General features: G+C 33.8%; 1 protein-coding gene across 1 annotated transcript; it reads left to right on the forward strand.

The window, feature by feature from the left end:
* Positions 1-6,371: 6,371 nt before the first annotated feature.
* Positions 6,372-60,250, forward strand: ap3b1a (adaptor related protein complex 3 subunit beta 1a). Its single transcript, XM_042778653.1, has 27 exons — positions 6,372-6,716; positions 13,200-13,275; positions 13,647-13,721; positions 15,374-15,469; positions 16,253-16,413; positions 16,496-16,562; positions 20,425-20,607; positions 20,933-21,077; positions 22,696-22,798; positions 22,898-22,952; positions 24,555-24,626; positions 24,714-24,776; positions 24,961-25,093; positions 26,069-26,178; positions 26,267-26,443; positions 26,524-26,710; positions 29,230-29,360; positions 29,532-29,673; positions 29,751-29,910; positions 31,488-31,671; positions 31,771-31,813; positions 33,731-33,834; positions 42,732-42,963; positions 44,808-44,892; positions 46,826-46,923; positions 50,603-50,741; positions 59,476-60,250. The coding sequence occupies exons 1-27, from the start codon at positions 6,568-6,570 to the stop codon at positions 59,630-59,632; spliced, it is 3,327 nt and encodes a 1,108-aa protein (XP_042634587.1). The 5' UTR covers positions 6,372-6,567; the 3' UTR covers positions 59,633-60,250.
* The last annotated feature ends 5,215 nt before the right edge of the window (positions 60,251-65,465 follow it).

Consider the following 65,465-nt stretch of genomic DNA (forward strand, 5'->3'; position numbering starts at 1 on the left):
TATATATATATATATTATATTATATGTAAGATATATATATATTTATAGATATATCTATCTTCTGGCTGTCAAATGATGAAATATATTGAAGAGCAGCACAAAATAAAAATCTGGATTTATTTTATTTATTAAAATTATTTCATTTATTTATAATATTATGAATCCACAACATTTTTTATATTTTGTATTAGTTTTATTAATAAATAATGGGGTTGCGTTTTTGCATTTTATAAAAAGTATAAATATTTATGGCATATAGGATTGTTACTGTTTTCTATATATAAATCTATATCTATTTATACATAAATTTATATAAAATATTCAACCCATTAAATACACTCTTTTATTTTGTATATACATGCAGTAAATGATTTTCTAAAATGTGTGTGTACATTATATAATACAAATATATTTAGGCACATATATTATGGCACAAACAAAACAAAGAAAACACATGATAGTTTGGATGGGATTAATGCCAAACTGTATTATATCATATGATAGCCCCTATATATATATATATATATATATATTATATATAATATTCACACTCCTATCACAAGTCATTCTCACAATTTCTACAAGCTCTGTATCGTATGCGTTAGTAGCACAAAAGGTCATGGGTTCAATTCCCAGGGAACACACATACTGGTAAAAAATTTATCGGCTGAATACACTGTAAGTCGCTTTGGATAAAAGTGTCTGCTAAATGCATAAATGTAAATGTATCAGCCAGCTAGAAAGCATTACCTGTTTTTGTCCTTACTTTTTTTTTGGAATCAACCAAATTCAGAAGAATTTGCAAAAGAACACATTCAAAACATCACAGAAAACCAAAAGTTTGCAGTGCATGTGACCTGAAACTCTCTCCTCGGCCCCGGGTCAGTGGACCATCCTTTAAACTGAACTCTGTGGTTGCTAGGGTGATGTGGGTGGTTGCTAGATGGTTTCTTATTGGTCAGAAGAGCCAATCTTAAAGTCCCTCTTTCAATGTTTGTTTTAACTGTTTGATTTTTGTAAAATGAACTATGAAATCTGTGTCCAGAAGCAAAACCAGTTGAGAAGCACTGTTTTTTAGCAAGTCGTTATGTTTTGGTGTGTCCAAATTAAATTTTTTGAATAATATTGTCTAGTCTTTGGCTTCTCTTGTCTTTTCAGGGCAGATCTTCACAATGTTGTTTGACAGTCGCTGTGTTTCTGTGCATGCGTTTAACAGGTGTGTAAGTTTATCTGTAGCGAATGCCCACTTCCGACCGTCTGCATTTCATTTATCATCAGGACACACGGATTCATGTGTTTTTCTGCCATGTTTCTGCTGGGAACACCGGTCCACTTTGAGAAGGTAAAACAACTGAGTTTCTCTCTCTCCTTCTGTGTGTGTGTATGTGTGTGTGTGTGTGTGTGTGTGTGGCGTAGATAAGAAGTCTGGCTGTCTGAGGTTATGTGGCCCACAGTGTGTTTACAAACACAGCAGTCGACCTCCAATAAATCACTGTCTGTGTGTGTGTGTGTGTGAGGGAAGACAGGTGCAGCGGATGAGCCCAAAGAAAAATCCTTGTTCCCAAACGAGCAGATTTAAAATCAAAAGATCAGCATCTTAATTCTTCAATGCAATAAAACAAAACAAAACAAACAAAAAAAACTAAATGCACATAATTCAGTGACACCTGTCATTTTTAAACCTGTGTAAATCTGTTTGAATATTGGGATTTTTTATAAATTTTTCCTTTTTTTTAAATAAAATTTAAAGTATAAATAAAATAAATATTGAATGTTTAAATAAATATGCTGATCTATACATAACTATATAGATTAATTACTCCCCCTATTGGAAGAAAATGTAAACATACAGTACAAAGTCACAATTTTTTTTTTTTTTTTTTAATTTTAATATGTCAGATTAAACTACTATTTTTAAATGGCAATCAAAACAAAAACAACATTTGTATGTAGATCTACTCTAACCTTCAAATTACAAAATATATTGCAAAATGTGCTTGAAGAGGCAAAAAAAAAAAAAAAAAAATCTGAAAAACTATTTTTTTAAATAAAAATCCATCTCTCTCTCTCTCTGTCTCTCTCTCCTCTCTCTCTCTCTATATATATATATATATTAAACTATTATATATCAAAATATTTAAAATTATATTTTTAGCCCATATGAGTATAGTGGTTTACATTACTGTGTGTATGGCAAGTGTGCAGAAAGTATTCTTTATTGTACTATTTTTTATTATTTTATTAGTGTATTTTTACTAATGTGAAGTGTGCTGCAAATATTGTGTTTTCTATGACTTTGTAAAGTGAAGTATGCAGTTGTTTTGTGTAGTCAGTAATGGTGTGCATAATGAAGTGTTTAGTGTTCATTGAGTGTTTTTAGCACTACAGCTTGACTGGTGGAGGATGAATGAACTGACGGGACACTCTTGAGATTCCACAGAGGAAAAGAGGGAGGGCAGGTGAAAGAGAGCAGAGGTCAGAGGACAGAGCGACAGATAAAGGGTTAATGCTGAGCTCTCGCTCTCTCTGCTTCACCTCTCTGAGCAGAAACACAAAAACACACATCCTAAAAACACTTTAAAAACACACCACAGCACACAAAAACACACAAAACAACACCACATCTCTCTCACACACACACACTGATCTCATCAATCCAACATCTAAATCAAGACCTGTTCTGCCTAAAAAGAACACTTTTAAAATGTTAACTTATTCACATCAAATCTGAAATACCGATCACATGTTGCACATTTAGAATAAGCTTTTAGAATTTGTGCACAAAACAACAAAATAAAAATTAAACTAGTCTCCTTTCTCAGTGAGCTGACCAATAAATCTCTCAAAACCTTCGAAGTCATCAGGAAATCATCTTTCACTTCTATTCTAGAAAAACAACCTACTTTCGGAAAGGAACAAAATGAAGGGAAAGAGAAAAGAACTAAAACATTTCAAATGTGTTTTATTTCCAGCTTGGAAAAAGAAATAACAGCAATTGCAAAAACAGCCAACCATTAATACAAAAAAAAAAAAAACTCATATCAATCCCCCTCATCCCTGTACACATAAAAAAAAACTCAATCCATCCCTCACTCTCTCTCTCTCTCTCTCTCTCTCTCGTTTCTCTATACCATTCTATTATGAAAAGCATATCTATGTTACCCTGCAGAGAGTACTGTATGTTTCCAGATCATTTCCAAAAAAATGTCCAAATTAATTTTTCAGTGTTCAACACTTTTATGATGAACAACTGTTATATTGTTAATATTTCATTAAATTCAAGTAGATGTTTCACTGGTGACGGACTGATTTATAATAGTATTAATAATAACTAGCTCAAAAACACAGCACATTGTCACGATGTTTACACTCTTCAGGGAAATCACTCAGTATATTCATTACATAGTTAGACTTTTGGACTTTTGCTCAGTGTATTTTCATAATTGAATACCCAGATTATTATAATTCATCACAAATAAACTGAAAGCACTTTATAAACCCATTGACAGGGAAGTGCTCTCGCTGTAAGAACAGACATTTGGTCTGATTTGTGCAGCTTGAAAGTGGTAATAAACGTCTTCATGACAAACAGATGTGTGTTTGTTGATTAATAGCAGATGAAATGAGGAATAAAAGTTTTAAATGGATCATATGCAGAATATATATTGTATCTAATGTGAATAAATAAATATTGTACAAGAAAATGTTTTTTTTTTTTTAATAATTGTTGTACGCATATATTTTTTTCTAATGTGTATTTGCTGTTTTATTTTGTCTGGTTAATTTTTATTATGGTTCTTTAGTGTTTATATTTCTAAATCAAAGATAATGCTGAGAAAATATGGTTGAATAATTATATAGATTTTATTAAATTGCATTTATACAGCCCTATATAATATAATATTGCTATATTTATGTATTTAAAATTATAAAATTATATTTTAATTATTTGTCAGAATAATAATTATATTATTTGAGTGCTTTATGTAAAATAATTAAAATTCTTTAAATATGTTTTTTTTTTTATATTCATATAAAAAAAATATACATTAAATAATTAATGAGTTATTTTGTTAAATACTTTTATAAAATGGTTATTTGGTTAAATTTGTTTTGGGCTTTATTTTACATAATTTGAGGTTTGTAAGCGTGGGATTGCAGATTTATTAGTAATAAACTAACTTCTTATTCTTGCCCATAAAAAGAGACAAACACACTGAAGATTTTGTCTTGTATCAAAGGCATAAATAATCTGACATCCTGTGATGTCTTTTCAGTAATAAAGCCGTATTTTTCCCCTCTCTCTCTGCTAAGTGTGTGTGTGTGTCTTCGTGAACCCTTAAACCTCAGATATTTTACAGTCAGCAGGAATTATTTTGAGGTAATCGATGATGTCATAATGACCCAGAGTGAAATCTGAAGCCGTTGTCTTCCCTTGAGCACTGTAACCGTGTCTGTTAACTGACCCTGAGACCGTCAGACCTGTGCCCTTCTGCTCTACAAACATTACAAGATAAAACGATCCTCAAAGCAGCCGTAGGCTTCCTGCTTCAGGTGTTCAGAGCCTTGAACATACGTCTACAGCTCTGGTCTACAATCAGCTGATTGCTCCGGTTTAAAGAGTAACTCTTCACCTCTCCAAAAGCTTTACAAAGTAAAGGGGACTCTGGGGTCATTTGTGGAGGTGATGAGAAAAGAAAGAAAAGAAAATAGAGGTGAGGAGAAAAGAAAGGGTCAAACATGTGGAAGTCAGGACCCTTACCAAAAAGTAGTATACTTCAAGTTTATTTTATTAAGTATACTTAAGTAAAGTTCAAGTATATTTAGACTTTTTGTAAGTATAAGTCAAGTATACTTAAATGTCATTTTAAGTATATTTCTGAGAAGTACATAAAGCCCATTTCTGAGAAGTACATAAAAAGTCAACTAAAAGCATACTTTCCTATTTTTTAGTTTAAAAGAAGTATACTAATAGCACACTTGAATAAACTTCTTTTTCGTAAGGGGAGAAAAGAAAGAGGTGAAGTAAAGAAGTGTGATTGAGCGTGTGAGGGTTTTGTTGCAGCTAAAAAGCTAGAAAAGTCACTTTTTTTCTTTTCCCTTCAGTATATAAAATATAAGAGTGAAATAGGCGATTTATTACATTGATATATGTAACATTGACAGATATATTTAGTAAAACAAATATGGTCTTTTAGATAATCAGCAGCACGTGACAAAAACAGGACACGTACTAATATTTTTAACCGGGATTTGTCGCGATCTGCTGGTTATTATGAGAATCGATACGGGTTTTCAGGCACTTCATATGGAAAAAAATAACACAAATTATACATAATTTATTGTCTGCATTATATATTAAATTCTATCCACGGTATTACCATCTGATACATCATTATATCATAATAACCATCACAGTACTTTTTGTAAGGGGCTGACAAAATATTTCATCCCCCATTTAAAAAAGTTTAATGCGCCGTTAAATATTTAAAAAGAAAAATATAAAAATACAAAGAGTGAGAGATGACGTTTGGGGGTGTATTTAATAATTAATTAGGATCATAAAATAAGATTTTTAATAAATAAAAACAGAAATAATTAATGAGAAAAAAACATGAGATAAAAAAAAATAATAATAATTTATAATACAAATAGCCTACGGAAAATATAGTCCTAGAACAAGAGAGAAGACGGATGTGTGTAACGCTGCTGAAAATATGGTTGAAAAATATATTAATATTATTAAATTACATATAATTACTTATATTAATATAAGTATGTATTTAAAATTATTCAATTACATTAATATAATTATTTGTAAACAAATAATAATTGTGTCATTTGATATGGGGTGCTTAATGTAAAATAATGTGTATTACAAAAACAGTGTTAATTTATATCAAGATTTACATTAAATTTGTTTTTATTTAAGAGTTGCATTTAAATCCTGCTTTAAAAAAATATTCATTAAAGAATAATGTAGTAAATATTTGTTATACAATTTGTTATAAAAAAATATATATAAAATGGTTATTTGGCAAACCTTCCAAATGTGGCAGTTTTGGTTGCTTTTTCTGACAAAATTGGACTTTATTTTTCATAGTTTGAGGTTTGTTTGTGAGTGTGGGGTTGCAGAGTAAATATTCTTAATAAATAAAATTAGAAAGAGTTCACTTTTAATTTGACAGTTTGTGGGCGGTTACATAATTAATAATTTATGAGATAATAAAATGGGATAAAAATACGATAACAGATGAATTTATAAAACTGAATAAAAATATTTTAAATGGAAAATATAGTAACAGAACAAGAAAAAAGTGTGTGTGTGTGTGTGCGTGTGCGTGTGTTTGGTCTGCGTCACGCTGCTGTCATGTGACGGTCATGTGACTCCAGCTCACTTCCGACTCTGCGTGGAAGAGGAAAAAAGTTGCACGTCAGGAGTAAAAAAGTTTTTTTCTTTCGATCCATTCAGTGGAAAGTAGAAACGCAAAACCGTTTAAGCACATCTGCGTTTATCGGAGGATAAATAAGGTTGCGGTGCTGTTGTGTTCAGTGTGAATCGTGTAAATGCTCGGGATGTCCGCCAACAGTGTGTCGTATAACGAGCAGGGCTCGGTGGAGTCCGGCGTGGACGCGGCGCAGGAGAACAGCAGCATCCCCGGGGGCTTCAGCAGCGGCGGGGCCGCCTTCAGCCTCTTCAGCGCCGACTGCAAGAAGTAAGGAACCCGGAACACACACTCACATGATCTTTATTAATATGCGGTTCAGTTTCCTCAGTATACTGTGTGTAAAGTGTAGTTCCAGCATAGGACGAAGGTGTTTTAATGCATGTATGGGTGTCAGCTGATGCCCGAGTCCTGTGTGATACTGTAGGTTCATGGGACACGCCTCCTTTTTGTAAACTGCTAATTTGGGCTGTTAAACATATTGTGGGTGGTAATGTTAGGTTGGAACTTCATTATACTTCATTTGCAAGTTCAACTTCCTGTGTAATATTTGCATGAAGCGAAGATTAAGCAGCCTCACAGAGTTCTTACTTAAAGGCCAGTGTGAGAGAGTTTTGGGGCAGTGCACAGATTTGTCTTTGTACATTTCGGGTTAGCATTGTGTTGTCACACAATATTACATCTTAAAAAAAATACATATAAAATTGTATGTCTTTAGAACTTAAATATTCGTTTTTCATTGTTGATGCAAAGATATTGTCTGCCTTGACTGACATAATTTGATTTTAAGAGTTCTGTCGAATTTGCAAACATGCCTTGTGGGAGAGTTTTGCATAAGATTGTGATAAACTACAAACCAATCACTATTTAAAAAAAAAAAAAAAAAAAAAAAAAAAAAACATTGTTCTGTAGCAAAAGTGTCTATGAATTTATGAAATATATTTTTTTTTAAATAGGCCTATATAAAATCACCAACAAAATAAATCTTATAAACATAATAAATAACATTATTTATATACAGTACAGACCAAAAGTTTGGAAACATTACTATTTTTAATGTTTTTGAAAGAGTATGTTTAATGTTTTTGAAAGAAGTCATGCATTTATTTTGAGAGGATTAAATTGTGAAATATTTATTACAACTTAAAATAATAGTTTTCTATTTGATTATACTTTTAAAAAAATAGATAAATTTTCAGATCATTACTCCAGCCTTCAGTGTCACATGTAACATTCTAATCACATGATCATTTAGAAATTTCTAATATTCTGATTTATTTGTTGGAAACAAATAATATGAATAAAAGGTTGCATCTATTCAAAATAAAAAAAATTCTAAATAATATATATCTAATAATATATTTCTAATTTACTACACTTTTTTTTCAATTTAAATCCTTGTGAATAAAAGTATTGATTTTAGTTAAAAAAAAAAAAATTACTGATAGTGTATATAACAAAAATATTTATATTTTTAAAAACATAGCTTTCTCTTTTTTTTTTTTTTTACTTTTTATTTCATCAAAGTATCCTAAAAAAGTATCACATGTTTCTAAAAAATATTAAGCAGCAGAACTTATCCTTTGATAATGAATCATCTATTAGAATGATTTTGAAGGATCATGTGATATATCCCTAAAAATTTCAGCTTTGCATCAAGAAATAAATGATAATTTAAATTATAATAAATTTAAAAACAATTATTTTAAATTGTAATAATATATCACAATATTACATTTTTTTCTGTATTTTTGATCAAATAAAGAGAGAAAGAGGATAAATAAAGTGTTAGATAGATAAATAGAAGCACACACAAATATATACACAAAATTATATATTTATCAGAGGATAAATAAAGTGTTAGATAGATAAATAGATGCACACACGATTTTTATATGAAATTTTAATTTGATTAGAAAAAAGAAATATTTCTGGCAAAACTGGAGATATATAATAACATTTATTTAATAATAATAAAAAAGATAACATATTTTTCTTTCACTATATACAGATAAAATTAATAAGAAAGAAAATGAACTTATACTGACTACTTTAGAATGTTTTTGATTTAGAATATTTTATACAAGGAAAAAATAATTTTAAAGGAAAAAAAATAAAAAAAATAGTTGCAAAATGTAGCAAAAAAAAAGAGAGGAAATGCAAAGAATATTATATATTACAATATAATATATTTAATTTAATTTCTAGAAAATAAAAAATATATATTGCTAAAAAAAATGTTAAAAAAAATCCCATAATTCTCTGGTTGTTCAGTTTTTTTAATCTTGTGTTGTGTTGTAATCTAATGCGGGTGCTTGTTGCAGCCCTCCTTCTCCTCCAGGGGGCGGTATGGCTGTAATATCAGAGACCTATCTCTCTATCCTTTTGGTGCAGATATCACATCAGTATTAGTGAAACTATAACTGAAACAATACCTCTTCCAAACAACATTATAAATAAAAGTATTACATAAGGTGTCTTCATAAACCTCACACGAGCACATCACAGTAATTAATTGTATTGTCTCTAGTGTTTATCTACTCGGCCTCCGTGTTTGTCTTCTCCAGACTCTTTGTGAAGGCTGACGTCAAACCCTCATGTCCCCGTCCTGTGGGATCTTAATTCCATTTTTATTTAAGGGATCTGTTCCAACAGTTACAGTACTGAATGACAGGAAGTCTGTTGCTGCTTCCTACATTAATGAGCCTGTTAATTGTTTAATCTAATGGGACGTAAGAGAATCGTGTCATTTATTATGCGGCAAAAAGACTTCACTGCTGGTTAGATTGTATGGATTCCTTTCTGTTGTTAAGAGAGAATTGTTTCATCTGGTTGCTGGTTTGTGTGTGTGTGTGTGTGTGTGTGTTTTGGTATGTTGAAATCTATAACATAATTTAGGCCTAACTGAATTGTCACTTTCACATGACTGCAAGCAGAGGACTGAACTCATGAGGAAGGAGAGAGATGCATAAAAATGAGGCGCAGGGATAACAACACTGTTGGGATAGTTCACCAAAAAATTAAAATGATCATTATTTACTCACCTTTTTATATGTTGTGCCAAACCTGTATACTTTCTTCTGTGGAACCAACCACTGGATGTATTAGAATAAAAATGTGATATATATTTACACAGGTCTTTTTCATATTGTAACCTACATTTTAAAAGTAGTCCATACAACTGTTGCACTGTATTTCAAGTCATATGATAGCATTGTGTGATTAACAAATCAAAATTAAAGTCATTTTTCAATGACAGTCTTCCTCTCCAGTGAGCTGTTAATGCAAGAACCTGTTCAGTGAGTCAGTGAGTTGAACTAATTCATAAACAAATCACATTGATTCATGAACTAATTACTCAGTCCATTTTGTGAACTAGATCAACATCAGTCCCTTTGATTCATGAGAACCAGCTCAAAGCAATGCTTTGTTCGCTTCTATTCTCTAGTTCAACCCATTTAAACATCATTGACACATTCATCACAAATTCAACACAACACAAGAAGCTCACTGGAGGGCGATATAGGCTATATTTTTTTTGTTCAGCAAATAACAATTACAATTTTGTTCCATTTCTCTTATAAAGCTTTTATATGACTGCAGAAGTGATGCAAAATGGCTCAAAATACAGCGCGTGAGTCATATGAGCTACTTTGATTCAATAACTGAGTCAGTGATTCGAACAGTAATTCATGAACGAATCATGAATCATAAGAGCCTACTCAAAATAGTGTCTTATTCCTTGCTTCTGTTCTGTGATTCAATTCATTGAATGAGTTGATTCACTGAGTCATTTGCAGTTATTCTCGAATTAATAGAAGATTATGAGCAAATTACCACTTAAATTTCTGTTGTATGATTTCGAAAGACTTATATATAGAAGACTTAAATGTATATATATATTTGTAGGCCATGAGTCATTGGAATACTTTCATTTAAAAACCTGCTGTAAATTTGATTAATTCCTTTTGTTGATAAGAACATAAAAGAATGATTTGTTTACTGCTCCAGTTTTCAGGTTAAACTCATTTGATTCAGTGATTCAGTTGCAGCAGTTTTGGAGTCAACAGCTCACTAGAAGAGAGGTTTATCAGTAAATCATGGCTTCATTTCGGTCTGTTTCTCTTCAAAAGCTACCAAATGTCTTGACAGGACTCTGAATATACTGCACAAGTTGTATGGACTACTTTTTTGGACATTTTTGCAGCTTTAAAGCCAGTGTTCACTGAACTGTGAACAGCGCCGAAAGCGTTGTTTTGTGTTCCGCAGAATGAACAACAGTTGAGTGATTCTTGTTCAGTCCAACAGATTCAATCCAGCATTTTAAAACACATTTGCCTGGCCATGTTTGCTGCATATTCTTCCCGTTCCTGCCTCCGGTTTGCTATTTGGGTTTGAATTTTGTTTCAGACTTGTAATATTTTGTTGCCTTGGTTGGCAGGAGGAAGTTTCGCTTTATCAGGATAAGCAGAGCTAAGCAAAGAACGCGGTTCTGCAGAGCTGATGAAAGCCTCGGTCTGAAGATAAGAGCCTTTACGCTTCCTCTAAAGGGAGGTGACCACAGCCACGAAGAATTACCATGTCTGGAGTGGATATGAGTCACCTCAGCACTTTAGATGGTGCTCTTTTGACCTCAATGGGCTTCCTTTACATTTTACCCACTTCCTTTATTGGCTACAAGTCGCAACCGGCACTCAAAGGGACGCAGCTTGCAAGCTTTGGATCTTCAGAGCATCTCTCAACCTAATCGATACCTGAAGCGTCATCTTTCTTTAACAGAGAACCAAAAGCAAGAAGTTTCTTTGGCCAGCTGACCAGATCTCAGCAGAACGTTGAAGGAAATTAAAGGATTTCAGCCTTCAGGCCATGATAAGAGTGAAGCATTGTACCCTCGCTGGTCTCTCAGGGCTCATGGATATAATTGGTGTGTGATGGTCACACTGGATGGTTGTGCGACTGCTGCACATTAACCAGATGATCGAGGCAGGAGGATAGTGCTGTCTTGTCCCTCTCTGGTCTTCTCGACAGCATCGGTGGAAAGAAAGAAACCAGTAGACGTTGGCTTTCATTCACTGTCAGATTTTCTCTTGGCTTCAGCTTCTTCAACCTCGTCTTTTCGGTTGGTTTGGAGTCGTGTTTGTATAGATAAACCAGACTTGAGGAACTTCTTGCAATGAATGGCTCTATGCAAGGCTTTGTATGAATCATCTCGATCTTCTCTACTGCTGTGGTTTGTGATTTTTAGTAATTCTGTACACGTGTAAGATGAACGGAGGATTGGGCAGCTTGCGTTTGGAGGCCGTCGGAGTGATGCGAAACGCTCTCGTCTCGGCCGAGAGCCTTCAGCTCACACTAAAAACAGACTTCAGCTCAGAGGAACAGGCTCTGACCATCAAGCACAGCAGCGGTAATGAGGAGAAACCAAGCAGAGGTAAAGACAAAAAATCAAACAAATCCAAAAAAAAACTTAAAGAAAAATTATTATTCTAAAAAATAATTCAAACTTGTTTTAGAGATGGAAAAATTAGGCACGGATCTTTTTTTTTTCCTTTTTTTCTCCTTATTCATTCATTCATTCAAACATTCACATGATATGATGGTATGAACATCCTTATATTCCAGTTCTATTCCTTTGCTTAAATAATATCTGAACTATATCTCTGTGGCATGATAGCAAACTATCTTCAAGTTGTCTGAAGAATGTGGCTCTCACATGATACGACTGTAAATGACAGCACTGTGCAGATAGAGCAATGATCAGCGTTCGCTCAGAGTAATCTAATATGTCTTTGACTGTCTTCCATTAGCTTGAATTAGGATGTTTTTTCCTGAATTCTGTGTTTTTTTGGTGCTGAAGCCTAGGAATATTTGTTGTTTTTGTCAGCCGAAGCAACCTAAAGTATTTACTTGAATTACCTACTGTCAATAATAATAATAAAAATAAAGCATGTTCACAGTTCTCTGATGTCGGTTAATTGTAACATGACATGCAGGTAAAAAAATCACCTGTTTTTTTATTTTTAAATGATATATGAATTGCTCAGTTTACAGTTTATTATAATATTTATATCATATGATAATATTTTATATAATTTAGTTATAATATGAATGCAAATATAGAATTATATAATATAAATATATAGTTTATATACAAAACTTTAAATATGTATCAGTATACCATTTTATAATAAAATAGTTTAATTCTAAAAATAGATTCTAAAATACAATTATAAAAAATGTGTGTATATATATAATATATATATATATATATATATATATATATATATATATATATATATATATATATATATATATTTATGGATAATACGTATATTATTTGATTTTTATATATTTTATATAATTTTCAGTTTAGTTATAATATAAATGCAAATATATAATTACATAGTATAAATATATAGTTTATATACAAATCTTTAATTATGCATAAATATACCTTTTATAATAAAATATTTGTTCATTCTAAAAATAGATATAAAATAAAATTTAATTATAAAAATGTATGTGTATGTATATATGTGTGTGTGTGTGTGTATGGATAATACAGATATTATTTTATTTTAATTTTTATTTCATTTACAATAAAATAACTGAAGCTATTAACTAAGAGTGAATAATGGTAAATCACTGACATGGAACTGGAGTGAATTGATAGCCCTACTTTCATTTTAAGTAAAACTATATGGTTTAATATGGTGAATTTGCTGTAACGCTGAATCATTGGTTTCTCTGCAGGAATGAAGATCTGAAAGAGATGCTGGAAAGCAACAAAGAGTCTCTGAAGCTGGAGGCCATGAAGAGGATAGTTGGGGTACGTCATTCTGAGAGACAGAGATCTGGTATTAAAGGGATAGTTCACCAAAAAAATGTAAATGCGGGTAACCAAACACTTACTGGTCCCAATGACTTCCATAGTACTCTTTTTCTGTACTATGGTAGTAAAATGGGAACCAACAGCTGTTTGCTTACCAACATTCTTCATACTAAATGTTTTGATGTTCAACAGAAGAAAGAAATTCATACAGGTTTGGAACGACTCGAGGGTGAGTAAATGACAATTTTTATTTTTGGCTGAACTATCCCTTTAAGGTTTAGTCTCTGATTTTATGAATACATTCACTCCGCATCAGTGTGTTGTTGCTTCATTCTGTCTCATTAACATATTTATTTCTCTCTGTATAGTTGATTGCCAAAGGAAAGAATGCATCTGAACTTTTCCCAGCAGTGGTGAAGAATGTTGCAAGCAAAAACATTGAGGTAAGAAAAGATCTAAAATGTGCTGACACCCTCACATGAGTTTTCCTCACTGTGCTTTTTGCTTTGATCTGAGAGTGAAAATTGACTCCTGAACACAGGTGTTCGGCAGCTGTGAGGACCCCTGTAGATGGGGGTTATTTTTGATCAGGCATCCGACAGGGAAGCCCTTGTTGCTGAAGAATGAATGTTTAGATGGAACGGAGATTGTCTGGACAGGATGATGGAAAGACATGAGAGGTGGTTGGGAAAAACGTCTTGATTGAAGAAGACGACTGTTTTTTTGAGGGGCCAGTGTGTAATTGGTGGTCCAAGGGTCCAGTCATGTTCTCTCTGTCTCCCCTTACGTCTGGTGCTCCACGCTGGGCAGCTGTGTACTGAACGCTGTCTCTCTCTGGAGCTCAGAGACTTGGGGATGCTGCCATTGATCCACACACACACACACACACACACACACACACACACACAAACAAACACACACGAGACGAGACCACAGGTGTGACCATTGATCCACTCACTGCAGGGCCATATACACATGCACACACACGCGCACAAACACACACATGCACACACACACAAAAAAACACTCATGTATTTGACCCTTCAGTAAGCTCCACCCCTGCTTTGTTATATTATTATTACAATTTTTTTATTATTATTATTTACTTTGTTTAATTTTTTTTATTATTTTGCTATTTACTTCTTTTTAAATTATGCAGTAACATTGAAAAAAATTTATACCATTGACCCCCACAAATGTTAAGGGATTGTAATTTTTGTTGTGTTGTGGTTTTCATTATAATAATAATGAAATAATGTATTTTTTAAAATTATTTTAATATATTATTTTATTATTTTATTTTCATTTTTAATTTACTTTTATTTTAATTTGTTGGTTTTATTTTATTTAATGTATATATTTTATAATATTTATATAATATAATTTTTTTTATTTTCGGGTGGATCCTCTTGAGGCCCTTGAAATTCTGCTTTAATCCACAGAGTGCACTTTTATGATCTATTTAAAGCACAGTGGCTTTTTTGGGGTTATTTGTGCCCCTATTATAAATGACCCAGCAACAACAATCTTGCATGAAAAAAGCAATCCCTCTCTCCATCAGGTTTCTTTTTCTGTTCCTCATATAATTCTGCTTCATAAATGCCAGCGTTTAATTTAGTCACTGTCTAATTAACATGTGCACGGCTGCTCCAATTCCTGATCAGCAGGCCGCTGTATGTAAATGTGATTAACCAAAGGGGCAGATGGGTAATGTCTCTCTTTATGAAGTGAGTGATGTTTTTCCATTTGGCTGGTAATCGCTGTGGTGATGATGATGGAATGCGTCGTCGTGACTCCCTGATCGCTAATGACCTCTCGTCACCCCAAGAGCTGGACGCAATGATACGGAGAGCCGACCTTTGACCCTTCACCTTTGAGCACAAGCTGATCAGACCGTTTCATGATAGACTCAGAGATATTAAGATGGCAAATGAGTTTGTTAAAGCTGGGATTGGATGACGAGTGTTTATCTACTTCTTAAAGTTATCTGGGTTTCTGTAGGAAACTTAAACAAACAAAAGCAAATGAACCCAGAATAATGAAGAAGAACTGGACAGTTTTTGATGTTTAGTTTATTTGTGTATGCATGTTTTAGCTGAAGAAGCTGGTGTACGTGTACCTCGTGCGGTATGCAGAGGAACAGCAGGATCTCGCTCTCCTGTCAATCAGCACCTTTCAGCGGGCACTCAAGGTAAGTCCCGCCCCTTTCCTCTCCCATGATGCTCTTTTTGCGCTTTACATGATTCATCAAAATAAAACCAAAATTACAATACGGCATTGTGAGATTATCAAATCACAAAGGCTGCAATTCCGTTAAATAAATACACTGCTCTTTTCAGTCAAAATAAAGTTTCATGATTTGATGTTTGAGAATGATGAAATTAAAACAGCTATAAATATTAGTATTGTAATTTTACAGTTGTACTGTCAAACTAATTATTATCTTTTTTAGTTTTTAGTAATTTTTATATTTTTTATTTTAAACTTATTTTATTTCAGCTAGTTGCCAAAACAACATTTATCATTTTCATTTTGTTTATGTAGTTAAAAGACTAAAACCAAAAATTAAATTTCTAAAAACTATATATAAATATTTAAAAAAAAAGTATAATAAAATAAAAAAAACACAAAAATGGCTTCAACCAATATGAAAGTTTAATGGTTTAACATTTGAAAATGAAGAAATTCAGACACCATTTTTAATTTTATAGTTGCAACGTAAAATAAAATTCTTCTTATTATATAGTTTTTCTTAAATACAATTTTTATTTTATTTTAGTATAAATATATTGTATAGTAGTAATAGTATTTTTTTAGGAATAAAAACAACAATATTATTATTATTATTTTTTATTTTTTTCAAATCCTGCAGCCATTGTCTCCTCCCATTTTTCTCTGACCTTTTGTGCATGAAGGTTTTGCCTGTATTTTTGATCAGCTTAAACACGTTTTTTAATCATTGGTGTGTGTGCAGGATCCCAATCAGCTGATCAGAGCGAGCGCTCTCAGGGTCCTGTCCAGCATCAGAGTTCCCATCATCGTCCCCATCATGATGCTGGCCATCAAAGAAGCAGCCACCGACCTTTCACCTTACGTCCGGAAAACCGCCGCTCACGCCATTCAGAAGCTCTACAGGTAATACACACATTCACACAGATGTGGTGGCTGAATGTTAACGAGCGAGTGTTATACAGAGGTCTCTGATTTTGTCTTCCAGTCTGGACCCGGATCAGAAAGAGCATCTGATCGAAGTGATTGAGAAACTCCTGAAAGACAAAAGCACGGTAAAATATCTTGACATTCACACAAACATGACCAAAATGTTGTTAGTGATTAAAATGGTCTGTTAAATTAAACTGTTTTTGCATTCAAACTGGAAACAAATGCATGTTTACTAAGCCTTTTTTTATCATATATTGCACTACATTGAATTTAAAATTAAAAAATATAATTTTATTTATTTATCATAAAAATGTAAAAATATTTTAAATTGATAACTAAAAAATATTTATTTTTATCTATTATTTTTCTGTTTTTGAGTTTGTTTGGAAGGTTGTTATTATAGTTAAAACCATAAAAAATGAACTCAAAAAAAAAAAACAAAAAAAGCAATACAACATAAAATGTAAAAAGCAAAAAAGCTAGTTGCCACAAGGAGCCAAAAAGTAGTAAAGCAAAATAAAAGGAATGCAATAAAATACAACATTAAAAGTAATACAATAATTAAATTAAATTATTAAATTAAATTCCACTTCTAAACACTGGTGAGCAATTAAATAAATCAATGCATGGGATTAAAATAAATTGGAATTTTTTTTTAATCTGCCCTGTACAATATTGCAAAACATTGCAATGGCTTACACAGCTCTAGCAGTGTGAAACTGGCTGGTTTTTACAATCTGACTAGCTATATTCTTAAAAGCTGTTGTTGACAAAAAATTATTATAAATATACAAATGAGTTTAATGCATAGTCTAACATTAACTTAAAGTTACAGCATGCAACCACTAGATGGCGCAACAACACCACTTTCATTTCTGTCTCACTTTCCTCTATCAGTATTCCTCTCTCTATCTAAAACACTTCTGGCAGTAAAATAAACACTGAGCTCAAAACAGTTCCACCAGGGCCTTGGACAAAGTCTCAGCAGGAAATTATCTTAACACATCCACTGGACTTGGTCGTTGTTGCTGGCCTCAAATCTGAGTTATGTATGTGGGGTTTCTGCTCACGTTGTCATGTTTTTTAGCACTGTCCTCATAGGCTTTTAGTGCAGAGCTGTATTTCACCTGTAGAGCTTCCCGAATATGCACTGGAAATGTTTATTGTGACATAATAGACATCTCTACGAGCTTCCCCTGTACGCTGCTAAAGGAAGCTCACTGGGATGTGTTGCCATTGATGAAATATGAGCGCGTGTGTGTCTTCAGTCTGACGGCAAGCACAGCATCAATCACAGCCGCGTCGTTCCAGCGTCTCTCTCTGTCTCTCCTCGCTCGCTGATGACCCAGCATTCCCTGTTTCCTCTCCCTTCAGTGCGGCCCGGCCTTAATTAGAATTCATGACAAAATGGATCCTGGGAAACGTCCTGTACCCTTCATAATTTTACAGGAAATTTATTGTTATTAGAGAAACCATTTGCTTAGTGTGATTTTTCCATTAAGGTCTTGTCAAGCAGCAGAGATAGCAGAGGTTTGTTGATGAGGGGTGTGTAAGTAAGAGCGTTGTTGATGGTGGATGGAGTTTACCTTGGAGCTCTTGTTGGGTAATATGGGGACAGATAGATGGGGAGACGCTAAAGATGAGCGGTAAAAAGAGTAAATCCAAAGATAGACCAAAAATATAAAAGTAAACAAAAGAAATTAAGACTTTTGACTGCCTTGCCTTTTCCATAACAAACGTTTCTACATAATGTTAATGTTCTAATTTAATGTTAATCTGACTTCTTTTAGATTACTTTTAGATTACTTTTGACCTAACTCATGTATCTCATAGACTTGAATGGGATTATTGTGTACAATATTGATTAATAGTACACGATTGATATTTATCAGCATTTTATAGTAATGGAAAGAAGAATTAAAATTAAAGTTCATGTTAAGGAGCCAATAAATTACAAATAAAATAAGAAAGATGTATATAAATTAGATTGAGATTATTTGTGTGTGTAAAATAATATTGTATTTATTCAAATTGATATGAATTTGTTAAGTGTAACAAGAATTAATTTTAAAAAAATAAAATCAATATGTATATTATATAATAGATAAATATAAAAGTATACATTATATATAATAGCTTAAATAATTTATTTGTAAATTGTTTATCAGAACAATTATATATGTATATATGTATATATATAATACTTCATATACACATATATGTATGTATACATATAAAAATAAAATAATAATAATAATAATATAAATAAATAATATTAATAATAAATATGTATTATATAAAAATAAAATATGTCAAAATATTTATATAAAAAAAAAATCAAAATATTTATTGGTATATATATATATATATATATGTATATTATATATATATATATATATATATATATATATATATATATAACATTTTCTCAATTCACCTGCCACTGGCTGATGTGGCAAAAAGTTAATTTTGCACCCTTTTTGTAAGTGATCAGTTACATGTAATTTTCTTCCTCGGAGCTGGAGCTGAAGTCACATGATGATGAATGAAGCACCTGACCTGCTCAAGCTCTCTCTCTCTCTGTTGTTTTCACACACTCTCTCTCATATACTGTAGTTCATTAGTCTAAAGTGAGAGTGGTGGGTTATATTAGCTTGGTGGGAAGCAGAACAGGTTGTCATCTTCCAAGCATCTGTTTGTTTTGAGACCACACTGAGGTTTGTAATTACGACGCATATATAACCTAATCAGCTTAATTTGCAATTATAAACCTCCAGCACAACTTTAGGGTTGCTGCAGGAGAAGCGGGTGAGTGATAATTGCCCAGACACTGTAGAGGTGTGTGTGTGTGTGCAGCATATGTTTGTGTGTGTCTCCACAGTTTTATAACTTTAGACACAGTGTAATAGTGAATGTGTACAGATGCTTTTGTTCTTCTTTTCATGTTTGTGCAAATGTAATATATATTTATAGCAAGGTTCAGTTAGGTAAAATTACAATACAATACCAGTCAATATTCAAACCGACACTTTCCACATGAGTACCGAAACATAAAACTAATATTTGTGTGTGTTGATATATACTGTATATATATGTATATGTATGTATATATGTGTGTGTGTGTGTGTGCACATGTACTAACCACTCAGATTTAAATGTTACATTCTTGCTTTCTTGGTTTTGTTTTTCTTTTTAATTTTTGTGTTTGTTTATACACTTTAATTTTTGTTTATCTCAGATAAATCAATATAATTGAAATATAATGTTTCTCTAATGATCTCTAATGGATTGTTTGAATCACTGGTCTGTTGGTTTGTCATTCAGGTGCACAAATATTTATGGGTAGTTTGGGTTTTTTAGTGGATCATTAATTGTTGCTTGAACATTTCATAACCATTTAATTCTCTTATAAATTATTATCATGTCTAAAAACACAAAATATTTGATCTTGTGCAAATTGGGATTATTTTTCCACGCCTGAACAATTGAATTATTGAGAGTGTAATTTAATTAGTCCAGAATATATCAATAGCCCAGAGTCATTTATTTCACTGATACCATATTTATTATTGTTATATTTTTATATTTATCATTAGTTTTTATGAATATATATATATTGTTTTACTATAGTTTTTAACATATATAAAAAAATATATTAATTTAAAATTCTTTATTTTATATATATATATATATATATATATATATATATATAAAGAGAGACATTTTTCAGATTTTTGTCCCTAAAATACTCTTGTATGTACAACTATTAAATGTCTTGTTTTAAAACAGCCACTAATATTGAGAATTCATGTAATATTCAGACTTAAACTAATATTCAGAATGAGTTGATTGACACCCCTGGAATCTGTAACAACCAATCAAAATGAAGAACTCTAAACTTAATTTTACTAGTGTACCACAGAGTGAAAAAACACTTTCTGAAAAGACTTCTAAACCTTTCTGTTTGTCATGTGTTTTTTGTAGCTGGTTGCCGGCAGCGTGGTGATGGCGTTTGAGGAGGTCTGTCCGGACCGGATCGACCTGATCCATAAGAACTATCGGAAGCTGTGCAACCTGCTGGTGGACGTGGAGGAGTGGGGTCAGGTGGTCATCATACACATGCTGACACGATACGCCAGGACGCAGTTTGTCAGCCCGTGGAGAGAGGTGAGTTACTGTCTGTGTGTTTCAGCACAGACAGTATTTAATTATTATTTCACATATTTTTAAAGCTCAGCTATCAAGATTAGTGGTTTCATTTGAACACAAGATTGCTGCTTAAATATTTTACTATTTTACTATCTTATTTTCATTTTGTTTTCTTTTTCAATGCTAGCATTGAGGGTTTCAGGTAGGAAGGAGGGATTGAGAGGACTATATATTGTAACTCTGACTGGTGTTATGTGATTGTTTCACAAGAGAAAGTTGCTGGTTTAATGATCTCTGGATTTTTTTAGATGTTTTTATTTAATAATTGTGTGTGTGATTGTAGGACGCCATGTTTGACGAGAACAATGAGAAAGCGTTTTATGATTCAGAGGAGGAAAGGAAAGTGGAGCAGACCAGACCGTACATCATGGATCCAGACCACAGACTCCTGCTCAGAAACACTAAACCACTGTTACAGAGCAGAAACAAAATCTATCATATTAAAAACAGTAATTATACTATAATATTAAGTAACACACCACACACAAACAAACACACACACACACACACAAGGAATACTCTTGGATAATATTCTTGGACCAAATCTATCATATTAAAAACTAATTATTTAAAAACTAAATATTAAGTAACTTCTGCAATTTTAAATATAGATACAGCAATATGAATTGTTATTATTGTTGTTTTTATTATTATATAAATATTTTAAAAGTTAATATAGTAATATATAATATGTTTATTATTTATTAATAATTAAAATCTTTATTAATTTTTTGAACATTATTATTATTATTAAAGATATATTAATATATTACATTCAATATAGTTTGAGCATAATATATAAAAGGCATAAGTATATATAACTAGAGCATAATTATATAATAAATACTAATAAAGCAAATATTCTTAAAGTGGCATGTATTATCAATAATAAACATTTTTGCCATTTAGAATTTTTATACAACACTAATAATCATAATTATTGTTTCATATTCTTGTATCAATATTAGTTAAAGTAAATAATAATAATTACAATTATTATTATTATTATTATTAAGAGATAGGAATCTAATATAGTTTAGCATTTAATATTAAATATGAATATATTAAATATTATAAATGTAACAATTCCAAATGGTAATATTATTGCATTATATAATTTATTAATTTATATATAACAACATTTTTTTATGATCATAAAAAACACCACAAAACATCACAACTCTACTATTAATTCATATTTAATCTGTAACATTCCTTTAAGATGCTCACATATTTCCATTTCCTCACACATCTTCACTCTTCAGTTTTCTCTTTCTCCCTCTCTTATGCTCATTCCTGGTCAACTCTGAGCAATAGCGAAGGCCTTCAGGATGCATCTGAGTGTGTGTTTTGTGTTTAAGTGCGAGTGTGTGTGTTTGTACATCAGAATGTTAGTGGGACCAAGGCTGTATCAGAGCAAACTCCATCATGTTTCACACACTCAGCCTTAAAAATGTGCTCAGAAAATGTTATTCCCTCCTACATCACACACACAGGGTGACTCAAGTGCTCCATCAACCTGGAAGCTCAAGGTCTCTGTGTATGTGTGTTTTTTTGTAGTGTGTGTGATATGTTTTGATTAAAACTTGTCCTGCTTTGTTCTACACTCAGTCTGCACTCTGTCTTTATCAGCTCTCTCTCTCTCTCTCTGCTGCTTTAGCGGTTGATGTGTTGAAGTCTGCTGTCCTGTTCATATATTGGGGTCAAAGTAATTTGGGGAAGACAAAATCATTACATACATTGAAGGCTTCCTAATCTATCACCATCTATCTCTTTTTCAACCTCACTCAAGCCCTCCTCTTCCTCTTTCTCTCACTTCACATGTCACTGGGACTCTCCAGCGCGTCTTCCATTAAACTGTCTCTCTTTCATGAGCTACTTTTTATGTCCACTTGTCTTTTTCTCACCTTTCTCTCCCTTTGTAAAAACATACCATGGAAAACCCATGATAATATTGTGTTTTAGTTTCTTGGTATTCTTTTAAGTATCTCACATTTAACATTTTAAGACATAGCTCTTTTTTTCTAACATGAATCCTCTCTCTTTGTCAGGTTGTGATGGCAGTATCTCAGCTTTACTGGCATTTGGCTCCTAAACATGAACTTAGCATCATCACCAAGTCCCTGGTGAGGCTCTTGAGGAGCCACAGGTAACACATGCACACTATGAGATCACGAGACGGAGATGATATTACAATCAAATCTGCCGATCTAATTCCTGTTTTTGTGGTCATTCTCGGCTCTTTTAGGGAAGTTCAGTACGTTGTGTTGCAGAACATCGCCACCATGTCCATTCAGAGGAAGGTACAGACTCACTGAAACATTCATCCTGCTTTTCTCATGAAATCTGAACATGTTATGAACAATGTTAATGATTTAGAATCAGCTTGGCCTAAATGTGTTAGTCCACTTCAGGTGCTTATTCTGAGGTAAAATCAGAGGTGGGCCTCAGTTCTGAAGGACATCATAAGGCAATAAATTGCAAGGTTAGATCTGAGGTAAACACTGAGGTAAAATCAGAGCTGGACCTTAATTTTGAGGGATATCATGAAGTAAAATATAAAATAAATCATAAGGTAAGATCTGAGGCAAACAGTGAGGTAGAATCAGAGGTAGTCCTCAATTCTGAGAGAAGTCATGAGGTAAAATATGGAGTAACTTGCGAGGTAAGTTCTGAGGTAAAATCAAAGGGTAGGCTTCAGTTCTGAAGGAATGATCTTGATTAAATTTCAAGGTAAGATCAGAGGTAAACAATGAGGTAAAATCGGGTAAAATATAAATGAGGTATGAGGCAAAATGTAGATTAAATTTCAAGATCTGAGGTAAACAATGAAATTGATGAAATCAGAAGTAGGCCTCAATTCTGAGAGAAATCATGAGGTAATATATGAAGTAAACCATACAGTAAATTCTGAGGTAAAAATCCAAGGTAGTCCACAAATCTGAGGGAAATCAAAATCTAAAATAAATCATGAGAAAAAATAAGAAAAATGAGGTGAAATCAGAGGTAGGCCTCAATTCTGAGAGAAATCATGAGGTAAAATATGAAGTAAATCTTACAAAAAGTTCTGAGGTAAAATTAGAGGCTTCAACTATGTATGCCAACTGAGGGTAATATCTGACATAAACTGTGTGATAAAAATCTAATGCATCTTTTGAGCTAAGCACGGAGTTAAAATCTGAGGTAAACGCCTAAATTAAGCCTCGAATAAACTGAGGTAGTGTCTGAGGAAAACCTTAAGGTAAAAATATTGGTTGAGGTAAACACGCAATTGAAACGTGAGCTCTGTTGAAAAAATCCAGCATATGCTGGTTAGGTAGGTTTTAAAGCTGGGATGCTGGTTTAAGCTGGTCCTTAGCTGGTCATGTGCTGGTCCTACCAGTTTAGGACCAGCACATGACCAGCTAAGGATCAGTTTAAACCAGCTAAGAACCATCTTAAACCAGCTCATGACCAGCTAAGGACCAGCTTAAACCAGCTCAAACCAGCATCCCAGCTTTAAAACCTACTTAACCAGCATATGCTGTTTTTTTCAACAGATGCGTAAATTAGTCATGAAATAATCTGAGGTAATGTATGAGGAAAACTTTGAGGTAAAACCTGAGGTACTGTTGAGGTAAACCGACTGGAAATTAGAGCTAACATTTTTAAGTCAATTAATATCATCTGAGATGAATACTAAAGGTAAAATCTGAGTACAGTAGGTCTACATTTTGAGAAATTATCTTAAACCATTTGTTAAGAAAAACCCTATGTAGGTAAAAAAGTGAGGGTAATTTCTGAGGTAAATGTAGATGTAGAATCTGAGCAGTCTTGTCTTGAGGTGATGACTGCAGATAAAAATCAAGAATCTGAAGTACTACAATCTGAGATAGACCTGAGGTAATGTCTGTGGTGTTTTTTAGGGGATGTTTGAGCCCTTCATGAAGAGCTTCTATGTGAGGTCTACAGATGCAACACACATCAAAACACTCAAGGTAAAACACTGACTTACCTTCATGTGTCTTTTCTGCTTGCTTGCTGAGGTTTTGTTGCTTATTTTTGCTTTTGTTTAAATCCTTCAGCTGGAGATTTTGACTAACCTGGCTAATGAAGCAAACATCTCCACCATACTGAGAGAATTCCAGGTAAAGTTTCATAGATTCAATTGATCCTGAAGGGGAAAAACTCAAGTTTGGGAATAATTACGAGTAATTTTATGAGTGTGAATAATTCTATGATACCTAATAACCCTGCCTGGGTGGGCAGCTCACTAGCTTTAGAAACGCAGCTGAGGAATAGCAGCTTTAAGCAGTTGTATGTGTGTTCCAGACTTATGTGAAGAGTCAGGATAAGGCGTTCGCGGCGGCCACCATCCAAGCCATCGGCCGTTGTGCCACTAACATCTCTGAGGTGACTGACACCTGCCTCAACGGCCTGGTCCTGCTGCTGTCCAACAGAGACGGTAATCACACACATACTGAAGTTATCGTTTAGTTATTAGACAGTGCTTCTGGTTTCCTGCCAATGGCAATATATCTTGAAGTTCAATGTCCTGATCGTCAGTGACAAAACTGATACAGACATTATCACCACAGATGAAAAATTTTAATATTCTTTCTGACAAATACATGTCATAGTCTCAGTGATTCATAAAACTCCTCAAAGAACATGCTTTGAACTTTAAACAATATGATTAGTAATTACGTATTAGAAATGATGTACGTTTGTGTGTGTGTGGATTTATTTTTATATATAATATAATTTGTTCATATTTACTGAAGGGGAAGATTAGAAAACATATTCTAAAAGAACACCCATTTTTGAATTATATTAGACAATGTAAAATATAAGATATAAAATATATGAATGGACCATTTTAAAAGGATTTCTTCTAGAAATAATTTTAGAATTTTTATCAAGCATTAAATTGAAAGATTCTATAGAATTGTTATTATTACTATTGTTGTTATTTTTAGTAGATATGTATATTTTTGTATGTTGATGTTGCTGTTCGTGACGTTAAATCATAAATCAAAATATGAATTAAATATTGTTAAATATAATTAAAAATGGATCAATAAGGATGACAGCATTACATTTAAAATACATTAAAGTGCATACAATGTTCAACTGATAAAAGTAGAAAACACTTAATATGTAGTTTCTTAAAGATTTATAAATATTTTATTCTAAAATATGGTACACTGCAGCATTTACCTACAAAATGGATCACAAGGACTTGAACGAATCGATTCACTAAAATAACTCACTGAAGCGAAGACATTACTTATAGTGTGTATTAATTCCGCATCTCAAAAATTTAAAGTTGCTGCTTAGTTACTCCTCAACACTGGTTACTTCAGTTAGTTATTGTTACTACAGTAAAAACATAGTATATTGGACTATCAGTGTATTCATGCATTTCTTCTCTTTGTAGAGACTGTTGTCGCTGAAAGCGTCGTAGTCATCAAGAAACTTCTGCAGACTCAGCCATCACAGCACAGTGACATCATCAAACACATGGCCAAACTCTTCGACAACATCACTGTGAGACACGAGTGCAATGTTACACAACTGTAGTGTTATAGTGTGCAACTACAGTGTGATTCATATAAGTGTAACACTGCCTCTTTAGGTCCCGATGGCAAGGGCCAGCATCCTGTGGCTGATGGGTGAATACTGTGAACATGTGCCTAAAATCGCCCCCGACGTCCTGCGAAAGATGGCCAAGACCTTCACTAACGAGGAGGACATTGTCAAACTTCAGATCGTCAACCTTGCTGCCAAACTCTACCTGACCAATTCCAAACAGGTAAAATCAAAAATCAAATCACACTTTGAGTGTGTGTGTCTTTTGGCTGTGTTTGATCTCACTTTCTTTCTCTCATACAGACTAAATTACTGACTCAGTACATTTTGAACTTGGGCAAGTACGATCAGAACTATGACATCAGAGACCGAACACGGTTCATTCGTCAGCTGATCGTCCCAAACGAGAAGAGCGGAGCCCTGAGCAAGTACGCTCGCCGCATCCTGATGGCGCCCAAACCGGCTCCTGTCCTGCAGTCTGCCTTCAAAGGTAAGAACCTTGAAAAGTCATTTAAATTTCTATAGTGAATATAGTGCCAATAATTGGGGCCAACATGCATTGGAGAAAAACATTTGTTTCATTATAGAGTTCCCCCCCAGTTTCAATTGTTTTACTTCAATGAAAGGTTAGAATTTTGTGAATTTTTTTTTTTTTTAATGAAAGATCAACTGATAAACGATGCAGATTTATTTTCACAACCGCATTTGCTCATATCTACCAAGGGTGCCAAAATTAGTGTATTACTCATAAAGAATAATTTAAGTATCTGTAGTGAATATAATTTATAATATGATATAATATAATATGATTTTACAAGTTATGGAAATATAGTGCTCGTAAGATGTGGGATGCCTGAAATCATTCTGTGCAAGATTCAAACTCTTCAGTTACCACCGCAGATCAGTAACCTCCAGGCTGTATAACTCATGTTTAAAGCTTTGTTGCATGATAAAACAGCTGGAGCAGTTAAAAAAAATCCGAAGCTGTCAGTTTAGCGTCATGCTCTCATTCTAAATGACACGACCACATCTATCTGAACTCAAGAGTTCTGCTGACATCGATTTCTCTCGCGTTTCTCTTATTTCATCACATCATTCCATTCCAGCAGGGCTTCAGAACTGAAACACACAACACTGTCATGGGAATTCATCCCCGCAGGCCATGACAGCAGGTCTAACCCGTAAACATCAATACAGCACGCAGAAATACTTTGCAACCGATTCTATCAAACGGCACACAGTTATTTTTTTCCGCCTCTGAACTGGGCTTTTTTTCTCCGGATTAGCGGCATGGATTTGTAGGCTTCGCCTTCTGTTCCTCCTGTGCAGAATTGAATTGTTGGATTCTGCATAATTTGATAACAGACAGTCGAATCTGGGCGCCCCGTCCGCCCCGTACACACCCACACGTCGATTTACTACTACCTCCTGTATGATCACGCACTGCACCTGCAATTAACCAGGAGTAATTACGCCCTCGAGCAGGAAAAGGGTGTTACTCATTTGCTCCTGTAGATACATGGATTGACGGATGGATGGTTTTGGGTTTAGCGCGAAGGATGCGCTCCATGTGATTGATGCTGGCTGTCGCTGGGGGTAATATTTGTTGTGCTGAGTATCGTTCTCGGTGCTTGGTTAAGCGTGTCCCACCCTTAATAGGAGGTAATAAAGTTTGTAAGGGATGATTATGCTTGGCTGTGATGAAACTCAAAGCGACACGTCTTTGTGTGTGTTTTTTTAAGTCACGTGAAGACACAGGTTGTGACATATGATCTCTGCGGTGAAGGCGAAAAGCTGAAAAACTCATCAATAGTCCAAATGGGCGCATTGATAATCTACTGATCTCAAATCTGTGCTCCTGTTTCTTGCTTTAATACAGCGATTTCATGATTGTACCCATGGTTACTATAGATTAAAATAAATTAGTATACTGAAACATACAGCCATTAGTCTTTATTTCATTAATGCGGCATAAATTTACCCTATAACATTTGCGAGACATTTAACTGCTGCTGTCATTTTTAATATTTGTGGTTTAGATCCGCTGTGTGCGGTGGCGTTTTTCGCTAATGTTTATATTCTGCAGAGCCAGAGTAATTATGCGTTCATATACCTTGGTTATTACGGGACGTAAGCAGCATATTGTGAGAAGGGCACACAGGCAGACCTGAATGCCGTGGCATTTCTGCCAGTTTAATGTCAATTACCCAGCAGGTCTCCTGAAGGCCTGTGCAGACACTTATTGCTTTTTTGTTTATTATGACAAAGAAGTACTGTAAAACCAAGATTTGAATGCATAAACTAAAAGATCATAGTTTATTAGTTCTGCATAGCAAAACTGTTTTCAAACTTTTTAATGCCACATTTATTTTATTTTTTTTAGATTGGATTAGATTGGAGTAGATTACAGTAGATTCATATGTTCATAATGAAAATAATGCTGAATCTAATCTACTATATGTAATCGAATCTACTATATAATATTTATAATTATATCCATGATTACATCCATTATAAAATATTATAATTAATATTGTTATATTAATAATCTATTTAAAGTGAAAAGTAATAAAGGTATTAAAGTTCTGTTTCATATTATCTGGAAAATATTTACTAAATATTTAAATTGACACTTTTCTGCAAGATGATTTTTCTGGAAATAGAATATAATAATTTGTGATTAATCTCATGATAACTGTATTTAGAAAGCAGAATCAAATAGCAGTTCCAGTAAATGTTTTTTATTTAATTTATAAATTATTTTCAATTTTATTTATTCATTTATTTAAACTTGTACTTTTATAATTTTTGGATTACCTTCACTGAAAAGTTTTACACATCAATTAAATTGATGTTTTTTGTTAGCGGATGGCCAAATTAGCAGGTGTTGCGTTGATATTAAAACCTTTTTTTAAGTTTTCAGCCGCCATGACACTGCATCATATTTGATGGCATTAACACACATTTACTCACTTGTCTCTCAGTTCTCTTCTTTTGTTTGTTTTTCAGATCGAGACCGGTTTCAGCTTGGCACACTCTCTCATACGCTCAATTCTCAGGCCAGTGGGTACCTGGAGCTTTCTGATTGGCCGGCTGTTGCTCCTGACCAATCAGTGAGAAATGTTGAGGTAGTAGAACCGGTAAGACTCCCTTGTATTTTTATTTTATTTTATTTTTTGAAGATAATGTTAAAAATGTCTTATATCTATAAACTTAAATGGCCTTAGCGTACAGTTTATACACAGGGCAGTGATGTTGCCAAGTCTCAAATTATGACGACCTCATTTCCTGTTTGTGTGTGACTGGGGCAGGTGAAAGAGGCTGGAGCCCCGGCACTTAGAAAATCCAAAACTGCCAAATCAAATGAGAAGTTCTACTCTGATTCAGAGGAAGAAGAGGAGGAGGAGGAAGAGGGAAGCAGTAGTGAGGGCAGTAGCAGCAGCAGTAGTGAAGGTAAAACTTGAGCTTTGGCTTGGTTTGTGTTTTGGCAGATTTGAGGCTTGTCTTAACCTATATTTGTGTGCATGTAGAATCGGTAAGTGAGTCTGAGAGCGAGGAGAACAGCGATGATTCAAACAAGAGCAGCTCCAGCCAATCGGAGAAGAGCTCCAGTGAATCAGACTCAGAAAAGAAGAAGAAAACTCTAAAAAACAAAAAACTACAACAGCAGAAACCAGACAGCAAAGACAGGTAACACCCATTGAACACTTCTGACAAATTCCGGTGCTTTAAACTTGCATCACATGCTATTGAATATTTTGAAGTGTAAATGTGCCATAAATATATAGACAGATGGTATGTGAGATTGACTTCGGTCATTTTATCAGCATATATGGTTGTGTTTTGTACAACTTGGGTTTGATATGTGTGCAGGAGGTAAATAATGTGTGTGTTCAGTGTGTGTGTTTGTCTGATTGTGTATGCTGCAGCATAAAACGTGACTAATAAAATGTGGCACCAATAATTTCCCCCTCCATCTGTTCATATGCACACATACAGTCACACACTCTCTCTCTTTCTCTCGCTCACACACACCAGGCCTCAACAATAAGGTTTTTATTCTCAATAATTTAATGTTTTCACACACACCACCAACCAAAAAAAAAATCCATTCAATTTATATCAATCAATTCATATTTACCAGAAATAACAAACATTTATATGTTTCATTGCATTTTTAGTTTGCTTAAGATTCAAAATAGAAAGATATCTGTGAACTGAGTAGCTATAATGCAACTCATTAATAGCTGTAAGTTCATGAATGCACATTTTGTTTTAAGAATCAGTGGCATCCAATGCTAATCATTTATTGATCAGTTTTTGGTTTTGATCCCATTTTTACCGATTCTTCCAAAGTTATCAAAAGTCTATTTTGCAATATTGCTAACATTACTAAAAAAGTGTAAAATCAGCAGAATATGTTTAGTTCGTCACATAAACCTAAATGTTTACATTTGCAATGCATAAAAACACAAACATGATGACTTTCTCTATCCAGTCCACACACAGTTTACACTGTTAATTGTTGTGATGTAAAGTTTCTGTAGTTGACCCTGCTGCCTTTATTAGAGGCGGTAATTAAACAGATTTAATTTGCTCAGAACAAACACACACACACACACACACACACACACACACACACACACACACACACACACATGCACACACACACACGTGTGTATGTGATACACACTTTGTCTGTTTTGTTTGCTGTTCTGTCATTATTGTGCATGATTTAAGGCTCTTGCACACATCCTCAGCTACCGTGAAATGCTCTCATTAATACACACACACACACACACACACACACACACACACACACACAACCTGTTGAGCTGTGCACACTTCAGTTAGATGGCCTGTGTGTGTGTGTGTGCGTGTGTGTGTGTGTGTGTGTGTTCTTATCAAATTAAATCTTTTTTAATCACCGCCTCTAAAAAACAAAGGCCAAATGAATCCATCTAATCATCTCACAATTAAACAGACATTGTTCCCTTGAGGTTTGAATATTGAAATGTTCTTTAGTAATGTCTAATTGTTCAACAGTTTTTTAGGTTGTCAAAAAATGGCCCAGGAATAAAGATTTAAACATGTTTTTACATAATTTGTTGTAGTTTTTAGTGCATAAGAAACTGTTCAAAGGAAGGTTATAAATGAAATTTAGGAGTGAAGTGTGTTTACTTGATGTAGGTTGATTTGCAGTTATTAATTTAGCTAGTAAACTCAAATAGTTCAGTTGTTTCTGTGTTTGTGTGTGGCTACAACAGGAAGCAGAAGAATGGAAATGCTGTGAAGGTTGAATCCAGATCTGAAAGTGAATCAGGCTCTGAGAGTTCCTCGTCTGAGAGTTCATCTGAATCCGGATCAGAACTGGATTCAGATTCAGACTCAGGAACAGATCAAAAGAAAAACACAAAGCCTAAACCTGTCCAGTCTAAACCATTCATAAAGGTGAGAAGTACAACAGAGTACAAACACGCGTCCTGAGTGTGAAGTTTTGTTGCATATTATTCTGCGTGTGTAACATCTGGCATCAATGTTTCTTTGCAGCAGGTTGAGAAGAAGGAAGTGTCTCTGCTTGATCTGGATGACTGTGAGTTGTTTTCTGAGTTTCTTTTAATTTTGTAGTTTTCATTTTGTTATGATTTTGGTTTTATTATTTTGTGATTTATAATGGCTCTTTCCAAACCCCAGTGACCTGCCTAGGGTCTATATTGTGGTTTCTGAAGTAAAAATCCCATTCATTTTCTCCGTAGGGGAACTGATTGTGAACGATAACTTGTATAACTTTAAAGACAGACCTACTTTGAGCTATGAGCTTATTAATCAGTGGTATATGCTTCTGTTGAAGCCATCAGCCTGCATTATTTCAATTTATTTTGAAAATAATCATGTTTAACAGCATAATTCCTTATGAAAAACTTCATTAACCATGATTCTGCAAAGAAAGCTCCACCAAAATAACTTTTTATTGCCCTCCAACTTTTATGCAGCACTACGGATTATATAATAGATCAGTCTCCCTACACTCTTAAAATAATATATATATTCTTTTTTATTTATTTTTTTTGCCTCCTGTCTGGTTGGTTTGGTTCATGGCTTATGCCTCTTAAACGATGACTTTTTCTAAAATCAGTTTGGGAAAAATTAATTGGAAAAATGATTCCAGAGTCAAGGCTACTGAAAAATCATTCTAGTATGCTCTAATAATAACGCAAAATACACACACAAAAATTAAGGGAAATAGTTTATGCTTTAATTAGATTAGATACTTTTCAGTGTTGAAATATAAGTTTATGTGTAATCATACATAAATATAATTTTGCTTGCTCACCAGTGACGGATACATATGGTGGCACCTTAACATTTAGACAAAGTTATGTACCTTATATTCTTTTTCTGTTTTGATTTTTGCTGGGAAATTTGCAGAATGCAGTTAAAACAAGAAAACTGTGTTACACAAAACTGGCGAAAGTTAAAGCTATTACAGTAAGTCAGTGATAGCGAAAAGCAGTTTAAATGGTTCAGAAACAGTTTGGAACAGATTTAGATGCTTTAATATGCTCTCTAGTTATGCAACTTACTAGGTTTTGGAACAGGACCAATGAATGTGTTAATATATATATGGGTTTTAAAGGGATAGTTTACCCAAAACTGAAAATTTGATGTTTATCTGCTTACCCCCAGGGCATCCAAGATGTAGGTAACTTTGTTTCTTCAGTAGAACACAAACAAAGATTTTTAGCTTCAGCTTTTGCAGTCTCTCAGTCATACAATGCTTGGTAATGGTCACAGAATCTATGAGAGAAAAAAACATGCACAGAAAAATCCAAATTAAACCCTGCGGCTCATGAAGATACATTGATGTGTAAAGACACAAAACGATCAGTCTGTGCAAGAAACTGAACATTATTTATACCATTTTTTTACTTCTGATTCACGCAATGTCCGAACTGTAATAACTCTTGTGAACGCGCTTATCTCTCAAGTGGACCATTAACACTCCATCTACAATCTCAATCAGGAGTGTTAATGGTCCACTTGAGAGATAGGTGGCGGTAATGCACTTATAAGTCTGCAATCCTCCATAAAGCAACAAAAAAGAAGATGATGCAGGCTGCTGTGAAGCACGTTCACAAGAGTTCTTTACATGTTGGCTGTGACATTGCGTGAATCAGAGGTAAAAAAAACTATATGCCAAGCATTGTACTTTCTTGCACAGACTGATCGTTTTGTGTCTTTACACAACAGTGTATCATCACGAGCCGCAGGGTTTCATTTGGATTTTTCTGTGCATGTTTTTTTCTCTCTCATAGGTTCTGTTACCATTGCCAAGCATTGTACAGCTGAGAGACTGCAGCGACTGGAGCTAAAAATCATAATTTATGTTCTACTAAAGAAACACAGTCACCTACATCTTGGATGCCCTGGGGGTTAGCAGATAAACATCAAATTTTCATTTTTGGGTGAACTATTGCTTAAATGCTGTTGTAATTGTTTTGTTTGACAGTCTCACCTGTGCCGGTCACCACACCCAAAAGCTCCATCCTGTCACCTAATCTGCTGTCCGACCTGCAAGGGCTCTTGATCTCGCCCACAACATCGGCCTTACAGGTGTGTGTGTGTGTGTGTGTGTGTGTGTGTTCATTTGACTTTGTGTTGATGTTATAATAAGCTATCTAGAATTCTATGAGTTGAGTTGTTTGTATAAAATGACTGCTAAACTATATATGTAGCTATATAGAGGCTGTTTGGGTTTACTTTGTGCAAATGTCAGGCAGACTGTATTTTATCCTCTGGATACCTCTTCCTTTTTATAATTTCCCCTCCAGTCTTTTGTTTGTGTCCATCTAGAAGTCTTCTATGTTCTTTGTTTCTTTGTACTGTTGTATTATAGGTTGGTTTTTCATTGTCTTCCCTCTTTCTTCTCCTCCTGTGTGCGTCCAGCGTGCGTGTTGTCAGCGTATGTGATTGTTGACCTTTTGCAGTATGACGGCTCCTTCCTCTCCCGTGAGAGTCCTGTATCAGGGAGAGAAGGATGTCAAGAGAGTGAGAGGGAGGGAGAGATGTCAGTAAGAGATGAATGAAGCATGTGTGGTCATTTCTTCTCAAATACTATCTGTGTCTGCCTCTTTTAGGATTGACACATGAACTGTAATATCCCAGCGGCCCGCAGACACCCCCCGACAATAACACACACACTACACACATTTATAGACCTGCTCTGCTATCATATTTCAACCAGAAGATTCTTGGTGGGATCTGGACCTTGATCTTATTGTTTGTAATATTTTGTGGTGTTTTTAAGCTTGCGTATGCTTGTAAAGACATTGCTAACATTACATAGATAGTGATATTTTGTGTTGAAAGAAGATTTTAATACATTTTTACATAGTAAGCACAAGCAAAAGTTAATAAATGTTAATTTTGAGTAACTGGCATCTCAGATACCATATAGGCTAGCTAGTAACACTACCATTCAAATGCTTGATGACAGTAAGTAAAGAAGTCTCTTATGCTCACCAAGACTGCATTTATCAAAAATCCAGTAAAAACAGTAATATTGTGAAATATTAAAATTTAAAATGTGTTTTTCTTTGAATATATTTTCAAATGTAATTTATCGAAGCTTAATTTTCAGCATCATTCTCCAGTCTTCTGTGTCACATGATCTTTCAGAAATCATTCTAATATATTGACCAAGAAACATTTATTATTATTATTATTATTATTATTATTATTATTATTATTATTATTATTATTATTATTATTATCAGTGTTGAAATCAGTTGTGCTGCTTAATATTTTTGTGAAAAATTAATTTTTTCCAGGATTCAATGAATAGAAAGGCCAAAAGAAGAGCATTTATTTGAAATAGAAATCTTTTGTAATATATTTATTTTTTTACTGTCACTTGTGATCAATTTAATGCATCCTTGCTGAATAAAAGTATTCATTTCTTAAAAAAAAAAAGTAAGTTAGCTAAGTTAGCTGGTTATTAATTATTATTTATGTATTATTTATTTTGGTGCTAACTAATCATATTAGTAGACCTAAAGTAATCATTGTGTAAACTAGCATTAAACTGGTTCAAAACATTTGGACTGAGATTTTAGGAACTGGCTTATTTCAGATTTACAAAACAGACTTGTAGATTGACAGTTTGTTCTTAAAGAGCTTAAAATTGATTTGATATTATGGCTTTGGCTGGAAATAATTTGTGTTTTATCTGCCATTTTTTATTAAAAGAAACAATTGCGCAGTGGAGTGATTTAGTGATTTGTGGGATTGCTCAGTAACAATTTTAAGGGACGTCTAACTTTCTGATTACATATTGTGAAAAATAAGTTTTTACTTTTGTGTGTCACATATCTGACTTTTTACTGTTGTCAAAAGTACCACATTACAAAAGTATCACATTAAAAATGTGAGCATTTCCCACAAGCATTTTGAGCATTTTGTGTTCTTACACAACAGCGCTCAAAATGCTTGTGAGAAATGCTGGTATCATCACATTTTAAAAATTTCTGTACCGACATTGGTACTTTTGACAACATTATATTATATCATATATTATATCATATAATAATACATTTCCTGATTCATTCCATATTATTCTCCAGTATCCTGTTCTCTTTCTAATATAATTAGTATTCTAATATTATTAGAAAATACTTCTTTATTTTTCAATTAAATGTCAGAATGCACCAAAAAGCATGCAAAGGTCATACCGATTTATCACTTTGAGTATATGAGCATGCTGTTAAACTGCAGACATCTTGCTTACAGCTCTGTGGTTGAACTATGATTGCTGATAACACACGATCCTTGATATCCCTTAGTCTGAGAAAACTTTTAAACTTCCTATAGGTTCCAACCTCCATCTGTCAGAATTCCTATTCTCCTCCTGTCCATCACTGCAGGGTTGCCCCTGTGACCTGTAGCGGCGTGTTGAGCGGGTGTCAGCGCCGCTGCTTTGATTGACAGGCTCGTCAGGCCCGGGCCGCTGTGCAGCTAGAAGCTGTTAGGCACAGGTCATTAGAATACTACCCACGAGCCACGGCAGGCAGGCTAATCAGAGCTGAAATAAAGGGTGAGATTGAGAGAAAGAGAAAGGGCTTATTTAAAGTCAATGCTATGCATAAATACATTATAGGCTGCTATAATCTTAGTCACGGTGGATAAACCTCATCTCTCTCGCTCGCACATACATGCATTCAAACGCGGGCATTCATTATGGCGTGTCACGTCACACAGCTGGTCTTTCTCAGCCGCGTGCATGCAGATGTATGAAAATATATTCATATGACACGGCGGTGCGCGTGTGTGTGTGACTTTGGCCGGCATGGGTACAGATGAAATAACAGTGTGTGAAATAGAGAGACACTCCGATGCATTCTGGGACGGTTAGCAGTGGTATTTAGCCGAACTGGGGTCAGCGTGCAAACTATCTGCCTCGGCTCCTCCCGTTTCTAATAACATTTTGACGTGCGGATCTGCTCTGAAATACTGTTTAAGCGTGCGCCGGGGGAGCCGGCTGATAACTTTTCATTCATAATTAGCGCGGGGCGAATGGGGGCCGAACGCGGGGCGTCGGAGGGAAATTGAAGTGTCAGTGTAGGGCGAGCGGGGGCTGAGCGCGGGGTGGGGGGCGTTTGACCCCATCACAATCTGGGGGCCGCGTCATAATTTGTTCATTTGGTGCCCATCAGCCAGCCGGCGTTGCCGCGGTAACCCCGTTCTTCTCGGAGCACGCTCCGTGCCATCCTCATTATGACTCAGCAGCAAAGTAGAAATGCACATAGAGACGCCAACTCGCGCTGTCAATCACATGTGCTTAACGTTGGACACGTTTAGCTTTTTTTTTTTTTTTTGTGCACTAAGACATTTGGTTGTGTGTTTGAAGTACATGGTTTAGTGTTTCCCACAGGATTTTGCGAGACTATGGTTGGGTGGACCTTTGACTTCTTGAGGGGTCCATGGGTATGATTTATGTAAGTAAATATATATATATATATATATATATATATATATGTATGTATATATATATATATATATATATATATATATATATAAATTATTATTATTATTACAATTATTTTTTTTTTTTGTTAAATGCATCAATATGGTGAAATTTGAGAGCAAAATTAAGAGTGTCAACCCCTTTCAAGTGACCAAAACTGAGCAGAATTAAACAAACTCTTTGCATTGGCTTTGATCTAGACTTTAAAGTAAAAAGGGTTATTATGGTTAACTAAAACTAAAAGCATTAAAAAATCCACTTTTGTTTCTTGAAATAAAAAAAACAATATGTATATAAAAATATGTATGTATGTATATATATATATATATATATATATGTATATATATATGTATATATATATATATATATTCATAAAAAAAACTAAAAAAAAAAACATTTTTTTACCTAGTTGCCAAAGCAGCTAAACTGCATTTAAAATATAATGAAAATATAAAAATATCTCAAATTTCAAAATTCACAATATTAACAAAAATGGCTAAAATCACACAGACTCAAATCCCTTTTTAGTTGTGATAGTGTTTTAGTCCACATCACATTCACACTTATGTGTTTAGGAAGACAAACTATTTGAATATAATAATAATATTAATTGTAATATTGTAATACATTATTGTATACATCTTTATTCATACATTATTGTATACATAATTATTGTAATACATCTACACTGTAAGAGGACGTGAATATTCCATGATTTATCTTAATTATTTTAGTTTAGTTTTTTAATTATTGTATAGAGTTAAACCCTCAAGCTTTTATTTTGGCGCAAACCTGTTGAGAGACCTTTGTTTCTGTGTTTAGTTGACAGTAAGTTTACTTAGCTTTTCAATACAATTCTGGTGAAATTCTGTAATCTGTTCACAAAAAATGTTATAAAATAATGCTAATGTGAAAATAAAGTGATCCTGGTATACATTTCATTCCTAAATGGAGTTTAAGCACATGGAGTTTGCAGTATTTACTGTGAACTGAGATGCTTTGAGATGCTAAAAGCACCGGATCATGAGCTGCTCGTATGTAAATTGAAACAGTGATGCACCCAACAGACTATGTACTTATTTAATTCATGTACTGAACCATATTGTGATTTCAATTTTAGTTCGTTTGACTGATCTGTAACCCCCCCCCCAAAAAAAATGCCACAAAACACAATGTTAGATGTTTGATCTTTTGTACACTGAGTTTTGCTATACAAAAGAAACTCACTCCGATTCCTTTACACTTTCACAGCCTTCAATATTAATCACGGTGACTTTTAACATCTGACAGGATCAATGCTCTCACACACCTCGCCAAATGACATTTTTCTCTTACGGACAGTCTCATAAACAAATGAATTGGATTTCAAACAGCAATAGAAAATAGATTTTTAATTCTGTCTGCTGTATGTCCTCCCGTCCTCCGTTTATCCTTCTTTTCCCTCCTCTGGTTTCTTTCTCTCTTTCCCTCTTTATCCCGGCCAGCGGATGGGTTTTGCATCTGTCAGCAGAATTGGGTGGCAGCTGGACAGAGAGGATGCTGGGATATGTGAAGGTGACTAGAGCGAGTTGTCATCCATCACTGAGGTTTCCTTTAAGCTCATCCATAATAGAGCCCCTCAATCAAGCTCCCCTTCACACGGGAGATGTGTCCGAGTGTGTGTCTGGGACGCTGCGGTCAAGGTTACTCTTTTCTTTCGGTTATTTACTCTTCCACCGCCCAGCGGAGTTGACCACTTTATAGGACGTGAAGTGTGTGTGTTATATTGGTGATCATAAGCGATGTGTTGTATATTGGCTCGTCCGGTCCTTGAGGACACAGACAGGAGCGGTTATCATGAAACGGTGGCCACAACCTGCACGTTTCTGTGTGGTAAATCTGATGCTGTAAACATTACAGCTACTTTTATCAACACAGACCGGCTTGACTCCTCCAAAAGCATGGCTATAAATTTATGGTGTGTGTGTGTGTGTGAGTGCGCGCATGCATGTGTTTTTGTAGGAAGCTTACAAAAGGATATGACACATCTAAAGGTGCTTTCAGCTGCATGTAACTGCTGCTTTCATATAACGCTGCTGTTTCAGATAAACCAACTCATTCATACTGTCAGGTTTTCAAACCAATTTTATTGTGGTTCGTCTAGTTTCGGTTGCGCCATCCGTCATGGTGATTGTAGGTGATGTGCAGGCCCGTCCAGACGCTCTGCAAATTTCCGCAGAATTCGGACGCCCATCATTCACTCGTTTCTACATATACCCTACCTTTTTTTATTTAATATTTTGATAGATAATGTTATGTTTGATACATCATTTAATATAATTAATAATTTTTATGTTAATTTAATGTTTAATTAATTTAATTAATAATTTTATATCAAATAAAAAAATTTTTTTTATATTATTAACATTAATATTATGTTAAATGTAATATGATTGTATTAATAATGTAATATTATTTATCTGTATTTAATTTGATTTAATATGAATAATATAATTTATCAAAATGTTTTATAATATTAATATTATATATAAAATAATGTATTATGATTATATTAATGAAAAATAATTTTTAATTCATAATTAATGTTGTTTTATTTTAACATTTTCCCCACCCTTGTTTGTTTTATTAAATATTTTGGTAAATAATATAATATAGTAATATTAATAATAATAATTTCATATGTACCAAAATAATTTTAATGGTTATAATTTAATATCACCAATCAAAATTAATATGTTATAATAGTATTAACATTATATTAAACTGTTATATGATTGTATTTATAATTTAATATTATTTGTCTAGATTTAATAATTATATTATTTTATATTATTTAGTATTATAATATCACTTATCAAAATATAAAGTTTTATAATATTAATATTAAAATAATGTATAATGATTATATGAATAATTTGATATTTATTTATATTTAATAATATTTAATATTAATAATTTAATATAATGGTGGTATATGTTTAATAATAAAAATAGCATTTAAATTACAAAAATAAAAAATCATTTAAACTACAAAAATTAAAACATATTTTTATCTTCAAATACAAAAATATAGTTTTATTTTCAGCTGCATTTAACAGTTTTTACCATAGTTAGTTCCATTTCCTTGAATTCTCCAGATTATTTTCTGCAAAATCAAAACAAAAAAAATGTGTTGATTTGACCTGTTGTTGTTGTGTTAGTATGTATTAACGATGTTAAAGCATTCAGAACTGAGCAGTGAAAACATTAACAGTCCACAAACAGAGCTTTGAGGTACTTCACTATTTTGAGCTTTTATAACGCCTCTCATTACTATATGAAAAAAAACTCCATTGGTGGGTTGCAGATGGAATCCATAGCTCGGAGGGATTACTGGTGTTGAAGACAACAAATGGAGCTGCAGCCAACAAATAAATTGCAGGCAAAAATGTCATCCCTGTCCAGGTGTTCAGGAGTGCAGTGTAGAGCCAGAAAACTGCCATCAGCTGCCGATCTGTTCTGCTGTCACACGAGCTAGAGAGAATCCAGAGAGTCAGGAGTAATGCATTGAGACGTCAGTGGTCTTTCCACACTCGTCATATTGATGGCAGCCGGTGTCACAGGATGCAATTCAGGCATGACGCTTGGCCTTTCTTTTGTTTGGGCCATTACAGTGACATTGTTGAAGCACACTAGTGTAGGGATGCACCATTAGAGACATTTTTAAAAATATGATTTCAAAAAGATTTTATTTTATTTTTTCAAGAAATAGCAAGGATGCATTAAAATTTTATAAATGACAGTAAAGACAATTATAATGATAGAAAAGATTTCTATTTGATATTGAGCAACACAACTACAGTAAAGACAATTATAATGATAGAAAAGATTTCTATTTCCAATAAATGATGTTCTTTTGAAATGTCTTTTTTTCAAAGTATCCTGAAATAAATGGTTTGCACAAAAATATTAAGCAACACAACTGTTTTCAACATTGATGATAATAAGAAATGTTTCTCGAGCAGCAGATCAGCATATTAGAATGATTTCTGAAGGGTCATGTGACACTGAAGACTGGAGTAATGATGCTGAAAATTCAGCTTTGCATCACAGAAATAAATTGCATTTAAAAATATATTCAAAGAGAAAACAATTGTTTTAAATTGTAATAATATTTCACAATATTACTGTTTTTACTGTATTTTTGATCAATTTTGGATGAATTTTATATACTAAACCAATATAGTTGATTCCGGTATATTTGTGCGACCTTAGTTTTATATTGATAATTAAAGCTCTAATTATGGCTCATAACATTATGGCGATAAATGCCTCAGGAGTGGTTTTACAAGCTGACAGTATGGTCACTTGCTAGAGCAGTTGTTTTGTCTCTGCGTCTTTGTTGATGGGTTTTTATCTGCTGCCAATTTGTTGTGTATTGTTATATAAAAAATCACAAAAATAATAATATCAACAATAATTTTTTTTAGAAATTTCAAGGATGATTTGTGATAGTCTTGGAAACCTTTGATGGAATGGGGTAGAAATTATAAACAAGTCAGTAATGAGCATTTATAAAAATAAATTTACGATGTCTTGGAGTTATATTTTAGTTAAAGAACATTTAATGTTTAATTAAAAATGTATAAATTATTACTATTGCTAATGATTTACAAAAAACCCTGACCCTAATTATTTACCTTTGGCACATAATTCCTCCCTCATTGTTTGTGCAGCCATCTAGAAACCACTCAGAACACCTTACCAACCACAACGCAGTGACCCTAGCATTGTGATGGTAACTTTAGCACAGATGCGTTGTAAAAACACTCATATCTTCTTCAGAAAAAGTACATAACTAGCTGTGTTTCCATTCTGCTTATATTATAAATGACCTAAGACAGCATTAAGAGCATCCCAGCGTTACTTTAACATTATATAGGCGTTTTACTGAGGTTTCCCTAATGTGTTTATAATGAAAATAGCCTTATGCCTCTCTATCATCTTCATCTGTGTCTCAGGAGATTTTGCATTAAGATGAAAAGTTAAAAGGTGGCTTATTAAGAGGAGGAAATGGGCTGATGGTAGCTCTTTACTGGTTTTTTTTTTCATGTCTGTATGTGTGCAAATAGGTGTTTTTGTATGTTTTATGTGAACATTGACATTTTACACGTGTTTTATGTCTTAAAGTTTGGATTAATTGCCAAAATAATGACTGTTTTCATACAGGTTTCCTCTGATTTTCCATTTGTCAGACAAAAAAGAATTCGATCAACATGTTTAAGAATAATGCAACACAACTATAGTCTTAATTATTACTTATTTACCACCACAAATTATGCAGAAGACACTGCTGCTGATCATAATGACTAAATATATTTTGATACATATTGTTCTTTCCATTTCTACTCAGTTTTTTGTTAACTGCATGTGTTCTCTTCTCCATCTTTGTGTATTTCTTGCTTGTCAGTTTGACGCCGTTTCTTGGCATGTACATGTCTCCCTGCAGGCGAGTTCTCCCGTGTTTGTGCCGGAAACCTCCCATGAGCTGCTCCACAGGATGACGGGTAAAGGTCTGTCAGCCCAGTACCGCTTCACCCGGCAGCCCTGTATCTATGGCAACAGCATGGTATCCCTGCAGCTGACGCTAAGAAAAATTACCAACCAATCCATAAAAAACACACACATCACAAAAAATACACCCAACAAAACACAAAACACCCAAAGCTCAAATGCTATTGGTGAGCTTAACACATCAATAAATGGAGTTTAACAGGACTAGCTGTGAATGTGTAATGCAAAGGGGTCATAGCATGAAGAACAGGAATTTCTTGCTGTTGCTTGCTTCTGAAAGATGAGTTTGAATTGTGAAACTGGCACAACTGTGAGCACATTAAAATATGAACAGCCATGTTTATCAATATCAACATCTACTTGGCAACCACTACTTATTTACTTTCATATTTATTTATTTTTAATTCCTTTTAATCATAGTTGTTTTTTTTACTTTGGGTATTCTTATTGTTTTATTGGGCAGTAATTTATTTTTTATTTATTTTAATTATAGTTGTGTTTACATTGGGTTTTTACTTATTCACATTATATTTACATTGGGTATGTATGCATTTGTTTGTTTTAATCGTAGTATTTTTTTTTTTTTTTTACAATGAATGTTTGTTTATTTTTTTTTTGCATCAAGTATTTATTTATTTATTTTAAATATAGTTGTTTTTGTTACAATAAGTGTTTAGTGATTTGTTTTAATTGTGGTTGTTTTTTTACATTAAGTTTATTTATTTCAATTATAATTGTTGTATATTATTATTATTAATATTATAATTATTTCATAATTTAGTGTTAATATTATCATTTATTTATTTATTTGTTTATTTATACATACATACACACATTGGTTATTTGTTGTTGTTATTACATCCAGTCAGGGATTTCACCCTGTAGTTGAAGTTTTCTTTCTCTGATTGTCATGTAAACTTCAAATAAGTTAAACTTATTTTGTGAAATTCAAGAAGGACACCCAATTAATTTGAAAGTGTTTAATAATATATAATACAGCTGTTTTAGACTTTCATAAATATTAGTTATTAATCAGACTGCCCAGCTGAGACTTCTCCAGCACATACACTTTCACATTCTCCATCCTTCAGCCTGTATTAATGCAGCTGATATGATTTCAGCCGGTGTATCGATTAGCAGAGGTCCTCTCATCAGACACACAGCTCACAGTGGTGCACAACACAAACACACACTTTCTCTCTGTCTGTTTCTCCCCTTCCCTTTTACAAATTCCTCTTTAACAAAGCCATTTTAGTCATTCACTGGACAGGTTTGGGTTTTATAACATTAAATTGAACCATGCTTGTGTTGTTAAAGCATCACAAAGATTAATTTCATGGCTGGAAAGGAGAAGAATAGATCCAGCTTCTTTCTAGACTGTGCTGCACATTCAGAGTTCATCAATTTCTCTCGTTTTTTTCCATTCTATCCTTCCTTCATTTCTTCTGTCCTTCCTTCATTCCATTATTTCTTCCTTTCTGTTTTCCTTACTTTCTTCCCTCTGACCTTCTTTACTTTCTTCCATCTGGTCTTTCCTACTTTCTTCCTTTACTTAAGTTTTTCCTTCTTTCCTACCTTCCCACCTTCTTTTTTTCTAGCTTTCTTCATTTCATTCTTCGGCCTTCCTATTAACTCATCCTTCTGGCCTTCTATCTTTTCTTGCTTCTTTCCATCTTTACCTCCTTCAGTTTGTCCTTCCTTCCTTCTTTATTTCCTTTTCTCGTTCTTTCTTCCTTCCATTCTCCCAGCCCTCCTTACTATCTTTCTTCTGTCTATCTTTACTTCTTTCTGTTCCATTTGTCCAATCCTGACTTCTTTCCATCCTTCCTTTCTTCCTTATTTACTTCCTTTAGTTCAACTTTCATACTTTCTGTCCATCCTTACTTCAGCTTTCTTTCCTTCCTTCTTTGATGTTGCTTAGAATGTTGTATCTTTCTCTATAGAATTAGATAGATTTTTCTGTTTTGATTGTTCACACAGCATGCTGACACATCTTTCTCTCTCTCTTCAGAGCGTTTGGAGCCGCAGGCGTCAGTAACGGTGTCTATGGGCGTCGACTTCAATGACTCCACACAAGCTGCAAACTTCCAGCTGTGGTAACTGTTCATGTATATCATATACAGCAAACATTGTTAAAAGGAGCCAGAATCGTTAAGTCCCTTACATTTTCCAAGCTTTTCTCGAGTCATTATGGTTTAGTAGCACTACAGCCCTTAGATCAGGTCACTCTGACACATCTACGAACTAGGCACGATGGTGTTCGCTTTCCTAAAAAAACAACATTCAGCAAAAACATTAATACACACTCACAATGCGCACACGTTATGATAGCGCTAGCATGTCATTATACAGATTAAATTACTATTGTTCATTATCCTTACACCGGGTGAAATAAGTCAAAATTAATTGTTCCCCTTTTCGATACGTTTAAAAAAAATAAATTATTACCGAATCATGTGAATGGTAATAATATGCATTAAATTTTTTTAATAATCTAATTTAGAGGGATTACACTTCTCCACAAAGCTTGTAATTGTTTTTTCTTTTTTCGATTACACTGGAGGCTTTTGTAATAGACACACTTAAATAACAACACCATAAAAACATCACCATAAACAGCCCAGCTGAAGAGAGGGAGCGAGCAGGCGACCGGTAGATTATGTGTGCTAATGGAGCCAATGTGAGTTCAATGACATGGAGACGAGTGGGCGCAGGTCAGGCCTGCACACGTGTCTGTGGCCCTGGATGAAAGCCGAGCTCATGGAGTTGGTTTAAGAAGGGATTCGGCCCCTCTTTATTGCGGCTACGTCAAGAGATTATGCCGTATTAGAAAGAAATACCTGGATTTACTTTGCACGTTGATCCCTAGCCCGATTATTTGGTCTCTGAATCTTTTTCAAGCCTGTTTCCCCTCATCACCTGATCTCCATGGTGCCCCTGTTCTCCCGCTCCTGGATTCACTCCTTATTGGCTTCCTATTTCCCAGCCTGCCGCTCTTCATGATGGGACTTTAATGTCAGATTTCAGTCTTTGTTGGAGTACCTGACAGTCATCTTTCCTGTGGCAGGCCACAAACAGTGATGATGCTAATCAATACGAATATGAAAATAGAAATGGCTCTCATCCTTCTCTTTCCCTCTTTCTTTCTCTCCGTCTTTCGTCTCTCTCCATCGGTGGATCAGTGATGATTGATCCAGTTGCATGGTAATAACAGTTCTGTTTCTCAGCTAATTGGCTACTTACAAAGTAAATTGGCAAACCTGACAATCAATAACTTTATTCTTTTACTCTTTTGGGATGAGAGGAGGGTCCATGTCAAACGTTTTTACTTGTTTAAAAACTGTGAAACACTTAAAAAACCCCTAAAAACTTACAACTCCCCAGAAATGTTTTACGGCTTTATCACATCTTTTTTTTCTCACTCAGAAATGTAAAAATATATCACATTACTGACTTTTTTTCTCACTCAGAAATGTAAAAATATATCACATTACTGAGTTGAAGAAGGCATTACTTAAGTAGACATAAAATGCATAAATATTATTTTTATATACTATAATACTTTGTACTGTACCAAATACAATATATGTTCTGCCGTTAAAAAAATTGGGGTTAGATTTTTAAATGTTTTTAGAAGTCTCACTAAGGCTACATTTATTTGAGTAAAAGTACAGTAAAAACAGTAAAATTGTGAAATATTATTGCAGTTTAAAATAAATGTTTTCTATTTGAATATATTTTAAAATGTAATTTATTTCTGTAATACAAAGCTTAATTTTCAGCATCATTCCTCCAGTCTTCAGTGTCACATGATACTTCAGAAATTATTCTAATATGCTGATTTGCTGCTCAAGAAACACTATTTTGATCAATTTAATGCATCCTTGCTGAATAAAATTATTCATTTAATTCCTAAAGTCGTTTGCTTAGCGCAAACATTTGACCAGTAGTGTATATTTAGAAGAGAAAACACAGAAAAAGATGGACAGGTGTGTGGTGACCTTTTGGTGCTGTTCTTTCTTCTTTCAGTACTAAAGAAGATGAATTCAGCGTGTCCATCCAGCCTGCGGTAGGAGAGCTGCTGCTGCCCATCACAATGAGTGAAGCAGACTTCACCAAAGAGCAGGGTAATACAAACACCTCTAAGCACTTACACAACACAATACTGATGCTGTAAACACTAAGAAATAACACTTAAAGACCTCAAAAATACTACACTGTCTCATCTTCAAAAACATACACACCACTCTCAAAAACCTCAAGAACACAGGGCTGGGTGATTTTATATGAAAGCCATTTTTAAGCCTAAGCTCTGAAATAGTCTGAAGAATCATCGTTTTCCCACTGATTCATAAACTGATTCAAAATGTTGAATTTTAACAGTTTTATTTTTTAGACAAAAGAACAATGATACCTATTTTTAATGTGCATAGTAGTGCATTGAAAAGTGCCAGAGTTGTGAACTGATACAAACTAAGTTTTGAATCAGGGTTTTGAACCCGTTTACTGAATCAGACAGTTTGATTCACTGAAATTTATTGAACTAAAAAATCCAAAGATGATCGTAGACAATATTAAAACACTGTTCTTTACAGTGCCATGCAAGTTATGAAGCAAGGATGGATAATAAAGCTAGTTTAATGATAATCTTTTGAGAACTTGATGCCAAAATAAAAAAAAAGTGTCATTGTGAAATTGTTAATTTGATGTTAGGCAACTGCACACCAGTGAAAGAAAAACTCATTGCTGCATGTGAATAACATATTTGTACTCACATACCATTTTTTTCTTTCTTGCCTTTTTTAGACTGAAAAAAAACAAAAATTGTGTGTAGTTTTTTTTTTTAGACTTACCCCCGGAGTTTCACATACATTTAAGCTAGTCTCGTCTCTGTATCGTCAACGGCAAAATATTCATGCTCTGATGTATCTTGATATATGTTATCCATTATTGACAAGATTACTGTGCGTGTTTTCGTCAAGGCATAGTAAATGTTGGAAATCTTAAAACTAAGTCAATGAACATTTTTGTCATCCTATCTTTTTAACTTTCTTAGTCATGGTAACCAAAATGAACACTATTCTGAATTTATCAGGGTTATTATAGTTAAGTGAAACTAAAACCATAAAAGGAACATACATTTTTGTTACTTAAAAATAAATGAAAGTTTATTATAGTTAAGTGAAACTAAAACCATAAAAGGAACATACATTTTTGTTACTTAAAAATTAAATGAAAGTTGAAATGATAAAAAAATAAAAAAAACTTTTTATCTCAGCTAGTTGCCAAGGCAACATTTATTATTTTCATTTAGTTTAACGTGATGTAGTAAAATAACTTAAACTGCAATAAAAAAAATTATAAAAACGATACTTCAGTTAACTTGTTTGTTCGGTGTTTTTAGTTCAAAACAGTAAAAATGATAATGTAATTAAAAATTACAAAAGCACACAACAAAATTGCTAAAACTTTAACTAAAATTTACCTAAAAAAAGAAAATATCAAAATAAAAACTAGTTCAAAACAGTAAAAATGATAATATTATCTCAATCATTCAAAAAAAAAAAAAAATACTGGTATGAATGTGTGTAGTAAGAATAAGTTTGGATGTACACCATTGCATGTTATATTGTCATGTGACCCTTTGTCTTACTTATGATATACACTGTTAAAAACAGTCAATGATTTTTGGTTATGGGAGAATATTATTTTTTGAGTGAAAATTGTTTCTACAAGTTTTTTTCACTGTAGCAGGGAATTATGTGATTTTGGATGCAGTCAGTGTCTCAACCAATCATATCAATTTGGGGCGGAGCTATCTATTTGTCTGACCAATGACAGACTGGGTATGGGAAACCCCCAACTTAAAACTCCTGATCAAACTCCTGTTCCCCCTTCTTTTGCACAACTCCAACTTAAAACAACTTAAAAAACCTCACCAAATCCCCCCTCTTCCCCACAACTCCTTAGTGTTCCCCCTAAACTTTTGCGCAAACAAAAAAAAAAAAAAAAAAATACGTTTCCTGATAAACCAAATGTAATACAAGCTGTGACCTTTTTCTCTGAAAAAACACTTGTAAATAAAAGTGGAAGCAAAGAAGATTTTGGAGAAAGCTTGGTTTAGTTTCGTTCTCTACAAAGTTTTTTTTTCATCTGTAGGGGAATTTGTTATTTTGGATGCCTTTCGTTGGAATGCGTCATATCAAATTTGTGGCACACACACTTACAATGACACACTGGCCCAACTTTAAACTCCTGATCAAACTCCTGTTCCCCCTTCTTTTGCACAAATTTCTTATTCACAAATTACTCACAATTCATTCACGCCCAATGAATTTACACTTTGATTTTTCATTTACGCTCAATGGATTCCTGCCTTGTCTTTTTAGAGAGCTGCCTATACCTTCACTCAGGATGACACGCGTGCGCGCACATTTTAATGAGCGCAGAGAGTGCTTCCCGCCTCACTATTTACAGACGAGGAACAGGAAGTAAGATGCTTTTTATAGCCAATCATTTATTCTTAATTGGTTGCTGTGGCAAAGGCTTTTAGCATAAGCCGCGCTATATTCATTTACTCCACATTTTCTCTACAATAGAGCCTAATGGACAGATTTAAGACTTTAAATGAGCACTCTCAAAACCTTGCCCCCTAAACGAGAGAGTGTGTGTGTGTGTGTGTTTGCACGTATCACTGTGCACTCTCACATTTGTGCCGTTTGAAAGCCACGCAGAAGTGGGTCGTAGTTTGTGCCTTTTGGAAAGAAAAGCGCCCAGTCTGTCTGTGTTTTTAAGTGAAACACAACATTTTCATTTAGTCCAGTTTGGGCGCATTAAGCCATATTGTCTGCGCACGTTTCCCTGAAGAAGCTTGTTAAAGAGCAGCGGCGTGCTGCTTTTATGTGCTTGTTACTGTTCGACGAGGCTTATTCACGCCGTCTCTGGCTAATGTCCTTCACGGCCTCCGTGTTTCTCCGCTCGTTTTAGTCTTAATCAAGTGTAGTGGTCCAACACGGCCCACAAATATCACATGCTCTTACTGAAAGCCGAGATTGTTTTGGCCCCCAGTACCTTTCGTTCTGCGCTCGTCAGATGTTAAATATGAAAGAAAGCACACGTATACATGCAAGGTTTGTCTTTCCACGAATCAGAGGTACACTTTCCTAAAAGCTTTATACAGAACAGATGTTGCTGATGTTCCCTTCAGTTTAAGTGTGTTCATTTAAGTTTTAAAAAGGGTTAGGGTTTTTTTACATTAGTTTTATGAACCTTTTTTGTCATTAGTTTTTTAGCATGACAGTGTCTGTACGTATTGTTGTTAGGGTTAGGGTATAACTTCATTCAATAAGGATGCACACATTTTTCACAAAAATATTAAGCAGCACAACTTTTTTAAACATTGATAGTAACTGTTTATGGAGCAGCAAATCAGCATATTAGAATGATTTCTGAAGGATCATATGACACTGAAAACTGGAGTATTGACTATATAATATTTCATAATATTACTGTTTTGACTGTATTTTTGAAAAGACTTTTGAAAACATAAAAAAATCTTACAGACCCCACACTTTTGAACAACGTCATAATATGGATTACATTTTTTTGTTGTTGTATTTTTCCTCTCTCAAATTCATAAACAAGCACCTGCTGTTTCCAATTTGAGCTCCCAGAACCATTTACATAAAATAATAATAAAAGAAATACAAAGAGGTGCAGATTGGTGATTTTTCATCTGTTTTTTGAATACCTCTATAGAGGCTAGATTATGAAAAGGGTAAAACTAATGTTTATTTCTGTGCTCAGGTAAACTCATGGGCATGAACGAGTCATCGGCAACAATTACCATGACGCCAGAGAACGTCTCCAGCCAATCAGTAAACAGAAAGGTGGTGTCAGTCGCTAACATAGGGGTTATACCATCCAGTCAGGAGAACATATACAGGTAAATTTAAACTATATGTCCTGTTCCCTGTTTCTGTTTCTACATTTTCAGTTTTACTGTTGTATTTTATCACTTTTTTTCCAGTGCTATATTAAATATTTTAATAGCTTTTTCTTCTCTTCAGAAACTTAAATTTGTATTTATGTCTTAACTAGTTTGGGAACAGTTCTGCTGAAAAAAAGTCCCTAAAAGTTGTGTAAAACTGACAAAACGTACTTTTGGGAATGTCGTCAAAAGGAAAAGTCGTTCATAAGTAAAGTAAACAATGTTTTTATTCCTAAAATGCATTTTGCAATGTTTTTAAAGGCCCTAATTAGCCATCGGGATGCATGTACTTGTATGTGTCTCCTAAACATTTTTAAAGATTTATAATTTATCCTAAACCATAGGACAAAGCTTTCTGACTTTGTAAAGGACTGTAGTGGCCAAAACTTTCATACACGCACACACACAGCCTTCTTGCTGACATACAGACAAACTTATTTGTCTCTGCACACAAACACAGTGACGTTTGGTCTGGACTTTGGGGCAGTCTCTGATGCAGGCTAATTTAATTATAAAATATGAGCGAATATGAAAGCACCTTGAGAAGCATTAAAATCTTCCTCACAAGGACACACAGCACACAGGCTGAGTGGAAATCAATGCCCGCAGGTCTGTGGAAAAGGCCTATATTTAATTTAGAATACGCAATCGGGCAAATGAGAGCATGTCATCAATCACACGGCCGTTCTTTAACAGACATCCCGAAAAAACCTCTCCTTCATCCTTCCTCTACAGACCTGAGACACTTACACTCATAAACAAATGACTGAGATGTCCAGTGTGAGTTGTTTTTGTAAAGTTTAATAGTGAGTTTTTGTGATTTTATTCGGTTTGAAATCTTTTTGTTATGCAGTTTAGATTTTAACTGGTTCAAGTAGTCTTCAACAGGTAACAACAAATAAATATAATTAGATGTACATTTCATTTGAGCGGTTTCTCAGTGTTAGGCTGTAAAATAGAAATTCTCTATGTCCCACAATCCCAACTGGTGTCCCTTTTACCCAGAAATCTCTTTTTAGGGCTGTATATTCCTTCATGGTCTAATTTATGTGCCAACACCAACTAATTCAGTATATGGTTTCTATTTCCAAGTTGGACACATTTATTTTTATTAGAATGCATATGTTGCTGAGGCCTTCTCCTAGCCATTATTAACTATTTATGCACAAAGTCATGCACATTCTATGTTTAATGTTACTCACTGGTCTGGTAGAACTAACTGACCCCAGTTCTTTAGTGGATTGTGGGTGTTTGTGAGTTGCAGTTCTTCTGTTTGGCAGCAGGGGGCAGCACTGCTTCAGTGGGAGAATGCAAGAAATCCAGGAGAGGCGCTTCTAAATGGGCTTGAAAAACAGAGACTCTGTTCCTGTCCTTCTCTAGATCACAGAAGGAAAACATCCTGTCCTCTTTGTTACTAAACAGAGACTGAATATTCTCACTGTTGTTGTTTTTTGCAAAGCAAGCAAAATCACAGCAGTCATAAGTAGTCATACCAGTGAACATATCACATATAAGAGGCTTTTTTGTGAATGTGTTTAATGTTAGTTGGTGGGTTGGCTCAACAACTAATCAACTAATCAGACTTTTTATAGTACAGAGGTATTATAGGGTTAACGAAAAATGGCAATGTAAGTATTATGCATGAGAATGGAATTTAATAGGGCTCCTGTTTTTAACCAGCTGTTTATGGTCAAAGCTGCTGAATTTTTGCATTTATATATATCATTAATTTGATACTTTATTTAATAATAATAATAAATAATAATTATATATATATATAATATATCTATATATATATATATATATATATATTATATATACATACATATATATACACAACACACAACATACAAAATTATATATATAATTATTATTATTACATGTTTACATATATATGTATATATATATTATAGGATTTATAATTGTTAATGTACGTACACACACACACACACACACACACACACACATATATATATATATATGTAAAGTACATTTTTAAGTAGATATTAGATGTATTTTTGAATATGTATTAGTTAATATACAGTGTATCAGTTAATATATGTATAATATGATTATCATAATTAACATATTTGGAACAATTATTAAAATATAAGAAATACATACATATACAAAACATATAAAAATCTATACATATACATTAATATAATTTGTTAATTTGGACTAATAGGACTAGAGAATTATTGGTAGCTGATTAATAACATAAAAACATTTAGAACTTTGTGTTTGGTGAATGTGCAGTAAAGAACAACTTGTTTATGATGAACAATTTTTTTTGTCCAAATTATAGCAGGACAACAGGTAGATCAACATCTCCTTTAAAATGTGGGTTGAGGTTCATCAAGGGTTTGGTTCTTTGGTTTCATTTAGTACGTTCTTCACTTCTGTCTTCAGAGTCATCACATTGAGCTTTTGAGGAGCCTTGTGATATCTGTCTCCTGTCCTCTGCTCTACTACACTGCTTCATGTCCGTTTACGTCATATTTCATGCATGCTCTTTAGTTTATGTGCTCTCTTCTCCTCTGTGTGGTAGTTAGCTAGCAGCTGTGTGAGTGGAATTTGTTTCAGTGCAGAGGAGAAAAGCTTGTCCTTCATTTTGGCGAGGGACAGCTGGTCATCTGGTCACTCACATTAACCTCTATTAGTACAGAGGACTCTTAAAACAGACACACACGCTTACACACAAACGTACTTGGCACGGACATTTGGCAATTGATGACTAAAACCCTCTCTGCAGATTTGAGGACACAGAGGAACAAGATACCAGAATAAGGCTTTACCATATGGTGCATTCAGTGCAAAACATTTGCTTTCATGACTAGCTTCTGAATGCTGGCTTTTGCAGATACGTGAATAGGAAATTTAGTAATAGTGGTTAACCGTTATGGTGCAGGGTGTCCGCGGGGTCTTAAAAAGTATTAAAAGTTGATAAATCAATTAAGAGAAAATTAAGGGCTTTAAAAAGTATTTAAAAGTCTTAAATGCCATTTACCAAAGTATAAAATTTTGGATCATCTTTTCATTATGTATATTTGTCCGAATAGTGGGGTTCTGTGTAGTTTATTTATGGAATCCCACAAGATTTGACGTCATCTGTTAGGGCGCTCACTTAACTGAATGCACTGCTGTGTGATAGCGCGGGGCTTGTTGATCCCGCTCTCACTGCTCCCAGTCCCATCCGCTCCCGCGATTTTTGAATCCGCTCCCGCAAACATTCTAATATTGTATATAATTTTAGCGCATCATGGCGCCGCTATCAATCTGTGGGGTATTTAAATCCCTTTTGAAATAAGCGCTGGCAGTTCAATTGCGATTTCGCGATCGCGCGTGCACTGTGTAAAGGGAGTACATCTATATTTGTCAATGAGCTCACGGTCTGTTGAGGAGCAAATCCTCCAATATCTTGTCAGTCATCTCTCCTTACTTTTGACCCATGATCAGTCAATCTGACTTCTGCACCTCATGTTGTAGGCAGGGTTGTTGTTGTTTTTTTCCATAAATTGGGCTGCTTTTAAACTGTTGCAATGGGTTGATTTTTCCCCAGTGTTTGTCATGAGAAGTGTTCTACAAAACAGCTATGGTTTGCAGACAGTTATAAGAGCTGATGTTACAAATACATCTTCTGAATATACTGTATGAACTCATGAACTCAACAGCTTGGAGAGCTTTATTTTCTCTCCTCAATAGGTTTTGTCAGTTGTTTTGTTTATTGGTCTAATTCTTGTTTCTTGGGTTGCATTGGTTAGTCACTCAGTTAATTATCTTGTGCTTCGTTCCCACCCTTCTGAATTATGTTGTATTGATAAGGAGTTATCACAAAGTCGGTCTGTTTAGTTGTGCCATCTTACAATCAATATAGGCCTAAAGTAAATGTAAGTTAAAGTGTCGCCGTTGTCCGGTTAAAACTTGGAGTGGCGAGGTCTTAAAATGTATGGAAAGAGTCTTAAAAAAGGTCTTAAAAGGTATTAAATTTTACTCCATGATTCCTGTATATACCCTGGTCAGTGATGACCAGTGCCAATCCAACAGGACTAAGTAGCTTTTAAATCTTGTCATGTCACCCCAAAGTAGAAAAGAAATATTCTGCATAAAGAATATGAACACCATTTTAGGACTATTAGTTATTAGTTATATATACAACTTTTTTTTTTTTTAATTGAAATTAGCTATGTTCATTAATGTATATGTTTTAATACATGTTTTCGATATATATATATATATATATACATATATATATATATATATATATATATATATATACATAGTATATTTTCTTAAACTTATTCTGTGCCAATTTTGTTATAATTAGATATATTAATATGTCGATTTATTTTTAATATAAATATGTAATATAAAAAAAATCAGCATGTTTTTTTTATGTTACTTTTAAAAATAAAGATAATGCAGCAGGTACTACCATGGTCATAAATATGTAAATATGTTAGTCTTCTAATAATTATGAATGAATTTTTTTTTTTTTTTATTATGGTAAGAAGAATTAGGGAAATGTACTTATTTCACAATTCAAAAAGGCTTCATTTCATTTTAAGACAAAATATATAATTTAAAGTATTTGTTTATTTATTTTTATGAATGTATTTATTTTTATTTATTTATTTATTTAGTGACATTCATCCATTTATATCAACACTTTTGCTAATCTGTGATGTGGATCGGTTGTCAGTAAAATTTCATTCAATAAATTTGGCCTGAGCAATGTTTCTTTCACTGTTTAGGTCCATCTGTGAAAGTGAATGATAACTGTTGCGTGTGAACAGGAATCTTACTGGCCCAGTCTTTAAGGTTGAATAAAGAGTCGACAGTCATTTAATCTCTCTCTCTGTCTCTCTCTGATTAGGAGCAAGTGTTAGTGTTAGTGTTAGTGTTAGTGTTAGTGTTTGTGTGTGTGTTTGTGTGTGTGTGTGTGTGTGTGTGTGTGTGTGTGTGTGTGTGTGTGTGTGTGTGTGTGTGTGTGTGTGTGTGGTGTGTGTGTGGTGTGGGTGGATCGATAGCGGTCCGGCTGGCCAGCGCTGGGCTTCTGCTTTGCTTTTCTTCCCACAGCCTCAATTAATCCAGTTCAGAGGCCCAGTGGTGACAGACCAGAATACCAATGACCCATTTAGAGCCTGAACCACACCACATACAACACACACACACACTCAGTGAATAAAGCTGCTGTGGGTGTGTGGATGTTTATTTTGTGTGAGGATGAGCGACAGATAGACAGTTAAACCGAATGACTGTCCAGTATCAGGACCTGCAGCTGTAATTGTACCATGTTTGTTTGTGTCTATATTTGTATACGTAAGCTTAGAGACCACTAAAATCATGTGAATGAAGTGGCTTTGGCTTCTGTCACACACATATGCAGTGCCTCAGGGCTGTGTTAAGTGCGTGTGTAAATAAGATTTTTATAAACTGACTCCATTAGTAGTGCCGCAGGGAGCGAGAGATCAGAGTGTCAGCAGCACAGATATAATGCACTACATCTGCAATATCTGAATATCTTTATGTCTGTTCATATATCTGTCTTTCATTCTATATCTGTCTGTCTATCTATCCATCGTTTTGTCTATCATGTAACATTTGTGTGTGTGTGTGTGTGAGATTGTCAGATGTGACGCCCTCTCCAGTTGGTTAGCAGTAGCTCTGACGGTCCTTGAGTCTCATGCTGTCATGGCTAAATAGTGGTCATTGTGTGTGTGTGTGTGTGTGTGAGACAGAGATTTTGGGAGTAAAAGAGGGGTCTCCTGGTGGGACGGGGGGTGTGTGTGCTTCTCAGTGCTAAATGGGGTCCCTGTGTGTGAGGGTGTGTGCTAAACGGTTGATTGTTGTATAATAGGCTGTGTAAATGGGAGGCAGATGGCAGTGTATCAGGCACGTGGGTCCCCCTCAGTGAGAGACAGACAGGAAGGAGGTACAAGGGCGCAGAGGTCGGACAGGGTCGTGTCTGCACTGTCAGTGGAGCCGTGTGTGGTGCGTTCACTAGTGTTTCCAGTCTGTGACGTTACCAGGGATACTGGACGCCAGGAATTCTCCCACAGCGCTATGGAACGGTTCAATAGTACAGTTCATCAATATTATTACTATAGCTCACTCTGGTTTACTTGTATCATACCATTATAGGACAGTGACAACACATCCATTTGCATTTTAGCAATGGGTTTTATTTTGCATTTTAAAATCAATTGTTCCTTTCCAAAATGTTTGGTCAAAAAAAGTGTTCCAGTTGTGTGAAAATAAACCTGTTCACCTTGCTGTACCACTGCGCATTACTCATAGAGGCCTTAGTTAGAGGCCTTATTATCCTTAGTTTGTATATGAAATTAAACTGATCTCCTTTTCATACCATTAGAAATGGTCAAACTGTTTTATTAAGAGATATTTGGAGAATGTGTCATTAGCAAGCCTTTTAGAATTTTTCAAACATAACAATCTTCAAACAAATAATCATTATGGTGAATGTATGTGAGTGTGTGTGTGTGTATATATATATATATATATATATCTATATATATATATATATATATATCTATATATGTATATATAATCTTATATATATATATATATATAGGTATATTTTATATATATATATATATATATAAAATTATCATTTATTTGTTTTTCTATTTTATTTTGTTATTTATCTTGTTTATTTTTACGATGCAGATTGAGTATTTATTTATTTTCCATTCATTCATTTTTATTATTCTTTTTTGTTTTTGTTTATTTGTTTTTATTTTATATTTTATTTAGTATTATTATTTTATTTTATTTTTACCATGAAGATTATTTGTTTTGTTTTAAAAACAAAATTTTTTTTTTTTTTTTTAAAATAAAATTTTTTATAATGATTATTATTACCACCAAAGAAGATTATTTGTTTTTTTTTTTTTTAATTATAATTTGTTTGATTTTTTGTTTTATTAATTTATTTTTCTTTAATTATGTTTATTTTTACCACAATGATTATTTGTTTTTTCAAATTACAATTTTCTCCCCAACATCCTTTTATTTTGAATATAGAACAGCGATTTCTTTTATATTTTGTGCCCCAACATCCTTTTATTTTGAATATATAACATAAAACACAATAATATCATCTAAATCACAATCTTTTATTTTGAATATAGAACAGCGTCTCTTAGCTTATTGTTTAAAGCACATTAATTGCAGCGTCTTATGCATTTTTTTTTAGGTATGCTAAATTTGTGCAGATCCCAATGAAAGTTTGCATTGCTTGTGAACTACTCTAGCTTACACTTGCAACTTGTGTACTGCAAATAGTCTCTTTGGATAAAAGTGTCTCCTAAATGACTACGTTTAAAATGTAATGTAAAAGTAAAGTATACTTAGTTTTGGATATTAATGTGAAATGACAAAGCAGAATGAATCGCTAATGAAAATCACAATTCTATTTGTTTAATCGCTTCTCTACTGATGTGAATGTCCTTTAATACTGCCACACAATAATTCCCGTGGAGCTTTTATTAAAATCGTAATATTGCTCTGTATGCTTTACTCCATCTCCACTGAAGTTGATCTAGTCCTCTGCACTCTATTTAGTGCACCCCCCCACACTTTGCTCCCTGTCTGTGAGAGGCTACCAGGTTCGAGTCTGTGATTGACAGGAGTGTGTCCCTTGGCCCCTAATAGCTTCTTAATCAGACCAAATAATAGACTGCCGTTCCTGTTCACCACCCACACTTCTCCCCCTTCACTCTTCAGTGCTCACATATGGGTATGGCACATATTTATGCACTTTATTAAATAGATCTATTAATTAATCTATTAATTTATATACTTATTCATTGTTATCAACTCTTAGAAATCTGATATTCATTTTGCAAACAAACAAAAATTTGTTATTACACACAAACAATAAACTTTTATAAAACATTTTTAAAAAAATCCACAAAAACAATATTAAACCAAACCACATAAAATAAAATATATTATAAATGAGTTATGGCATGTATATTATATTATGTTATATTATATTATATTATGAATGAGTTATGGCATGTGGAATAGTATTTACCTTACACAATTAACAAAAAAATCTATATTGTTTGATATACATGTTAGTTGTGTGTGTGTTTCTCATCAATGTTTCTTTTGACAATGGTTCAAAAATAATAATACTAGGATATTTTGTAAACCTTTAATATATTAATACTAACTGTAGTTTGGCTATTATCATTATCACCTTCTTTTCAGATCATTAGTCATTAAATCCTCTGCAAACACTGCAAATATATTGACTGTGGCAGGCACCTTTCATTTACTCTCTAATTTAGTTTATAAAATTCTCATTCACAGTTCTTGCAATTCATTTCAAGTTCATCGGTTACGTCTTCAGAAGAGTCATTTTTGGAGGAATATGAACTGATGAATTGTGCACAATAATATAAAGGGTATTTAAGTAAATTGTGTCCATTTTGAATGAATTATATTGTTCTAATGTTTTACAGTATATTTCTCTGTTGAAGAAACTTTTGAAGATATTTTAAGTCAATGCTGAATCCATTGTAGATTTTCTGTCTGAAGCAAACTTTAAAAATGTACTTTAAAAAGAAAAACCTGTTTAAACTCATTGCTCGGCATGAAGCTGGCATGCCGATGAAATGCCAACTAACCGGCCAATCCATTTTTCTGTGTGTATCTCCAGGTTTGCCGGTAAGACAGTGAGTTCTGGATCTCTGGTCCTGGTGTCGGTCGCCCTGAAGGATCCTGACGCTGTGATCACCATTAACACTGAGAAAACAGTAATAGGCTCTATGCTCCTGCGACAGTTTAAAACGGCCCTGACCAACAGCGGCCCCTAGAAAGAGATCAGATCTCACTGTCACTCTTTCACACTCACAAGTTCAGTCACGGACAGGTGCTGTGTTCAAATATAGCTCACTCTGGGTCATAATGACACTTGGGAGAATTTGTATTGTTTTGAAAAGATGACAGAAAGATGGCTTCATATCTGTTCTCATTTCAAGAGACTTTATGCCTCAATTATGCTTTGCATAATTCTTTGCTTTCATTACGTGCGCATTAATGTTCTCTGCTAATCTGTGAGGTTTGACTCTATTCAGACAGGCTTTTCAAGCTCAATGCTGATAGTCTGGACAGTTTTTTGTTGGTAAGATTTCATTTTGATAAATGTGCCGTTCTCCATCTGCTCTTTGTGTGACCAAAACATGCAAAATTGCAAAACTATGTGAAGTGCCTTTCTTAAAATTATTATTTTAGTCAGGAGTTTCATTTGTTTAAATTACAGTGATTAAAAAAAAAATATGGAAACTGAGAAGTTTGTTTTTCTTATTTGTATCATATTATACTGCGATTGGTTTTGTGACACATGGATTCACTGTGATGTCACGATCACATGACGTCTGGTTTAAATGAAGCTGCTAATGAACAGAGTATGAATCAAGTCTTTCTGTACAGTATGATATTTGTTTATTGCCTATGATGTGTTCCTGACACATATCTCTCTAAAATAAGTTTCTTAAGAGGGAACATTTATGAAGAAATACCTCTGATCTCTGATTGAAACTAAAGTAGTCATGTACTGAGATGATGTCAGAGAACTAACTAGATAACAACACTCTCCTATTATATGATCAACCAATCAGTATCATCATATGAAATAAATTAGATAATATCTTCCATCATTGTTCAGCATGAAGTATGGGGAACAGTTTGTATTTCAGTTCTTTTGAGGATGTTTATTATGAGAGTAAAGATCCCAAATACCTTGTTAGGATTCAGTTAACATTGTATCGAACGCAGGCCATCCTGGACACCACAAAAAACAACATTCAGTGCGTTTGAAGCCTCATTCAATGCCAGAGAGAACTGTATGCTTTGTCCTACAAGATAATTAGGGATTTAGATCAGTTATTTATCATCAGTTTCATATGGACTTGGGTTTTGTTTTTTGTTTTGTTTTGTGTTTTTTGTTCTGTTCTGTTCTGTTTTGTTCTGTTCTGTTCTGTTTTTTGTTTTGTTTTTTGTTTTTTGTTCTGTTCTGTTCTGTTTTTTAAAATTTGAATTTATAAAATCCTCACCCGAACCTTTCTTTCAACACTGTTCTGTTCTGTTCCGTTCTGTTCTGTTCTGTTTTGTGTGTATGGATGTGTTATGGATGTGTTGTTTTTTGTTTGTGTTTTGTTCTGTTCTGTTCTGTTCTGTTCTGTTTTTTGTTTTGTTTTTTGTTTTGTTTTGTTCTGTTCTGTTTTTTGTTTTGTTCTGTTCTGTTCTGTTTTTTGTTCTGTTCTGTTTTTTGTTTTGTTTTGTTCTGTTCTGTTCTGTTTTTTGTTTTGTTCTGTTCTGATCTGTTTTTTGTTTTGTTTTGTTCTGTTCTGTTCTGTTCTGTTTTTTGTTTTTTGTTCTGTTCTGTTCTGTTCTGTTTTGTTCTTTGTTCTGTTCTGTTTTTTTGTTTTTTGTTTTGTTTTGTTCTGTTTTTTCTCCTAATGCAAGACTTTCTAATGCATCAAAGTCATTCATTCGTTCATTTTGGTTGTGTCCAAATACATTTTGGGGGCACTATATATTTGAAAGAAATAACTATATGTAAGTTTAATTTTAGGGTTAGTTCACCTAAATGCTCAGTTCAATTCCTAATATTTACACCAATACCATTTTCCAGACTGGGCATCAGTCCAGGACGGGACTTCTGACAGACTGAAAGCCATGCTGACGTGAGACAAACTGAGACAGAGGTACAAACTGTGCATCATGACCAATGTCCAGCTAAGATAGAACTGTAAGCTTTAATATTAATAGCTCATAATAATGTGTGTTTAACACCAGTCTCATAATCTGTCAGTCCGTGGCTTGCACATGAATCATAATGTTAAAGCCATTAAAGACATTCCATCCCATAAACAAAGGCTATACTTTCTGACTGTAGGGCCCCTGCTGATGTGCGTATGTGTGTTTGAGAGTGTGCATCAAGAGATTCTCAGTACATTTGCCCATTAAGTGAGAGAAATTGTAGTTTATGGCCAGTGTGAGGCTTTTCTCTGTCAAGCAACAAGCCACATATTTATTGAGCATTATGACACTTGTTTATCACACACAGAGTTGATATGATGTGCACACAGATGTGCGGCTGGCATTTTTATGGAAGGGACGTGTGCGAGAGAGAATTCAGCACCATCTCCTTTCATCACTGGAGGCTGTTAAGATGTCAGTGTGCTGTTAAGATGCACTTCAAGAGAAAAACACTCATCATGCGCTCACCTCGCCTGTGCTGCTGCTTCACTTCAGCCTGGTTTTATCTCTGTGTAATTTGATGGCGTAATCATTATAGATCATACTATCTATATCTAAATTATGAAATAATAATCACCAAATAACTTATGAGATGCTGTGCTATATTATAAAAGTAATTATGGGTAAAGGGTGTTGATTACAACTGAGTACATACAGCCCCTTCAGCACATTAGGGACAGATTATATAAAAAAAAATAATTACCAAACATTAAAATGCAAAAAAAGAAAGAAAAAAAGAAAAAATACAGCTATTTTTTTTTAAATAAAACATTTAAGTGAATATTTGTGAATTTCTTTTTTTCTTTTTTTTACGTCTAAAGACTATTAATTCTAATTTCAAATGATATAATATTAATACATTAAGCTAAACTACATGATTTATTAATTTTTATTTCAGTTTCAGTCATTTTAATACATTAAGCTAAACTACATGATTTTTTTTTAAAATATGTTTAAAAATGTGATGGGTTTTATTTCAAGTAATAAACTTTTTTTTTTTTTATGGTTTTAGTTTATATATAATGCCAATTTGTGAATGACATAATATGCCAATGGTAGCAAGATTTGATGAATTCTGTGATGTTTTGTAATAGTTGGTTTCTCTCCCTTTAAAACATTTCATACTGTACAAAAATCATTACATCAGAGAATTAAATAAATAAATAAAAATCGTCTGTGCCAAGATCTAGTGAGCTGCATACCTAGGCAGCATTTTTGTGCATCACAGGTTTGAATGAGTGTGTTCTGAGTGAGACGGTGCTGTAAACAGCAGTCCTGCTCATGCACTGTTTAGTTCATAAAATGAAGAGAATTACAGTCCATCAGCAACATGCAACTCCACTCGTAATGACAATTAAAAGCTGTTAAAATAAACTCAAGTGTATGTGAAATGGGAGCCAATTCACTCAGATTACTAGAGGTCACGCTAACTGTAGCTACTGAACAGCAGGCCTTCAAGATCCTGCTGTAATTTTAGTTCAAAATAACAGAGTCGATCACAGTGTTCTGACAAAACACATGGCATGCTGTGTTTTTCCTCAATTAAAGTAGATTTATTGAGGTTAGAAACGGGTAAAATCAGAGGATTTGAAGGCATTCGGCTGGTGCCTTAGTAATTATTTTTAAATTCTGTTGCGACGTGATTCGACTCCAATTAGGCCAATGTAAACACTGCGCTTTCAATTAAACCTGGAGATGTTGCAGGTTGCTTGGGTGGCGTGGTTGTACGTGTGTTGCCATGGTAACTGATAGCGTGAATATTCTGCGTGGGCTTTGTGATGCCGTCCTGCTTTTTAATGTGTAACCGCTACAAACTCAACTCAGTGAGTCAGTTCCCATTCTCAGGAAAGCCAAAGTCAACAGGACTTTAAAGATGCATGAAAATCTTTCTTTCTTTATTTTTATGATTGCGCTGTGCCTAAATTCACCCTTTATCTGTCATTATATACACAATACAGCATGGCCTCTAAGTTGTATTGTATATTTATACAATATAAAGCTCATTTTAATTACAGTTAAGTAATATTCTTCTGTATAAAGGGTGATATGCAGTGACATATACACTACCATTCAAACATTTGGAGTTTTTTTTTTTAAAGAAGTTTATACTTTTATTCATCAAGGATGCATTAAATTAAATCCAAAAGTGACAGTAAAGACAATTATGCAAAAAAGATTACTATGTCAAATAAATACAGTTCTTTTAAACATTATTCATCAAAAATATCACGTATTCCATTGAAATATTAAACAGCAAAACTGTTTTCAACATTGATAATAATAAGAAATGTTTCAGTAAATCAGCATATTAGAATGATTTCTGAAGGATCTTGTGACACTGAAGACTGGAGTAATGATGCTGAAAATTCAGCTTTGAAATCACGGGAATAAATTACATTTTTAAAATATGTTGAAATAGAAAATGTTTTAAATGGTAATAATATTTCACAATGTTACTGTTTTGCTTTATTTTTACCAAGTAAATGCAGCTTTGAGCTTCTAGAGACTTCTTTCAAAACATTTTATTTTTAGAAGAAAAGTAATAAAATAAGACTGTTTAAAGAACTCACATTAATGTATAATGCTTCTATAATAGCAACAATAACTCTAGTAACTATATGTTGGAAGAAGCTGATTGTAACTTCGCAAGGGCTGCAGGACAGATCTCAGATTCATCACATCAGTTCTTATATGTGAATAGAACAACAGGTGTGAAGACACAAAGATGTCTGGTATTCACATGCTCAATCACACAAATGACACTAATTATGGCTTCTCTCAATTCACTTTCCATTTTAGCGTCCTTTATCGCCATGCAAATCTGTGCATTTGTACTGCAGAGTAATGGTTTACTGAGAGAAACATCCACACTTTCACTTAGACACAAACTCTCCGGTTCTCTACAACACTGTCTCGGTGGGCAGCTCAGGGCAACATTCTCTCTCTCTCTCTCTCTCTCTCTCTCTCTCTCTCTCTGTTGTTCTGACAGCTTGATTTCGTGGTCTCTCGGTGGGCAGCTCAGGGCAACATGATGGGCTTCTTAATCTGAGCTTTTCATGCTGTCTGTCAGGGCTGGAGGAGGAAGAGCTCGAGTGTGTGTGTGTGTGTGTGTGTGTGTGTGTGTGTGTGTGTGTGGTAGCTGAAACGGCTGTCTGACCTGACCGTGGGGAGCAGCTCCTATTAGACAGAATCTTATCAAGCGTGTCTCCGATCTCCTGACAGCGTCACAAACACACACACATGTGCTGACATGCTCTGATAAAACTGCCATTTCTCTTCTCTTTGTCCCTCTGCTTCATCTCTCCATTCTTGCACTTGTTTTATAATCTACATTTTTTATGCTTTGTCTTTTCTGAAAGCAGTATGCATGTCAATGAGGTTATACAAGCACAGACTGTCATTCTATATGAATACTGTATGACTGTTTGAGTGAGAGGCCTTGATATAGCTTTTATAATGCACATTTCAAAATGCATATTTTCTCATAAATAATATTTATTATTATTAAAAATAAATTTACTAACTAAATTAATAAAAATAAAAATAATAATAACAAAGCAGTACAAATAAGTAGTAAAAAAATGCACCTAATCCTGGTTGCAGAATATTTAACACATTATTTGGTTTTTGATATTGTTTTATACTTAGAGTATAGCAAATAAAGCACTTTTATGGTACTTTTCAGTGCAGAGTTATTTTAGTATCACTGCTATATCGTACTATTGCAGTTTATATATATATATATATATATATATATATATATATATATATATATATATATATATATATTATTTTAAACATTCAAATTAAACTAAACAATGTTGTTGTTTAATTTAGTTTTTATTAATTTTTATTTTTAAATATTTTAATTTATGTAGTTTTAGC

The sequence above is a fragment of the Cyprinus carpio genome, chromosome A21, assembly GCF_018340385.1.
Source record: "Cyprinus carpio isolate SPL01 chromosome A21, ASM1834038v1, whole genome shotgun sequence".
Classification (NCBI taxonomy): Eukaryota; Metazoa; Chordata; class Actinopteri; order Cypriniformes; family Cyprinidae; genus Cyprinus; species Cyprinus carpio.

Bases quoted from the DNA above. Each gene is read 5' to 3' on its own strand.
- ap3b1a (XM_042778653.1), top strand. From the start codon at position 6,568: ATGCTCGGGATGTCCGCCAACAGTGTGTCGTATAACGAGCAGGGCTCG. The intron at 24,627-24,713 runs GTAAAACACTGA...TAAATCCTTCAG, and splicing joins CACACATCAAAACACTCAAG to CTGGAGATTTTGACTAACCT. The intron at 29,674-29,750 runs GTAAAACTTGAG...GTGTGCATGTAG, and splicing joins TAGCAGCAGCAGTAGTGAAG to AATCGGTAAGTGAGTCTGAG.